Source organism: Globicephala melas, chromosome 8, assembly GCF_963455315.2.
Source record: "Globicephala melas chromosome 8, mGloMel1.2, whole genome shotgun sequence".
Taxonomy (NCBI): domain Eukaryota; kingdom Metazoa; phylum Chordata; class Mammalia; order Artiodactyla; family Delphinidae; genus Globicephala; species Globicephala melas.
Genome location: NC_083321.1, coordinates 94,394,248 through 94,454,591, shown reverse-complemented (window position 1 = coordinate 94,454,591; position 60,344 = coordinate 94,394,248). Strand labels below are relative to the sequence as shown.

The following is a 60,344-nucleotide window of genomic DNA, read 5'->3' as shown; positions in this document are numbered from 1 at the left end:
CCTGCTCCGGCGTCTCACCTTCCCTGTTTGGAAGGCCCTTCCACTCTTGCCACCTACTGAAATCCTTAGAGACACTACTCTTCCTCAAGGTCCTCTCACTTCCCCTGGTCACAACTAATTGCTCTCTCCATGTGCTCCTATTGCCCTCTGTACCTCTTTCAGATCCAGACTCATTATGTGTGATGATGCCTTGTATACAGATATCTGTGTGTCCTTAGCCCCATAGGAACACATTGTGGAACAGAAAACACTTTGCCTCTAGGGAATTTCCAGTCTAAGAGGCACAGATGCACACTCATGCACCCGTGTGCAGGTACACACACACACACACACACAGAAAAACAATACCAGTGGGATAATAAGTACTGAAAATTTGGAGGAATACTACTATCAAGTAATTACTGGGATTACTTTATATACATGGTTTGAGTTAATTAGAGCCACCTTCGAGTAGAAAGGACATTTCACTTCTGGTTTTGAGAGACAGGAGGGCCTATCTTTTGCCTAAAAGGAGTCAACCTGACCCTGACTCCTTATTCAAGAGTGAACAAAATGTCAGCATACTTCAGTCGTCTCCCGCACTTCCTGGTGATGAGTTCTTCTCTGAGGACTAGAAATCATTTGCCACCTTAGAGCCTGTGTGTCTGTGAAAGAGAATGAGATGCTGGTGAACTGTTATTTGTAAGGAAACAGATGCCAAGCAAAAGGCACCCAACCTGGAGAAGAACCTGCCTGGGAATTCCTCAGACTTACTGAAAGCCAGCCACTTGTGGGTCTGGTTCTCCTACTTAGCTCTTTCCAAAGCCTCAGCCTCACCTCCTCCGACTGGGAGCCTGGCACAGTGCAATGATCCAGGACCAAGGAAAGTCTAGAACGGGGTTAAATCCAAGACCTGAGAGCATGAGGGTACTCCCAGCCCCTACAGTGCTGAAGTATCCCTCAGTGTTGCCCGGCAACTAACTGCTACTGCGGGGGCAGAAGGCGGGTGGGATGATGAAGGAAAAGTACCTGGCTCAATGACACGGAAAAAAATGAAGTGGGAGGGGCTTTTCAAGTGTCCGCTCTTTACATTTTACATCATCTTCCAAATTGTAGCTGTGTTTCGGGGAACTGAGTTGTGTTTACCTTGGCTTCCTTCCCAACGCTGACTATGTTGGCGACAGGTTTTCTACACTGAGCAGGTGCTGCTCCACATCCTCATCCCGCCTGCCCTCCCCCTTGCTTCCAGTAGCCATCTTCCAGTCTCCAGAGGCGTCCCAGAGTAAACGCGGGGCACTGGCCCTTTAAACGCGACCCGCGAAGGCCGACGGAGCTAAACCTGACGTGGAACGAAGAGTAAGCGGCGTCAGACACGCGGTACAAGGAGGCGCTCATCTTGGAACCGGGCAAGGAGTTTTTCCGCTTTGGGCTGTACATCTTTAATGTGATGTTAGGAAAGTATCCGCCTTTGTTTGTCCTTCTTTAATTGCTTTTCCAATCCCCTCTTGATGATTCAACTCTCGAATAAAGGGTGTAGTTTAAAATCACACTTCTGTCCCTACTCTTATGCCCATATTAAAAATGGCCGCCGCCTTCCACAACGACAGTTGCTCTGCGAACTAGATCCGGGTGGAAACAGTGGGTAGGCAGATGCAGTGGGGCAGAGCCGAGGTTGCTTTATAGAGGCTCGCGGGAGTCCTGAGGGCGGCTCAGGTCAGAGTCGTTGGGTTTCGCTCAGGGTGGTGTGGGAAGATCCAGCCTGTGGGGAGCGGCCACTCCTTACTGCTGGGGCCAAGGGGCTTCTGCCCAGCTTGCCCGTTAGCTAAGGAGGGGGCCGACCAGGCCCCCTGGCCGGTCACCATGTGGGCCTTCCCGGAGTTGCCGATGCCGCTGTTGGTGAATTTGATCGGCTCGCTGCTGGGACTTGTAGCCACACTCACACTCATCCCTGCCTTCCGTGGCCACTTCATCGCCGCACGGCTCTGCGGCCAGGACCTCAACAAATCCAGCCGGCAGCAAATGTGAGGGGCCGCGCGCTGGTCCGGGGCAGTGGGGAAGGGGTGGGCAGGCAGGGGCGGGGACTGGAGTGGTGGACTGCGAGCGGAGACGTAGTGCTAACCCAACAGCCAGCCCGGGACTCTGGGAGGTGGAGGGCAGATCTGGTTAGCATTGGGGAAGGGGTGGAGGCGGGAAGATGGGACCCTTGGGTGTATCTGGGACTCCAGTAGTGGTGCCCTTCCCCGCCCCCAAGTCAGGTTATGGTGATGCTTGCACTAGTGAGTGACCACGCCCCCTTTCCTCTTCCCCCTCCCCCCGGCTTGCTGCTGGGCCACAGCCCAGAGTCCCAGGGAGTGATCAGCGGTGCTGTTTTCCTTATCATACTCTTCTGCTTCATCCCTTTCCCTTTCCTGAACTGCTTTGTGGAGGAGCAGTGTAAAGCCTTCCCCCACCATGAAGTAAGTGGGTTAGTGAGGGCTGCTGCCTGTGGCTGGGACTGGGAGCTACTGGAGAGAGTTGGGGTTATTTGGGTGTGGCGGGGAGGGGAGGGACTGAGAACGAAAGAAAAGATGGGAATTCTTGAAAGGAACTGTGAAGTGGGAGTAGGCTGGAGCCATGACCTGCCCGAGCCCTCCCCAGTTTGTGGCCCTGATAGGTGCACTCCTTGCCATCTGCTGCATGATTTTCCTGGGCTTCGCGGATGATGTACTGAACCTGCGCTGGCGCCATAAGCTCCTGCTGCCCACAGCTGCCTCACTACCTCTCCTCATGGTCTATTTCACCAACTTTGGCAACACGACCATTGTGGTACCCAAGCCCTTACGCCCACTTCTTGGCCTGCATCTGGACCTGGGTGAGTAGCACTGCCACTTCTGCCCCTATGGCCCCTACTTCAGGGCACCCTTACCCTGTGAGATATCCAGCAGAGCATCCTTCCTGGTGCTCCACATTCTCCTCCCTGTTTTGTCCCTGTGTTTTCTTAGATCCTTTTGTTGGCCTTTCATCCCATCCTCTATCCTCACCACTTTTCTCAGAAGAATATCCTTAAATTCTCATTCTACAGGTGGCGTTACTTCTCTTACTGTTTTCTCCCCCCAGGGATCCTGTACTATGTCTACATGGGGCTGCTGGCAGTGTTCTGTACTAATGCCATCAATATCCTAGCAGGAATTAATGGCCTAGAGGCTGGCCAATCGCTAGTCATTTCTGCTTCCATCATCGTCTTCAACCTGGTGGAGCTGGAAGGTAGGTGGAATTGGACTAGGGAGAGGAGAGAAGTCTGAGTGTTAAGGAAGTTGCCTGCTATCTGGCTTTGGGGAATTTGTTAAACGTGAGAAAGAAACTAAGATTTGTTAAATGTGAGAAAGGAAAATAGCAGCGCTGTCATTTCTAACGGCATTGGCACTAATAGGTAGGCCATGGTCTTCTCCTACTGAGCATAAACAACTTCACAAAACCTCAGAATCAGACAGGGTCACTCTGTGACCGTGATAGAGTAAGACCAAAACTAGATCCCTCTGTAACCATGTCTGAGCATAGACAAAACCACAGGAACGCGGTGCATCTCACAAAAATGACCAAGATCCCCTTCTGGCTAACATGAGTGGTTGCTGCTTCCTTCCGATAACAACTCAATTCCTCTCACTTCTTGGATAAAAATTATTAAGATACTCAATCATAGCATTATCTCTGCTGACAGCACCCAGTGCAGGGCAAAACTCTGCCTCCTTGCATCCTCCCCAGAATTATTTAAAACAAATTCTATAAAAAGTCCTCCTGGGCTTCCCTGGTGGCGCAGTGGTTGAGAGTCCGCCTGCCGATGCAGGGGACACGGGTTCGTGCCCCGGTCCGGGAAGATCCCACATGCCGCGGAGCGGCTGCGCCCGTGAGCCATGGCCGCTGAGCCTGCGCGTCCGGAGCCATTGCTCCACAATGGGAGAGGCCACAGCGGTGAGCAGCCCGCGTACCGCAGAAAAAAAAAAAGTCCTCCTAACACCTCCTTACTGAGGCATCCCATGGTTCCCCATGGTGTGTGGGTTCCAAAGTTTCTCTTGTTTCAAGTCAGTAAACCCAGCTTTGACTACAGGCGTGTTGCTGGTGGTTTTTGGCTGATGGACATCCATAAGTACTTACTAAAGCTAAGCACTTTTAAAATGTGATCTCACTTTAAACTCTGTAACAGCTCTATGTGGCAGGTGTTTTCATCAGCCTTTTTTCACAGATAGGAAACTGAGGCTCAGAGAAGTTAAATGTGTCATGATCAAGGTCACACAGTTAGGAAGTAAAGCTGGTATTCAGACCTAAGTCTGAATGGTCTAAACCAAATGTAAGACAGTAACTAGTTTAGGAAGGGTTCATGAAAGAGGTGAAATATTGGGAACTGCTTGGATGACATAAAAGGGGTAGTGAGTTCTTGGGACCTAGAGAGGTGGATGATACAGCTTGGGACAGAACTCAGGGACAGACAAACATAGGACCCAGGTGTGCAGGGGACGTGGCTGTCAACGTTTTCTTCTTTCTTTTTCCCCTGCTTCCAAAGGTGATTGTCGGGATGATCATGTCTTTTCCCTCTACTTCATGATACCCTTTTTTTTCACCACCTTGGGATTGCTCTACCATAACTGGTAAGTAGGCCTGTGGCTAGTGGGACAGCTATTTGAATTTGTGGCCAGTACAGTCCTCCTCACTGCGACCCATCTCCTGACGGAGAGGCTTAACCTGTGCATCTCTGTATTGAGTGTTTTCTGGGTCTTTTTGGTAATATTCTTAAATCTTAAATATTCTCTACCCAATTGTAGCTGGGGGCAGGTACTGTGGAGCCCCCAGGAATAGATGGATTCGGGACCTTGTTTCCTGGAGAGTTGCTGGGAGAGCTGGAATGTCCTCTGAGCCAGAATTAGGGTCAGGGCTAGCCCAGTGCGCAGGGTGTGTGATGTGAGAGAAAGGATTGCTAATGCCTCTTGCCACTGGCTCAGATCCTCTCCCCTACACAGGTACCCATCACGGGTGTTTGTGGGAGATACCTTCTGTTACTTTGCTGGCATGACCTTTGCCGTGGTGGGCATCTTGGGACACTTCAGCAAGACCATGCTACTCTTCTTCATGCCCCAGGTGTTCAACTTCGTCTACTCACTGCCTCAGCTCCTGCATATCATCCCCTGCCCTCGCCACCGTATACCCAGGTAGCCGCTTTGGGGCTTGAAGGGGACATCATAGCTTTTTCCCTTGGGATGCCTTAGACGTTTGCTGTGCAAAGGGAATGGGCCCAAAGAAGGGCTAACTCTTGCCGTGCAGTTAGCCCTTTATACATTACAGAGCACATTTAGTTCCATGATCTCATTTAATGTTCACAGCAGCTCTGATCACACAGAAGCAAGCAGCAGAGCCAGAAATAGATCTCAGGCTGTTTGACTCCACATTCAGTGCTCTTCCTATTAATTAAGCACAGGGAGGAGAGTTCTTTGAGTAGTGGCCCAGTCACATGAAGCTGTCTTCCCCTGCAGACTCAATACCAAGACAGGCAAACTGGAGATGAGCTATTCCAAGTTCAAGACCAAGAGCCTCTCTTTCTTGGGCACCTTTATTCTAAAGGTAACAGGGTAACAAGGAGGTAAGGCTCTAGGCTGCCATTCGGAATTCAGGGAATGGGGAACCTAGGCCTACATCACACCCAAGGGGAGTTTGGAAGCATTGAGCAGGTCCCCATTCCTGAAGCGTAGGTATTAGCTGAAGTTCTCTCCACTTTTGACCCCTCCAGGTAGCAGAAGGCCTCCGGCTAGTGACAGTGCGCCAGAGTGAGAATGAGGATGGTGCCTTCACGGAGTGTAACAACATGACCCTCATCAACTTGCTACTTAAAGTCTTTGGGCCCATGCATGAGAGAAACCTCACCCTGTTCCTGCTGCTGCTACAGGTGCAATGCTGTTGGTGATGTGACTTACATCTCCTTGTCTCCCTTTCTCTGTGGTTCTTACTGTAGTTCATTTCTTCTTACAGGTCGTGGGCAGTGCTGTCACCTTCTCCATTCGGTACCAGCTTGTCCGACTCTTCTACGATGTCTGAGTCCCCTGGTCCACTGTCCTTTGCTTCACAGCCTCCAGATTTCCTGACTCAGGCCGACCTCTTCCAGACCAAGATTGCCTCCTGGCCCAGGCCTCTCCCCACTTCATTCTCCTCCAGATTTTGTCCTCAGCATTCCCTTTCCCCTGTGATTATTGACATCCTGGGCCATTCTTGCCCTCTAATGACTATTGATTGGACTTCGCCTATGGCTTTCTTCTATTTGCCACTCCCCCTCTCCATCCCATCTTTGCAGCCTCCTAAGGTGGGATACTGTAGCTTTGATGCAATTATCCACAACTCTGACACTCAAGAAATATGTTGGGCCTGGGGATAGAACCCTGGCTGGGGATAGGGACACAGGCTCGAAGGTGACTTGACATATGACTATAAATTAAATATTCTGATGATTTAGCAGACTGGGGGGCCTGTGCTCCCAGTGGTGACAATAAACTGTCGTCTTTTTCTTGTTGTTCCTGTAGGTGTATCTCCTATATAGGGCATTTTAGGGTAGACTGGGAGGGTTGGTGGAGGCATTTCCTCGGAGAGGATGCCTATCTCTCTGCCCCATCCTTTTTCTTTCAGTACATCAGGCCCCTCCTAGCAAGAAGGGAACAGAAAGAACAGACCAGAAAGAACATGTTGAATAAATAGGAAATCCTGCTGCTCAGGTGGCATAAAGGGCCATAAGATCGGTGTTATCTGTTCTCTGGTATGGGGTTGGACTTTCAGGGGGTCTCATTCCTTCCCTTTTTCACTCTCCCTTTGCCAGGCAGGAGGAGGGAGTGACCAGACCTGGGACCGGAGGAAGAGGTAGCCGTAGTGTTGACCCCTTTCCTTTAAAAATCCTAGACCCGCACAGACTTCCCTGAGGCTCTTGAGGTGACTTCAGACTCCACCCTCTTTGTCTTCCGGCTCTGGTCTGGGCTGTAGGGTTTAAATCTGGCGCGCTTCACTTGGATTGGCTACACCCGGGAGTGGTTGGCTGACTGCTTGCTGCTGCTCCTCCTTGCCTTTTCCCCGGGCAAAAGGTTTTCAAATTCGGCCAATTGGCGGGCGCGTTCCCTCAGCTGAGGCGCGTCATCGAAGGGTTAACCGCAGCCAACCGGAGGCGGGTATTGGAGAAAAGAGCCAATCAGGAGGACGCGGGGGTGCGCCCTGGGGGCTTATAAGGGCGGCCCTTGGGCGCGCGCGGCAGCAGTTGGACTGCGGCGGACGGCTGTGCCTTAGTCTCGTGAGCAGCCCTCCTCTCCCTTCCTCTACCTCGCGCAGCATGTCGGGCCGCGGCAAGACAGGCGGTAAGGCCCGCGCCAAGGCCAAGTCGCGCTCGTCGCGAGCGGGCCTCCAGTTCCCCGTGGGCCGCGTGCACCGGCTGTTGCGGAAGGGACACTACGCCGAGCGGGTGGGCGCCGGCGCGCCGGTCTATCTGGCGGCGGTGCTCGAGTACCTCACAGCCGAGATCCTGGAGCTGGCGGGCAACGCGGCCCGCGACAACAAGAAGACGCGGATCATCCCCCGCCACCTGCAGCTGGCCATCCGCAACGACGAGGAGCTCAACAAGCTGCTGGGCGGCGTGACGATCGCCCAGGGAGGCGTCCTGCCCAACATCCAGGCCGTACTGCTGCCCAAGAAGACCAGCGCCGCCGTGGGGCCGAAGGCGCCCGCGGGCGGCAAGAAGGCCACCCAGGCCTCGCAAGAGTACTGAGGGCGCCCGCGCCGCCGCCACCACCGCCGCCGCCTGGCCCCTCCCCTCGCCACCACAAAGGCCCTTTTAAGGGCCACCACAACGCTCACGGAAAGAGCTGGGCCGCGTCGGGCTCCCGGCCGGGCGGCAGCTCACTCGCCCCCTCCGCGGCCCCGCCGCCGCCGCGCGGCCTGCCCCTCCCCCGCGCGGCTCGCTCCAGCCGTGGCTCGGCGGAGGGCGGCCGTTTGAACGCCGCTCGGTGCCAGGAGCGAGCTCGTGACTCGGCCGGCCTGGCCCCCGAATGCTGATGGGCTGCGGGGAGGCCGCGGCACCTTCTAGAAGGCTGGGCCGGCCGCGCTGACGCAGGGCCGGGGCGCGTGGTGGGGAAGGTGAGTCGGTGCGGGCGGCCGCGCGCGCGCGCGTTCCCCACCAGCCCGGTGCTCCGGACGGGACTCGGTTGACGGCGGAGTCAGTCGGTCACTTCATTTGTCCCGGGACGCCCTTTGCTGCCGGATCCCGAGCCTTGCACGTCCGCGCTCCCTCCATCTCCACTCGCAGGCCTGTGCGCGTCCCGGAAGACACACTTCGCGGCGTGAGCATCTCCCGCGGTGTCGGGGTCTGCGGGAGTCCTGCCCCTGGACCCGCGCCCCTCCCGGCGGGTCCGCTCCGCAAGCCAAGCACCTAGATACCAGCACTAGTCCGTTAATCCCCATCTGGACTGAGTCGCCGTTGGCCTCGGAACTGGAATTTTGCAGCTAACCCATCCAAGACAGTACTTTAGGTATTGGGGAGTTTCAGATGGACTAATTTTGTTTATTAAAGGATTTTCTTTTTTAAACAGTGAGGTGTCTCTTCATTTTGCAGACGGGTTGTAGGATCGATGACTGTAGATTCCTAAAGGTAGTGGGGGAGGGGAGCTATCTGATACAAAGGCTTTATCGTTAACTGGAGCGGCAAATCGTAGATTATAAGATTATGGTTCTTTCTTGGTGTTCCCTGGGAGACAATTTATTCTGTCAGAACTACTGAGACAGAAACAGAAGGCAATGTATTCCAGGAGAACTTTGGACAGGGGTCTTAGCCTCTGAGGTAAGGAGCAAAGGGTCTTGTGTTTGTCCTTATCTTTCTTTCCTGCAACCCCATCAAAAACAAAGCCACCTTCAAATCTAGTTTATTAGTTGAGTTGGTTACATTCAAAGGCTGTGGCTTGTTAGATGTTTTTTCTCTAGAGACTAAGCCTCCACCTACTGAGGAGAAAAGGCATCACCAAGGCCCCAAGTTGAGACAAGTCTCTAAGTCTCCGCCCCTGCAGTTCCATCCCCTGGGTAATCACCCCCCAGGTAACAGTGAGACTGGGGCACTGAGGGCTGGGATGTAGGCACGGGGCACCAGCAACCCAGGCACCTGTGCCCCACAGACCAGTTAGTGGGCATCATTGAGCTGCCGTGCAACATCCAAGATGTTCTTGGCTCCTTTGTTCAGCAACAAGGTGGCCAGGCTGATGCCCAGGCTCTCAGCAGCCAGCTGGGCTCGTCGTGGAATGTTCCGGGCAGTGATGCCCACCAGCTGTGGATCATCCTCAGGGCCATCTTCATGCTGGGTAAGGGAAGGAGGGTAGGATTTGGTGAGCACAAAAGGGGAAGTAACATACAGACGTGTTTTTTACCCTCTCCGTCACCCTCCAGCCTTGGCACCTGGGCAGGGACATGGATGGTGGCCTGCATCGTCTCTTGCATGCTATCTGCGCCATTCAGACTCCAGACTCCTCCAGTCAGGTATAGCTGGGAAAGAAACAGTTGCCTCAGCATATTGTGAGAGGGAACTGCTTAGAAACCTGGGCTTTTCTTGCTGGCAGCTCAGGATGCACAGGAGAAATGCCAGAGTCCCTTCCCTGCCCTCCCACCCATCTTCCCCTGCTTACTTGCCCATCCTTCATAGCTGTATGCACTGCCACTGGCACACTGCAGCCTCCTTCCTGCAACAAGTTCTCCCTGTGAGCTCCAAGGACCCTTACCAACACCCTGTAACCAGAGTCCTCAGAGATAACAGACTCCTCTAAGGACATAACTGAAAATGAGGTAGCAGCCCAGACCTGGGTCCTGTCCATACTTTGAAGGATGAGTTACCACTAAATACAGAGCAATAATTTGAGAAATCTCCCCACTACCCTTCCCAGCTCTCCAGGTACCCACCCCTCCACAAGAGCACAGGCCCTACCAGGTGCCTCAGGAAGGCCCGTTCAGCAATGCAGCGAAGCAAAGTCTCAGGATCATGCAACACACCCACCAGATCCAAGATGTCCTGGTCCTTGGCTCGAACTTCCACTCCCAGAGCCCCCTGATGGAAAAATAGCCTAAGATATCAGGGCCAATCTTTCCCCAACCAATGGAGCTAAGGATGGGAACCAGCCTACTTCCACCTGTTTGCCAGGTCCTTTTGGGCCAGTAGCCTCCCAAGGCTTGCCCCTCTCTGGGAGTGTTCTTGGTTGAAAACAAAAGAAAGGGACACATCAATACACGGCTTCCCTGGTCAAGCATACCTGACCCACAGCATACATGCACTCCTCAGGGTGCAGGATCTGTGGGGGCAGAAGAGGCAGTCAGAAGGGTGGAGGTGGGAGTGCCTAAAAGCACACAGCAGTGAGATGGGGCTTTTCTAGCATACAGAAGGGCTGGAGAGGCAAGAGTGGGAGTTTGGCCTCTGATCCCCAGTCTTCCCAACCTGGGACTCATTTCCAGCTTGCACTGTTAGAGGTGGGATTCAAAAAGAGAACACAAGCAGGAAGGAGATGAAGATCAACCGGGGCGTGAAGAGTGGCAGGCCCTACCTGCCCCACCCGGTTCTGCCAGCCCATGCGCTGCAGGCCAGCTGCGGCCAGGATGATGGCACTGAACTCCTGCAGCTCATCCAGCTTCCGAAGCCGTGTGTTGAGGTTTCCCCGCTGTGGAGAGGCGCTAAGGACCACAAGCTTTGGGCAGTCTGGAGCCTTATGCTGTTCCCTTTGCCTGAGTCTCTCAATCTGCTAACTTCTCACCTTTGAGTTCTCAGCCTAATGACAACAGCTAACACTTACCTCATACTTACTACATGCCAGACGCTTTAGATATGTCAATTAATTTAATTTTCACAACCCTATGACGTAGGTAGTATTATCATCTCCATTTTACAGATGAGAAAAATGATAGAGAGGTTTTAATTTATTTAATAACTTGCCCAAGGTTACAAGACTTCTGAGAAGCCTTCCTTGACTCTCAACTCTGTGTTTAGATGTTCCAGCTAGAAGCTTCCAGAGAATTCCCTACTTTGTGCACTGGAGCACTTAGCGAATACTATTTTGAAAATCAGTTTTACAAACATATAACATTGTAAAGATCAAAACGATATAGTGGAATATAAAATAAAAATGGAGTTATGGTTACCAAAGGGGAAAGGGGATGGGGGGAGATAAATTAGGAGTTTGGGATTAGCAGATGCAAACTACTATATATAAAATAAACAACAAGGTCCTATTATATAGCACAGGGAACTATATTCAATATCTTGCAATAAACTACAATGGAAAAGAATATGAAAAGGAATATGTATATATATGTACAACAATCACTTGCTATACACCAGAAACTAACACAACGCTGTAAATCAACTATAATAAAACCAATTTTTAATTATTTAAATTTAAATGGAAGCACCCCCCCCAACCCCCCTCCCTCGATGTAATCATTATTCAGTATCACTCTGTATTATCAATGCCTGGTTGTCTGTCTCCAGCACTAAAATGTAAACTCCGTGTAAGCAGGGACAATGTTGATCTTGCTCATCATATCCCCAGTGCCAGGCACTTGCCTGGGGCTAAGAAAACATGAAAGGATTATGAATGAATGGACGGATGGATGGATGGATGGGTGGATGAATGGGAGGGCAGGCAGTCCACTGCATCCATGGTCCACTTCCTCTGGAAGCCCCTTCCACTCTCACAACTCCCAGGGCCCTCTGGACCTGGTCTTCCTCCTTGGCTGCTGCCTCCTCCCTCCGTTATAAGGATACAATACTCTTGAACTCCAAATGTGGGAACTTTCTCTGCAGCTGGGCCGCTCTCCGCAGGGAGCTAGTTCCCACCACGCTGCTCAGAGAGATGGTTTAAAATGAGATTTAAGTCGCATGAGATTTAACTAGGCAGGCACTGTTCCTTTCCTCCTCCTCCCACCCCTCCATCTTCTGTGCACATCCCACCAAGATGCCTATCCAGGCCCCACTCACCTCTTCTCTGGCAAGGTTTCTAGGGTCTTCCCAACAAATTTTGGGTGAAAGACCACAGCATCATAGGGGCTCTCCCGCCTGGGGATGGAGGGAAAGTCATAGAATAAGGGAGAGATCTCGGTTCAGGTCACTTCCAGGCTCTCTCAATAGTCAACTAACTGGCATTTTCTGAGTTTTCTGCCATGCTTGACACTCCTCAGGGCAGGGGAGACAGCCTAGAGGCAGAGGCCAAGTCCCAAAGGGAAAAGTCAAGGTTAATATGATGTCTACCCCATGCCGAGGCCCCCTGACTGGCAGGACTCTTACTTGCAGATGGCTCCAATGGTGAAGCCAGGAGGAAGCACCGTGGGCAGGTCCTTCAAGGAGTGAACAACCAGGTCCACTCTAGAGAGATGGCAGAGAGAGAAGGAGAAGGGGTCTGAGCAGCACGTCCCCAGCCCTTCTCCACCCACTCCTGCCTGTACGTCACTGGCAGAGCCTAGAGCGGTTCAGGAAGCAGGCCTTTCTGAGACCTTGGGTCCCAGAGACCTGCTCCCCTCCTACACTCCCTTTCATCCCCCTCCCCCAGCCAGTCCTGCACCCCCAGGCAGCCAGATGGCTCAGAACCAGGACACTCTCCTTTTCTGAGGCCTGAAAAACTCACATATGAGCCCCCCTCTAGCCTATCCAAGCGTTTAAGCCCAACAGTCTAGCTGATACCCAGGTCTGATGTGCACTGGGGTCCTAGCGAGAACCTGGGAGGGCGCCATGCTCCCTGCTATCACTTACTCATTCCTCTCCAGCGCGTGTTCCAGCTCCTTGGTAAACAGGCTCTTCTCTCCAATCTGCCAGGCAAGAAAGAGCCTCAGGGTGAATCTTTTGGGGGAAGGAAAGAGGAGGGGGAAAAGCGTTGGATGGAAAATGTTACCTTAGAGAGAGCAGTATCAAGAATCTTGTCTCCTGTGGTGGACATAGCAACTGAGGAGAGAATCAACAAACCAGACGTTCAGTGATCAGCATTTATTGAGCCCCTACTGAGCTGAGCACTTGTGCTAAGATTGTTGGTGGATACAGAGGCACATAAGCCCCAGTCCCTACCCTCTGGGAATGTACAATCTAGGAGGAAGACCAGACGTAATCACAAAAAGACCCGAAGCAGATGATAAATGCCAGGCTAGCCCAGGTAGTCAGAGCTGGAGGTGTTCAGAGAAGGAAAGGGCCCTCCAAACCGGGGACAGCCAAGAAGAATTCTCAGAGGCAACAGAACCAAGCTTTGGTGCAAGACAAAGCCAGAAACACTGTGTTCTCCCCTCCAGGGGTTAAAGGCTTCCCATTAGCTTCCATTCCTTTCCAGAAAACTCACTGATTTCAAACTGCAGGCCTGGGTATAAGGCTTTCAGCGTTGCCACCACACTATCCGTCTGTATGCGGGCCAGCTGGGGGTAGAAATTCAGGTTAGTCCTGTCCTCTGGCCACCACCCTAAGGTCAGACCCTCACAGGGTCAGGGAGATCCTGAAAGGATTGGAATTCAGAGAGGGGATTGAATGCCCACCTAGGAAGGGGGGGGTCTGGCCTGGGAGTCCTTTGTACCCCAACTTCCCAGCCCAGGGACTATCTCTTTACAGAATGCAATCTGTCATCCTGCATGGGATTTGATACTCAGTCACCCCATTTCTTCCATCCCCGAGCTGCTGATAACGCTCTGGGCCCCCCAACTTATAATACTGTGAACACAGAAGTCTTCTGACAAACCTCCTCCACCCCGGTACTTACACTCACCTGGCTCTTGCGGGTACCCACGCGAATCACTCTCATCTTTGAGCTGTTTTCTTCCTGCAGAAAAAGTCCCCAGGTCACAGTCCCTGCTGCTCTTTGTGTTCCTCAACACCTTGTCCAAGAACCAGAATCACTGGCTTGGAAGAAAGGAACCTCAGCCCCTGGTCTGTGGCCAGCTGAGCCTTCGAGTGGGGAAACACTCCCCTCCCCAAGACTGGTCCCTTTACCTTCCCCAACAATACCTTCTGGCTCCTCAGGGATCCAGAGAAGCAGAGACCAGACAGAAGTGACAGTAGGACCTGCTGTTGCTGTAATGACCAGGACACTAAGCCCTGAAGCCCATCCAAGCTAAGGCAGTAGGAATGCTGCACTCAGCCAGGTGGGTAGAGAGATAAGGTCTATCAGTCTGGCCCCAGGGAGGGTGGGGCCTGCAGCAGGCAGGGGCAGGACAGCTGGGGCCACACAGGGGACCATGAGCTGAGTCACTGAGGACAAGTTCAGCATCCACAACGGAGCGGCACTTGAGAAAGCTTCAGTGCCACCTAGATGCCATAAGAGCTACCCCACAGCTGCTGCACTATGGATCCCGTAATCTGGACGGAATGCACGACTGGGATCGACAGATCTGACGTACAGTCCTGCTCAGCCTCTTGGCTGGGCGAACTTGAACACATCATCTTATTTGTTCATCTATAAACCTGTTTGTTCATCTATAAAATGAAGAAGTTTGCACTCAAGTATCTTCTGCTTTTGATATTCTGTAAGACTAAGAGGGTGAGCTGTCTAATGTCCATTCACCTAGAGTGCAGCCTCTGGTTTCACCACAAAGGAAATATTAGGATGTCAGAGACCAAGCCAAGAACTCAAAGGGCCATGCCTCTTCCTCTTGCCAGGGCACCTTGGACAAAGGTATTCAGTGCCAAGCAGGCAGAACTGGGTTCTCCAGTCTGAGGTCCTATTTATTCCCAGATCAGACAGTGATCACTATAGATACTATCAACTTCCCCTGCTCTGGGATCTTCATCCTACAGAGTTCTTCTGCAGTCAGGTATCTGGGGCCTCTGTTGCTGGAGGAGGTGACAGCTGGCGGCTCTTGGACTCTAGTCTACTCCACAGCTATCACTTCTCCAATAAATAAACCCTGGGGGACCCTAAGCAAATTAGGCTAGGTTGGAAATGCTAAACATGGCAACTAAAATTCTGGGCCACAGGCAGCCCACAGAAAGGAATCTAAGGTCCCAGAAACTGCTATGTTCAAACAATCCCTTAATTTCATTGATTCTGCACAGCATATTCAAGTCAAATTGTTCCAGTAAAAAATTCCTTATTGAGCATGTATATCCTAGAGCTATTGCTTTTAATCTTCATAACAACCTATCAGGTAGACAGGGCAGGCATCTCTGGAACTACGTTACAGAAGCAAAGTCTGGCTCTGAGGAGCAAAGTGACTTGCCCAGGGCCACAGGGTTAATCATGGGTAGAGAGCTGGAATCCAAATCTTCTTACTCCTAGTCCAGCACTCAGGAATGTCAGCAATGGCACAGAATCCCACTCCTTACCAGCACATAGGTCAGGGAGAGATAGGGCAGCTGCCCCACTCCTTTCTTATCTCAGGCTGACGTTGGCCTCATGGGCTCTGCAGTCTGCATCTGCACAAGCCCAGAACTGGGACCCCAGGCTAGGAATAGGAAGGCCCAAGGGCGTCCCCCGTCCATGGTAGTAACCCAATGATGTGTCTCAGTTGAGGAGTTTTGAGTGTAGGCTGGCGCAGTTTTGAGTGTAGGCTGGGGCTGGGTGTCCATTAAAAAGAAAAAAAGCAGAGAAGGTGCACTTCCAAGACGTTTGTGTGCAGTTCGGAGAATTCGAGGTACACTCTCCTCTCTGGATCCAAAATGGAACACTTCCCCAAAGTGGCTGAATCTCGAATAGGACCTGTCTCGTGTGAAGGGATCCCGGGGAATAGCACCCTGTCTCGTGCAGACGAATTTTCCTATGTTGGGTCACTATATCTAGAGCCGCGGAAGCCATGCCTCATGGAATCCCATCCAGATCCCCGCAGGAACGGGGTTCCGTTCGAGACAATCGATCTGCTCTTAAGTCCGCCCCCACCGCTCTCTGATTCCCCTAAGGGCAACCCAACTACTGGCCCTTTAAAAACTGTTAGAACCAAAAAAAAAAAAAAAAAAAAAACCAGACAGATAACCGTCCCGACCAATTGACGACGGAGAGTGGCAACTTGGGGCCAATCGTGGCACTGCTAGTGCAGAAGACCGAAGCTGCGAGGGTCACCGGCTCAGGACTCACCGCCGTTGCGGCCGCGTCGCCGTTACCAGACATGGCTGTGTGCGGGAAGTAGGCCGGAGGCTGCTGCCCGTGTCCTCCGGAGTCGGGCAAGCCGAAGGCTCCGGCCGGCCGGGCACTGGGCGCACGCGGAGCTCGCAATCCTCCGGCAGCCACACACTCCCGGCTCCGCTAAGGGCCTGCGTCACTTCCGGCCCCGCCCCAGAGGGGCTAGACCTCCCCTGGGCGGGAATTAGAACGATTGCAACAGAGAAGATCTTACCTTGCGTTACCGCCCCTACTCCCCCAGGCTGGCCCTGGTCTTCCCCGTTTGAGACCCAGGCCCAGCAACTGTTCATTTTTACTTTTACCTAGCCAGGAATACCGACGGTCAGTGGCCAAGATACGCTTCCCAGATTTATCCACAAAGTTCGTTCTTTTCAGTCCCTCCTACCGCCACCCAAGGGAACGTCAATAAACCAAAAGTAGGCGTGCCGAGAGGAAAAGGAGATTAACCCTACAATGTGGCGTCAAGTTAAAGGCTACTTGAGCAACTTACCATGCCCCCAGGCTGCATTCAACGTCTACAAATGAAAGAGGCCTGCTTCTGAAAGCTAGTCACCCAGAATTCCACAGCTTTATCTCCTTAGCTGTGGCACAAGCAATTAGTGCAGCTTATGTGGTGCTGCTTCTGCTACAACCGTGAAGTAGACAACTAAAGACAAGTAACTGAAATGGGAGTGACAACACATTATTAGTGTTAGTGGGAAAAGGGCTTGTGAGTACAAGTGCTTTATCCATTAACGGTACTAATAACCACGTATTAACCACTTTCAAATAACTGGACACCTGTCATCCATACCAGCCTGAGGGCTACAAGATTCCAGCCGTGACTTATCTCTGTGTTTCAAAAGCACCTGGTATTTGACAGAGATGTTTTGCAACTGAGCTTTAAGAGATACGCAGTGGTCAACAGCCCCGAACTAGCTCTGACTTGACCACAGGACCTGGTAGTGTCCTAAAGCTACCTTTGCTTCATTACCATGCCAAGATCCCCGCCCAAGGGGGATATTTGTACTCTGCTAGGCGCAAATCCCTGCCACGTGGAAGGCTGTGATGCCCCAGCTCCGCCCCCCACCCCAAAATCTCTGCCCCTTTCCTAGAGCCCTGATGACATGTCTGCCTCCTATCCCTTAAATTCTCTTACTGCCCTCCCTTGGGGGAGAAGGTGTCTTTAGAGCATGTGCTCTCCCTTCTCCATTCCTTGATCAATGAATAGTTTCTGCTCTGCTATACCGAACACGGTGTTGTTTGACCGGAATTTGCAACTCCAGGCAAAGGACCCACTGAGGGGTCACTGACCTCTTGGGGACCAGTAACACATCCATTGATTGGCTCCTTTGACCTTCATCATAACAGCCGTACTAGAAAGATGTTGTTAATTCCTCATGTTCAGACGAAGAAACTGAGGTTCAGAGAAGGTTCAGAGTTGCCCTAAGTGAAACTAAGAATCAAGCTCAGGGCAGCTGATCCAAAGTCTGTATTCTTAGCTGCTACCAATGTAATGTACTCTATCCGCCTCTTCTAAATACTACCTAAACCACAATGTCTTAAGTTACTTCTTTTAATTAAACAACCCCATAAGAGCAGTTTTCCAACGGGCAGTGTAACCCCAATTACACGCACTTAGCAACACAAACTTCAATTGACAACTTTGGAAGAGGGAACAAAATGTTTCAATAAAGGCCCTTTTATCCTGTTTATCATCTGGTACTGAATACAGAGAGACACCAACCCACCCATTATGATGGCAGGCTTTAAAGCCCAAGGCTCCCCACCATAATCTGCCTCCAGCTTGAATACTCTGTCCATACAAGAGCCACAGAGACCAGCCACACTATAGAGCAGAGTCCTCAGTCCGGGCTGCTCTTGGGGCTCAGGCCTCAGGCCTTTGCAGAGGTTCTTCAACTGAACTCTACTAGATGCCATAGGCCCCACTCATTACTGGAATGAAGTCTCGTCAACATCATCTTTAAGGAACTCTGTAGGAAGGGAAGGGGAGCTCTAGGAGAGCAGAGGGAAAGAAGTACATTTTGCACAGTTAAGAATCACCAGGAAGTCCCCAGAATAAATCCTTCAACCCCGAAATCATTATATGCTTTTATTTATAGACTCTGGGAGCCAGGACCCAAGCACAGCCTGGTGCTCTTGGATAGAGAATAAAGCCGCTATTGTCCAGACTCTGAGGTTGCTGAGGTGCCCTCCCCCTCTGGTCTGGAATGATCTACACTGCTCAAAAAGTCAACAGGACAAATGGCAGGTTGGCTGAAGAAGGAGGCAGGAAAAGAAAGTCCCCTTAAGTCCTGAGGGCTATGGCATCAGATGAGAGCAGAGTCCTGGGCATGTTTGCCTAACTCCTGTGCAACAGCCCTGTCTCTGTCCCCATGTCCCTGCTGCTGGGCCTCCACCATCACACCCCTCCCACTAGCCGCTTAAGTGCCCCTCCTGGCGTGTATGAGCAAGTCCCTCTGCAGCCCAGCCTCCAGGCTCGCAGTCAGTCGGGCTGTGGGCGGGTCGGTCAGCAGAGTCAATTTGTTGAAAACACCTCGGCCAAAGTAGTCAGCAATCACAGAGAAGCTGTCGTTGGAGCACTTGAGCTGCAGGGAAAGAGAAGAGTTGCGAGTCAAAAACCCACAGGACAGGGCTTCCCTGGTGGCGCAGTGGTTGAGAGTCTGCCTGCCGATGCAGGGTACATGGGTTCGTACCCCGGTCTGGGAAGATCCCACATGCCGCGGAGCGGCTAGGCCCGTGAGCCATGGCCGCTGAGCCTGCGCGTCCAGAGCCTGTGCTCCGCAACGGGAGAGGCCACAACAATGAGAGGCCCGCGTACCAGGAAAAAAAAAAAAAAAAACCCACAGGACAGGCTTCCCTGGTGGCACAGCAGTTAAGAATCCGCCTGCCAATGCAGGGGACACAGGTTCGAGCCCTGGTCTGGGAAGATCCCACATGCCTCAGAGCAACTAAGCCCATGGGCCACAACTACTGAGCCTGCGCTCTAGAGCCCGCGAGCCACAACTACTGAAGCCTGCGCGCCTAGAGCTCGTGCTCCACAACAAGAGAAGCCACGACAATGAGAAGCCCGCACACCTCAACGAAGAGTAGCCTCTGCTCAACGCAACTTAGATAAAAAGCCCGCGCACAGCAACGAAGACCTAACACAGCCAAAAATCAATCAATCAAAATAAAACAGAACACCTCATTCCATCTCTTTAAAAAAATAAGAGAAGCCACTGCAATGAGAAGCCTGCGCACCGCAACAGAGTAGCCCCCGCTCGCCGCAACTAGAGAAAGCCTGCGCACAGCAACGAAGACCCGATGCAGCCAAAAATAAATAAATAAAATAGATACATCAAAGAAATAAAAAATGTTTAAAAAAAAAAAAACCACAGGAGGAGAAGAAAAGAACACCAGTCCCCAGCGCTCACCACCTCCCTGTGGGCTGGGGAGTCACGTCATCCCCACCTGGTGCTGGAACTGATCATGGAGATCTCGCTTCTGTTCCTGGGCCCGAATCATATCCATGACCTTGCGGTTTTCAGGGAGGCAGGTGGGGCAGTCGGCATCACTTTCTGAGTAACTCTCAAAGCAGTGCTGGTGGAAGGAGTGGCCGCAGAGAAAGTGGACTGAGGGCAACTCCAAGGCACTGTTACAGATGCTGCACTTGGTCTTCTGGAAAATCTTCGGACTACAGGCAAGGGAGACCAGAAAAGAGTGGCAGAAAGTGAGGGCAGGGCCAGGAACCATGTGGAGAGAGAAGGCAGTTGGAGGCAATGAGGAGAGAGAGGTCCCCGTTAAGAACTACGAGGCCCTGCTCTTCTTACCACCTAAAGCGGGTCACAGGAGGACCCCACGCTGGGCCTGCAGGGAGTCTCAGCACCCTCCCAGCAGGTCCATCCAACCCAAGATAAGTACCTGCTACAAGACAATATCCTCCAAAGCCCAATAAATCACGTTCTACGTAGTAAATCATTCTTTGGAATTCCTCCATCAAAACAGATCTTCAAGAATGAAATGCTCAAACACACTCCATACAATCCTGTCTTTGAAAAATGACACCCTGTGAAGAACAGTGTTATCCCCGGACGCCTCCACAGTTCTGGATGCCAAGTACCTCGCCTTCAGCTCCTGGATCTCCTGGCGGATACGGGTGGTCTCCTCTCGGTAGCGCCGCACCCGGAGCTCATCCTGCGCGATCTGCTGGCTCTGCTTCTGCAGTTTTTGGACTAGGTAGTCCCGGATGACAGACAGGGTGGCCGTGGAGTTGTGGGCCAGGGTCTGCACCACTGAGATGGGGGTCCGGGAGGAAACAAGACCATGAACGAAGCAGCCCTCTGGATAGAACGGAAGGGCCCCTGCCCCAGAGCCCGACTGCTGGCAGCCTGCACCCAGCCGCCCGCCCTGTCCTCCGGAGTACCTAGGAGAGGCGGCATGAGGTTCTTGCCCTCGATGTGCTTAAGCACGGCCGCCACGTACTGCTTGCAGTCCTCCTCCTTGCGGGCGAAGTAGCTGAGCGCCTGTTCCCACAGGGAGGGCTCCTGCTCCCCGTGGCGCTCGCACACGGCGAGCACCTGCCGGTACTGCTCGTGCTGCATGTGATAGTGCATGATCTGCTGGAACCTGCGGCCGGGCAAGGCGCACATCAGCAGCTGTCCCCCACAAGTGGCTCGGCTGTGTTCCCCTTCCCTGAGATTCCCCAGACTCTTACAGTTTCCCCTGCTCATAGAGGTAAAGGACTCCATCCTGGAAGTCGTGCATCTGGCAGAGGACCAGGGCTTTGTCAAAGACGTCACAGAAGCGACCACTCTTCAGTAGGGAGATGGCCTCTGCGTGAAGCTTCTCTTTGACCTAAAAGAGGAGGGTAGAGCTGCTGGGCATCAGGGAAAAACGACAAGGCCTCTCAGGACCAGGCAAGTCAACTATCTCTTCCCCTCAGTCCCATCTCCTCTTCACGGGGGACCATTTAGCCCCCAAGGGTGAGGTGTTATTGGTCTAAAGAAAGCAGCAAGAGGCAACCAGGGAAGAAATAGAAGCAGTTTCTCTCCAGCGCCTCTGGCCACTTTGCCAGGTCTCACCTGCGGCTCCTCCTCGTGAGCCCAGTTCTGGAGTCGCAGCTCAAGGAGCGTGTCATAGATGCCCTGCGGGGAGTCAGGCTGCACCTCACTCATGTGCTCTAGGAAAGCTTTCAGCTCCCGCGGGTTGTTGGCAAAGATGGGGATGAACTCCTCTGAGTTGGCCTAGGACGGCAAGGGAGGAGAGGTGGCCGAGTGAGCGGGCTCGGTACTTGGGCTGCTAAGGGGATCCCTGCTGTCCAAAAGCCATTCTCTCTGAGGCCTCACCCTGCAGCCTGGAGCCTCCCTATCGCCTCGGCCTTCAAGGCTGGGCCGATAGTCGGTACAAAGTCCCTTTAGCAACTCGGTCGTCTGCTCTGGTATGTGGTGCATGAGGATCTTGCCGTAGCGTTTCATGTTGCTCTCTGCCTGCTCAAAAGGAAGCTTGCCGATGTATCGAAGGGCCTCCTGATAATTCTGTGGAGAGGGAAAGGGCAGAATAAGCACGTGCTCCTGCCTCACCCACCAGGAAGCACTTTCAGCATCCCAGGGATGTCCTAGAAAAAGAACAGGGTCCTGGCCGTGTCAAGAGGCTCACCTACCTTGATGTCCTCTAGCTGGATCTTCAAGTACCACTCGTGATGTGCGTGGTTCTCAGCCAAATAGAGGGCATGGGAGTAGTAGCCAGCCTGCCGGAGGACCTTGATGGCTGTCTCCACATCAAAGTGGACTTCACTCTCACTCTTTGTCTGCCGGGGAGACATTAGACAAAACCAGTCATAGAGAGGTTGTGGTTGGGGAACGGAAAGGAAATATGCATCTGATTCTAAGACCAGATTCTTAAGGCAATAAAAAAGTTGATGCTTTTTTTTTTTTTTTTTTTTTGGCAGCGCTGAGCGGCATGCAGAATCTTAGTTCCCCAACCAGGGATTGAACCTGTGCCCCCTGCAGTGGAAGCGTAGAGTCTTAACCACTGGACCACCAGAGAAGTCCTAAAGTTGATGCTTTTAAAGCACTGTTATCCTGCCTCTCCAAAAGTCTTCCTCTGCCTCTACTATTAGAGGGACTCGTCTGGGAACACAGGGCTTCCCTGGGCTTAGATACCATGAGAAGTTCTGGCAGCAAAAAACAAGAGGGGTGGGAATTCCCTGGCGGTCCAGTAGTTAGGACTCTGCGCTTCCACTGCTGAGGGTCCGGGTTTGATCCCTGGTGGGGGAACTGAGATCTGGCAAGCCACGCAGCGCAGCCAAAAAGAAAAAAAAAAAACCAAGAGAGAAAACAGGAGAAAACTCGCAAAAAAGGCTATTCCTCTTCCTAGTTTATAGACCAGAGGACTCTGGTCCCCAAATAAGGTCAGCTCTTCCCTGTCTCTGCAGCCCTGGTGGAGCCCCTCATGCTCAGTGGGGCCCTCACGGAATCCCCCGCCAACACCACCCTGCACCTTGATGAATTCCTCCAGCTTCGAGCTGTCCTTGAGCTTTGTGTAGCAGTTGAGCAGTAGGGTGGTGTGGTCGGCATTGGCCAGGGACTGCCGGTGCAGGGTCTGCAGGTAAGCCGTCAGGTTGTGGATGCGCTGGGCGTCCAGGAACTTGCGGATCACATACGATGGCTCCAACTTTCCAATGGTTCTAGGGAGACATATGCATCAAATAGCATTGGGGTCAGTGTACTTCTCAAACTTTCATGGGCATAGGAATCACTTGAAGATCTTCTTAAAATGCAAATTCTGTTTCAGCACGTCTGGAGTAAGGCCTGAGATTCTGCAATTCTAACAAAATCCCAGGCAATGTCGATTCTACTAGACCATGGACCACATGAGTAGCAAGGCTCCAGAGCACTGTTTCTTAAACTTGGGTGAAAACAGGAATTCGAGAGAGGTTGGGAAAGAGGCTAGACAGGTTCTTAAGACCCCTTATTAATTTAAGAATTAGTATTGAGGGAAGAAAGTGTGGAAGCAAGAGATGAATAGCCTTTTCCCTTTAAAGAATCTTATCAAAATGAGTATTAACGAAGGTCAAGTCAACATCTAAAATAACAGATACTCATTAGCTCAACTGCATGCTGGTCATGTAATATTTGACCCAAAACATTCCCTTTCCAATAAGGTATACTGTCTTCTCACTTGAGGCATCACAGTTTCTGGAGGAAAAAAAGACGGTTCACAGTGGAGTCCACCCTCCTTCCCCAAGTGCAGGTTTTAGCCTATCTGGCTGCCTGTCCCTGCATTCACAGCTATATCCTAAAGCGCCTCCAGACTGACCGGATATACTGCTGGACAGCCCCATCATGGTTGCCCTTGCTGTAGAGATGGTCCCCATACTGCATGAAGATCTGGGCCAACCCATCGCTGTCCAGATGCTGGCTCTTGGCCAGATTAATCGCCATCTCGAATAGGTTCTTCTTAAACAGCATCTGGAAGGGAAGAGAGATTAGAAAACTGGAAGAAGCAGTCCTGAGAAGACACCTTCCCAGAATGCACCCACAACACACAAGGCAGACAGTTGTGAAGCCCCGATCAGCCTAGGTCTTAGACAGGGTGAGACCTCTCAGATACCCCCAAGACCAACATCAGCTCGCCTCACAAGGTTCTCTACAGGCAGGAAGAGTGGACCCTGAGAGTGGGCTCAGGCTCCCAGCCACTACTTCCCTCTAAGGCCTCATCCCAGGCCACTGGCCTTGTAATCCTACCCTAAGGGAGCTGAGTAAGTGACCCAAAGGGAAGGAAACACCCTGGCCAAGGGACTTGGGGAGCCTGTTCCTAGAGCTGCATCTGGGTGCCCACGGCCTGCTCTGGGAATCTGGTGGCCTTGCCTCCAGTTTGGTCTGTGTGTCCTTCTCCTGCAGTGCGTGGACCCGCCCATCCCGTGTCAGCACGTACAGGGAGCCCCACTCAGCAAGCACATCTACTACATCCTCAAAGACGGTGCTATAGGCTATGAACTTGTTGCACAGGTCATAGATGTTGAGAATCTGCTTGTCGGAGCTCTGGGAGTCCCTGCTGGTAAACTCTGACCTGTGTGGGAAAGAAAAAGACCCAGATATTTGTACCACCTCTGTCTCAGCTCCCCTCGATTTCCTTTCCAATACAACTTTGGTGCTGCCCATTCCACCCAGAACAAGACACCGCTTTGGCCCCTCTAGCAGCTCATCCTGTAACATTTAGCATGGTGCTAGCAGTTGTAGGACGAGAACATATAGACCTGGTCTTACCCTTTAGGATCCTATAATTAATACAGGCAACAGATTGAAAAATTAACTACATCCAGTCCAACATCCATTATTTAACAAATAATTAGTGCCTGGTGTATGTAGGCCACTGAGCTTAGTACTGAATGAAAACTAACATCTGACAAGGATCACTTGCATCACGCTGAAGACCCCATCGCCCTTTCTGGTGGCTCAGAGAGAAAAACGCCCTGTCTTGCATCTGCCAGAACTTTCCAATTTCTCCACTACTCAGTCCCTTGTTCCTCTACCCAATTCATTTTGACCAAGGAGTAAAAATCCCAATACCAGGTCCCAAATTCCCTGGAGCATTCTAGCGCATCAGGGCTGCTCAGCAAATGTCTGCAGCAAAATCACACACTTTTCAGCAAAAAAAAAAAAAAAAAAAAAAACCATTATAACCGATCTAGGTGTAAGCACAATCTACCTAAAACCAAATAGGAGATTGATGGGATCCAGGCATTAGGAGTTTAAAATCAGGTTAATTCTGGGGAACAAGTTCAGCCCTCTCCCTTTCGCTTCTCCGTGGAGTCCTTACTTGGGAGAAACCTTCCGGTCACGGGAGACAATGACAAGGTAGCCTCTAAACCAGTGAGCAATGAGTTTATGGCCCTCAAAGGCGAAGCAGGGCCCCCGTTCATCAGGCTGGTATAAGTAGACACATTCATCCCCTGCCACTATGAACTGCAGGTCCTGAGAAGGGTCGCTTAGGGCTGAGCAGCGCAGGCCACAACCGTGGGTGTCCAACTCCACATGAGGGTAGTCCTTTCCAGAAACTATGTAGGACTGCAGGAAGTAAGAGAGGGGTTAACAGGCTCCCTTTGAGGAGGAGGCATCTAAGCCTTCCCAAAGGTATCTCCACCTCCACACTGGCTCTCTCTTCTTAATTCTTAGCACCCTAAGACTTTCCCTGGCTGCTTGCCATCTCCATTAACCACCACCCACCTATTAAATATATAAGCAGAGAGTACATTTCTTTCCTCTGTATTTACTATCACTACTTACTACAGGTATTTAGCAAGTAAGAGAATTTTACTGCTTTATGCAAAAACCATTGCTGAAACAAAACTATTGCTGAGACTAAGCTGTTATAAATTAGGAGCACAGGAACCAGAGAAGTAAAGCAACTTGTCCAGTGTCTCTTAAGTTAATTAGGAGAAAAACTTAGGTCTTTTACTACAAGATCAAGAGTTCCTAGCTCTAACTCTTCCCAGTCTCCTAAGGGAGGAAATAAAATATTAAGCTGGGCAAATGATTCAAGGTTGTATGATGAAAACTGCAGGAATTCTACCTCTTTTGTCAGTTCCCTACCTTAGCCCTCTGAGCAACGTTAAAGCCTTTCCTGCCTGCCCGTAACAGTGGAGGCCCTGGTCATACCTGAACATTCTCAGTTGTCACAACAAACAAGTGAGTGGTCTTTCCTGCTTGGCGAAAGGCCAGTCCGGTAACAGGATAGTTGCCCTTGTGCAAAATCTGGGTCTTGCTATGCCGGTCCCGAGTGATGTCCCCTTTGTTCAGTGTAACACTGCCATCTGTGAAACCTGCAAGAGAGCAAGAAATAGCATTTTATTGAGGCTGAATAGATCAGGAAGCACAGAAGGGGGAAAAGACCACTTGAGGCACTTGTCAGAAGTGACACTCTTTCTCCTGCTACCCAACTTCATGGTTACCATGAAGATCAGGACTCAGTGACTCATTTTCAAAGAACAAAACTAAATGCTTTCCCATCCAAAACTTTAAAATCTCAAGTGCATCAGTTCAGTACAAAATGGTCTCATGAAAACAGTGAAGATGAACTGCAGAAGCAACTCTGAAGAAAATCTATAAAGAATCATGGGGTGTTAGCTTTGCCTTCTTTCTGCTTACCGATGGCCATAAAGTTGAGATTTTCATGGACAGTCAAACAAGATACAACAGTCGGCTCTGCCCCTGGGATGGCAGGGAAGATTCGAGTGCAGAGTGGATTGCCACCATCTCTCTTCTCCAGGTTCCAGATCTTTACCTGTGGACAGACCTCAGATGTGTGAATGCTAGTCACGCGCCAACAAACAGCCATTCTCAGGCTACTGGGTCTTTCCCATTTCCTTTATAGGACTCACCAGGGGGTTGATCCCCTCTTCATCCTCACCAACAGATGCCAGAATGTTGTGCTGCTTCAACTGGTACAGGTGTGTCACCCGTAGTTTGTAAGCCTGGAACCCGGTAAGCTGTAGGGAGCGGGGCAAGAACCATATCTGGCCTTCCATGTGTGCAGAGTAGTCAAGGAGCCTCCTTTCCAAGGAGAGATACTTATATCTAGGGCAGAACCCAAATAACAACTAACATACATACAACTCTTTATATTTTTCAAGGGTTTTTCCACAGATTATCTTCTGGGAACTCCCCATCTTAAAAAGATTAGAAAAGAAAGGCCCGAGTTTAGTGGCAGCATTATGAAAAACAAAGCAGCAAACTCATGGTCTCATTTAACTCCTCCCCCACAATACTGGGCTGGGGAGATGACACCTCACATATTCATCTTTTAAAGCCAACTTGCATCCGTTCTTTTAATCGATCTTAAAAGTAAACAAAAACAATAAAAAAAAACCTTGCCGAATTGTTATTTTACGCCCCTTTTGCAGATAAGGAAATTGAAGCCCAGAGAGGTTAAATGACTCGCCCAGGATTGTTCGCTCAGTTGGCAACAAGTTAGAGAACGGACTTCCTCCTTTCTTCCCTCGGACCACAGAAGGAGCACTGGGCGCCCATCTAAAGGAAAGTGGCACGTAACACGAACCCCTCTGACGGACAGATTTCATCCCAGCTGTATCTCTTCAGGGATTCGGGGAGGGAAGAGGCAGCTCCACAGGAAGGATATCTCCAAAGACTAGGCTCCCTCGGCCTGAGTCGCAGACAGTGATGCCAGGAGGGAGGCAAAGGAACTTGGAAGCAGAGGGTCCAGAAGCAGGCGCAGCCCCGGGAGCAGCCCCATCATTGCCCAGTGGCTCCTTCACCAGCTCCTTGTCGAAGAAAACGAAGCGCCGCCACTGCAGGTAAGCCGCCATCTTGGCCGAAGGCCCCCGCCTCCGGTAGAGAGGTCACGTGAGAGGGGCCGGCGGATCACGTGACCCGGCCGCTTCCTGGAGCCTGGGTGCACAGGCGCTCTCCAGTCTCCTTGACAGCTTCCCCGTGCAGGGAGAGTGCGCGCCGCCGCTTGAGGCAGTGTCCGCAGCCCGCCGCTCGCTCCGCATTTTGCGGCTTTGCCGGCTCTGTAAGTGCACTGGCTGAAATGCTTGTTAAGAGCTAGACCTTCACCTCTTTGAGCATCAGTTTCCTCCTTTATTAAATTCGCAGGCAATGAGGGATCAAGATGAGGATCAAATGTCACGCGGTTTGTGAATTGTAACCCGCTGTGCCTAGGTGAATTACCTTCTGCCGTCATAGGATTGTTTTGAGGCCTAAATGAACCCGTGTATGTGAAACTGGTTTTTCGGCAATAGAAGAAGAGAATTAAAGTTAGAGGTTTGTGTCTGCCACCAGATACGGATTGTGAACTATAGTCAGTGTCTTATATTCGTTGTTGTGTCCCTCTGTCTGAGCGCATGGCATGTAATGGGCACCTAAAACATGTTTCTTAAGGAAGCTGGGAAATACTGATGGGGCAGGAATTCCAAGAACCTGGGTTTTCTCTCATTGCCATAGTGGCAGGGTATGGCACGTAAGCAGAGCACAGCAAAGAGCCTTGAAGCCGCAGCTCTGAGCACTGAGTGATTTAACAAGTGGTGTCTAAGACGCTTCATGGTACCCACCAGTCCCAACTCGGGCTAAACCAACTGTCCACGTGGAAAACTGCAGGTGTACTGTTTGTGTGCCACAGGAATCTACAAACAGGAGGGACACAGAGTCATTTGAGATAGTATGCATATGAAAAAGTGGCCATGTGGTTAGTATTTGTGAAGTTCATTTTTGCAGCCTTGCGCCCCACAGCTTTTTGTTTTCAGAACACTTTACTCTTTATTCCTTCCCCGGAGTTCCCAAAGAGTAGGGCCTGTATCTTGGTTATCAGGAACCACGTCTAACAGAGCCTGGTAGATACTCCATGTTCGGTTGAAGCAATGAATGTGGATGATTTTCCTCTTATCACCTCCTCTCCTTGGTCGTGTTGACGGGAAAGGTACTGTCCATTTGTCTAAAGAAATAAATGAGGGGAAGGCACACAGATTGCCTGATTTCCAGCCCAGATCTCTTTCTTCTTTGTCACACAGGTATTGGAACTAGTTCAGGATCTCAATCCGCGGGCAGAAGCACAAATGGGGAGTAGATGGGACCAGCTTTCACCTGCTGAGCGTATTCTGTACTATTCATTAGAATTTTTAGATCGTATGTTATGTCAGTTGTTAAGACTATGGATAACATGTTAAAGGAAGCAGAGATGTGAACAGCAGACTGGCATCTTTGTTGCTGATGTGCGTGCTCCCCCTACTGTCCAATGGTAGAGGCTCAGCATCTTCCTTTGATGTCTGAACCTGGTAAGGCCCATGCGCGCTGGATCTTCTTGTTGATGGGGGTACGCAGGCAGATAACTGGCCCCCCACAGGACCCATGGCACCTCTTCAGACTTGCTGCCTGCCTTCCTTTCCTCTTTTTGACCAACACGTGTTCACTACTAACTGTTCCTGGCATTGTACTAAATACCCAGAATATATACATGAAAAAGACATGGTTCTTGCTCTTCAGGGAGTTTGACCACCACCATAGGGGACAAACAGGACTGACAGTATCCAGCCCTTAATTTCTTTTTTATAATTGGAGTATAGTTGATTTACAGTGTTTCAGGTGTATGGCAAGGTGATTCAGCATATACATATATCTTTTTCAGATTCTTTTCCATTATAGTTATTGAATATCGTTCCCTGTGCTATACAGTAGGTCCTTGCTGTTTATCTATTTTATATATAGTAGTGTGTATCTATTAGCTCCAAATTCCCAATTTATCCCTCCCCCCTTTTCCCCTTTGGTAACCATGTTTTTTTTCTATGTCTGTGAGTCTATTTCTGTTTTGTAAATAAGTTCATTTGTATCTTTTTTTAGATTCCACATATAAATAATATCATATGATATTTATCTTTCTCTGATTTACTTCACTTAGTATGATAATCTAGGTCCATCCATGTTGCTGCAAATGGCATGATTTCATTCTTTTTTATGGCTGAGTAATATTCCATTGTGTGTGTGTGTGTGTGTGTGTGTGTGTATGCCAATGGACATTGTTTTTTAATATTTATTTATTTGGCTGTGTCAGGTCTTAGTTGTGGCAGGTGCGGTCTTGCGTTGCAGCGCACAGGCTTCTCTCTAGTTGTGGCTTGCAGGCTCTAGAGTGCGTGGGCTCAGTAGTTGCGGCGCTTGGGCTTAGTTGCCCCGCAGCATGTGGGATCTTAGTTTCCCGACCAGGGATCGAACCCAGGTCCCCTGCATTGGAAGGCGATTCTTAACCACTGGGCCACCAGGGAAGTCCCTGACGATGGACATTTAGTTTGCTTCCGTGTCTTGGCTATTGTAAATAGTGCTGCTACAAACATTGGGGTGCACGTATCTTTTTGAATTAGAGTTTTCATATTTTCTGGATACCAGTCCTTAATTTCATGTAGTGAATGATACATAACAAAGTGCTTTCACTTTTCATGGATTCTTCATAGCAACCATCTGCAGAAGTATCATTATCTCTGATGAGAAACAGAGTCTCAAAGAGGTTCAGGTGATTCTCTCCGGGCAAAAAACATCAAAGTCCTTTGGAAATAAAACAAGAGTTCTTCAGTTCCCTAACCTTTAATTAAATGGTTTGCTGGGGTGTAAAGCTAGGCCACACTTGTCAGAACACACACCGGGGTTTAACTTTTAGTTATGCTTATCTGAATCCAGGAACTTCAGTATAGTGAGGAAGATAAGAAGGCTGACTACACAGAAAATGATCGAGTGTACAAATTCACTTACAGTTCTGCATACTGAGAACTGGAGTTCTGAGGAGACTAAACATGAAGAAGCAACTCAAGTCTTTAGCTTGAAATTAAAGAGATCACAACTCAGAATCAAGAATTGCCTAGCAATGCCCTTTCTTTTGCCCTTCAGCCAACTGCAGCCCATGCAGTCATTTCCACTAGAGCAAAACAGGAACACTACTTGTTCTAGCTGCAAGCTTTTATTTTCTATTATTTCCCCCCTCATCTAGCTCTCTGGGAAGAAACCATTTTTTAGACTACTGGAAAGTCTGGTTTTTTTCTCTTAGCCCCTAAAAAGGCCAGCAGCAGTTTCCACTTTAGGAACAAGAAGGTCAACCTAAAATAAACTCAGAGGTCTTACAGTGTAAGAGAGTCCAGGGCTCCAAGGCTACCATGAAACAGGAGAAAGAAGCAATTAACTGATTATTGATTGTGAAAATCTAGCCTACAAAAAGAGAAATTCCCCATGAACTTGGCAAAGCACTTAACCTAGCTTTTAACACTGCAATAGTGCACATCTTTTAGTTTTATTTCTCTAGACAAAAAACAAAAACAATAAAAAAGTTAACTAATGTATATTTGGTGCTTAAGATGTCCCAAGCCCTGTGTAAAGCACTTTACTACCTTCTTTTTTTTTTAAAGTTAGAGGAACCACTAAACAGGCTCTTATTTATTTATTTATTTATTTATTTATTTATTTGCACCGGGCCTTAGTTGCAGCGGGCAGGCTCCTTAGTTGCAGCTCCAGGGCTCCTTAGTTGCAACTCACCCGCTCTTAGTTGCGGCACACAGACTCCTTAGTTGTGGCACACGAACTCTTAGTTGCAGCATGCATGTGGGATCTAGTTCCCTGACCAGGGATTGAACCTGGGCCCCCTGCATTGGGAGCGTGGAGTCTTATCCACTGTGCCACCAGGGAAGTCCCTACCACCTTCTTTAATTTTGACACCAACCCTGTGAGGCACATACCAGCATGCCTCTTTAAATGATGTCGAAACTGAGGCTCAGGAGAGCTAAACAACTTGCCTAGAATCACACAGGTAGGAAGTAGTGGGGTTCACAGACAAATCCAGGTCTGCGGACTCCAAAGCCCTGTATTCTATGGGATCAGTTTTTTTGTTTGTTTGTTTTTTTTGCAGTACGCGGGCCTCTCACTGTTGTGGCCTCTCCCGTTGCGGAGCACAGGTTCTGGACGCACAGGCTCAGCGGCCATGGCTCACGGGCCCAGCCGCTCTGCTGCACGTGGGATCCTCCCGGACCGGGGCACGAACCCGTGTCCCCTGCATTGGCAGGTGGACTCCCAACCACTGCGCCACCAGGGAAGCCCTGATCAGTTATTTTTTAAAGAGCACTCAAGTCCATAAATTTGTTCATAAGTCTGAGTCATTTTTCTATGTGATCATGAAGTCATAGAATTCAAGAACCCCAAAAGTCTTGCTTTCTCTCCTTGACACATAATAATCCCCATCTCAGTGCAAGCTGAGAAATGTTCCTAAGCCTTTGTCTCCTCATCACCCCCGCCCCCTCATCTTATTAAAACTCATAATGCCGGGACTTCCCTGGTGATCCAGTGGTTAAGAATCTGCCTCCCAATGCAGAGGACACGGGTTCAATCCCTGGTTGGGGAACTAAGATCCCATGTGCCACAGAGCACCTAAGCCTGCACGCTGTAACTACTGAGCCCACGCACCACAACTACTGAGCCCGTGCGCTCTGGAGCCCACGCGCTGCAACTAGAGAGAAGCCCCATGCCACCGCAACTACTGAGCCCATGCGCCGCAACTACAGAGCCCGTGTGCCACAACTGCAGAGCCTGCATGCCATGGAGCCCGCACGCTGCAAAGAAGAGCCCGTGCACCACAACTAAGAACCAATGCAGCCAAAATAAATAAATTAATAAATGTTAAAAAAAACTCATTATGCCAAGACTTTATTTTTTTTTCCTTTTGACCATGCCACACAGCTTGTGGGATCTTAGTAAGCGCAGAGTCCTAACTGCTGGACCACCAGGGAATTCCCACCAAGACTTTAAAAATGAATTAATATTCTAATGTTAGTAAGGATACAGGGGCTGTCATCCACTGCTGTTGGGGAGTGCATGTTGGTAAACCTTTCTGGAGGGCAATTTGGCAATATGTATCAAATGCCTAAAAACCAGAATTTAAGGCCACATTTCCACTTTTATAAATTTATTTATTTATTTATTTTTGGCTGCGTTGGGTCTTTGTTGCTGTGTGTGGGCTTTCTCTAGTTGTGTTCTCTAGTTGCGGTGAGCAGGGGCTACTCTTCATTGCGCTGCGCGGGCTTCTCATTGCCATGGCTTCTCGTTGCGGAGCATGGTCTGTAGGCACGCGGGCTTCAGTAGTTGTGGCTTGCAGGCTCTAGAGCACAGTCTCAGTAGTTGTGGCTCACGGGCTTTCTTGCTCCGTGGCATGTGGGATCTTCCTGGGCCAGGGCTCGCACCCATGTCCCCTGCATTGGCAGGCGGATTCTCAACCACTGTGCCACCAGGAAGCCCTCCACTTTTAGAAATTTATCCTAGGTAGATTATAAGGCATAGAGTTACATAAAAATTTATCAATAAATGTGTCCATTGCAATTTCATAACAGCACAAAGAACATCTTAATTGTCAAATAGTAATTTTGGTAATTTTAAAATTTTATTTATTTATTTATTATTTTTGGCTGCGTTGGGTCTTCGTTGCTGCGCACAGGCTTTCTCTAGTTTTTGCGAGCAGGTGCTACTCTTCATTGTGGTGCACGGGCTTCTCATTGCAGTGGCTTCTCTTGTTGCAGAGCACGGGCTCCAGGTGCGTGGGCTTCAGTAGTTGTGGCATGCAGGCTCAGTAGTTGTGGCTCGTGGCCTCTAGAGCTCAGGCTCAGTAGTTGTGGCACACAGGCTTAGTTGCTCCGTGGCATGTGGGATCTTCCCGGACCAGGGATCGAACCCATGTACCCTGCATTGGCAGGCGGATTCTTGACCACTGTGCCACCAGGGAAGTCCTTGGTAATTAAATATTGTATTTCTCTATGCTATAATTCCATAAATATAGCTACTGAAAATTCTGGACAGAAAAAATATGACATAGGAACGTGGTAAAAGAGTGTGTATCGATTGATATACATTATAATTCTATAAGTGATTTAATCTAGAAAATGGAATTGTGAGTGGTTATTTATTTTTTTTGAATTTTATTTATTTTTTGTACAGCAGGTTCTTATTAGTTATCTATTTTATACATATCAGTGTATACATGTCATTCCCAATCTACCAGTTCATCCCACCACAACCCCCTCCCCCCACCACCACTTTCCCCCCCTTGGTGTCCATACGTTTGTTCTCTACATCTGTGTCTCTATTTCTGCCCTGCAAACCGGTTCATCTGTACCGTTTTTCTAGGTTCCACATATATGCGTTAATATACGATGTTTTTTTTTCTCTTTCTGACTTACTTCACTCTGTATGACAGTCTCTAGATCCATCCACGTCTCAACAAATGACCCAATTTCGTTCCTTTTTATGGCGGAGTAATATTCCATCGTATATATGTACCACATCTTTTTTATCCATTCGTCTGTCGATGGGCATTTACGTTGCTTCCATGACCTGGCTATTGTAAATAGTGCTGCAATGAACATTGGGGTGCATGTGTCTTTCTGAATTATGGTTTTCTCTGTGTATATGCCCAGTAGTGGGATTGCTGGGCCATATGGTAATTCTATTTTTAGTTTTTTAAGGAACCTCCATACTGTTCTCCATAGTGGCTGTATCAATTTACATTCCCACCAACAGTGCAAGAGGGTTCCCTTTTCTCCACACCCTCTCCAACACTTGTTGTTTGTAGATTTGTGTCTCCAGACAAATTTTAAGATTTTTTGTTCTAGTTCTGTAAAACATGCCACTGGTAATTTGATAGGGATTTCATTGAATCATAGATTGCTTTGGGTAGTTTAGTCATTTTCACGATATTGCTTCTTCCAATCCAAGAGCGTGATATATCTCTCCATCTGTTTGTGTCATCTTTGATTTCTTTCATCAGTGTCTTATTGTTTTCTGAGTACAGGTCTTTTACCTCCTTAGGTGGGTTTATTCCTAGGTATTTTATTTTGTTTGTTGAAATGGTGAATGGGATTGTTTCTTTAATTTCTCTTTCGGATCTTTTGTTGTTAGTGTATAAGAATGCAAGAGATTTCTGTGCATTAATTTTGTATCCTGCAACTTTACCAAATTCATTGATTAGCTCTAGTAGTTTTCTGGTGGCATTTTTAGGATTCTGTATGTATAGTATCATGTCATCTGCAAACAGTGACAGTTTTACTTCTTCTTTTCCAATTTGTGTTCCTTTTATTTCTTTTGCTTCTCTGATTGCCCTGGCTAGGACTTCCAAAACTGTGTTGAATAATGGTGGTGAGAGTGGACATCCTTGTCTTGTTCCTGATCTTAGAGGAAATGCTTTCAGTTTTTCACCATTAAGAATGATGTTTGCTGTGGGTTTGTCATATATGGCCTTTATTATACTGAGGTAGGTTCCCTCTATGCCCACTTTCTGGAGAGTTTTTATCATAAATGGGTGTTGAATTTTGTCAAAAGCTTTTTCTGCATCTGTTGAGATGATCATATGGTTTTTCTCCTTCACCTTGTTAATATGGTGTATCACATTGATTGATTTACGTATATTGAAGAATCCTTGCATCCCTGGGATAAATCCCATTTGATCATGGTGTATGATCCTTTTAATGTGTTGTTGGATTCTGTTTGCTAGTATTTTGTTGAGGATTTTTGCTTCTGTGTTCATCAGTGATATTGGCCTGTAGTTTTCTTTTTTTGTGACATCTTTGTCTGGTTTTGGTATCAGGGTGATGGTGGCCTCATAGAATGAGTTTGGGAGTGTTCCTTCCTCTGCCATTTTTTGGAAGAGTTTGAGAAGGATGGGTGTTAGCGCTTCTCTAAATGTTTGATAGAATTCACCTGTGAAGCCATCTGGTCCTGGACTTTTGTTTGTTGGAAGATTTTTTTTTTTTTTTTTTTTTGCGGTACGTGGGCCTCTCACTGTTGTGGTCTCTCCCGTTGCGGAGCACAGGCTCCAGACGCACAGGCTCAGCGGCCATGGCTCACGGGCACAGCCGCTCCACGGCATGTGGGATCTTCCCGGACCGGGGCGTGAAGCCGTGTCCTCTGCATCGGCAAGCGGACTCCCAACCACTGCGCCACCAGGGAAGCCCTGTTGGAAGATTTTTAATCACAGTTTCAATTTCATTCCTTGTGATTGGTCTGTTCATATTTTCTATTTCTTCCTGGTTCAGTCTTGGAAGGTTATACCTTCCTACGAATTTTTCCATTTCTTCCAGGTTGTCCATTTTATTGGCATAGAGGTGCCTGTAGTAGTCTCTTAGGATGCTTTGTATATCTGCGGTGTCTGTTGTAACTTCTCCTTTTTCATTTCTAATTTTATTGATTTGAGTCCTCTCCCTCTTTTTCTTGATGAGTCTGGCTAATGGTTTATCAATTTTGTTTATCTTCTCAAAGAAACAGCTTTTAGTTTTATTGATCTTTGCTATTGTTTTCTTCATTTCTATTTCATTTACTTCTGCTTTGATCTTTATGATTTCTTTCCTTCTACTAACTTTGGGTTTTGTTTGTTCTTTTTTCTCTTATTCCTTTAGGTGTAAGTTTAGATTGTTTATTTGAGATTTTTCTTGTTTCTTGAGGTAGGTTTGTATTGCTATGAACTACCCTCTTAGAACTGCTTTTGCTGCATCCCATAGGTTTTGGATTGTTGTGTTTTCATTGTCATTTGTCTCTAGGTAATTTTTTGATTTCCTCTTTGAATTCTTCAGTGATCTCTTGGTTATTTAGTAACGTATTGTTTGGCCTCCATGTGTTTGAGTTTTTTACGTTTTTTTCCCTGTAACTGATTTCTAATCTCATAGCATTGTGGTCAGAAAAGATGCTTGATACAATTTCAGTTTTCTTAAATTTACTGAGGCTTGATTTGTGACCCAAGATGTGATCAATCCTGGAGAATGTTCCATGTGCACTTGAGAAGAAAGTGTAATCTGCTGTTTTAGGATGGAATGTCCTATAAATATCAATTAAATCTGTCTGGTCTATTGTGTCATTTAAAGCTTGTGTTTCCTTATTAATTTTCTGCCTGGATGATCTGTCCATTGGTGTAAGTGAGCTGTTAAAGTCCCCCACTATTATTGTGTTACTGTCGATTTCCTCTTTTATAGCTGTTAGCAGTTGCCTTATGTATTGAGGTGCTCCTGTGTTGGGTGCATATATAATTGTTATATCTTCTTCTTGGATTGATCCCTTGATCATTATGTAGTGTCCTTCCTTATCTCTTGTAACATTCTTTATTTTAAAGTCTATTTTATTTGTTATGAGTATTGCTACTCCAGCTTTCTTTCGATTTCCATTTGCATGGAGTATCTTTTTCCATCCCCTCACTTTCAGTCTGTAGTGTCCCTAGGTCTGAAGTGTGTCTCTTGTAGACAGCTTATATATGCTGTTTTGTTTTTGTATCCATTCAGTGAGCCTGGGTCTTTTGGTTGGAGCATTTAATCCGTTCACGTTTAAGGTAATTATTGATATGTGTGTTCCTATTACCATTTTCTTAATTGTTATGGGTTTGTTTTTGTAGGTCCTTTTCTTCTCTTGTGTTTCCCACTTAAAGAAGTTCCTTCAGTGTTTGTTGTACAGCTGGTTTGGTGATGCTGAATTCTCTTAGCTTTTGCTTATCTGTAAAGCTTTTGCTTTCTCTGTTGAATCTGAATGAGATCCTCGATGGGTAGAGTAACCTTGGTTGTAGATTCTTCCCTTTCATCACTTTAAATATATCGTGCTAGTCCCTTGTAGGCAACAGCTACATGATTCATTTAAGTTGTTGAATGTAATTGTGGCTTGTAGAGTTTCTGCTGAAGAAATCAGCTGTTAACCTTATGGGAGTTCCCTTGTATGTTGTCATTTTTCCCTTGTTGCTTTCAATAATTTTTCTTTGTCTTTAATTTTTGTCAACTTGATTACTATGTGTCTCAGCATGTTTCTCCTTGGGTTTATCCTGCCTGGGACTCTCTGCACTTCCTGGACTTGGGTGGCTATTTTCTTTCCCATGTTAGGAAAGTTTTCGACTATAATCTCTTCAAATATTTTCTCGGGTTCTTTCTCTCTCTCTTCTCCTTCTGGGACCCCTATAATGTGAATGTTGTTGAGTTTAATGTTGTCCCAGAGGTCTTTTAGGCTGTCTTCATTTCTTTTCCATCTTATTTCTTTCCATTCTTTTTTCTTTATTCTGTTCCATGGCAGTGAATTCCACCATTCTGTCTTCCAGGTCACTTATCCATTCTTCTGCCTCAGTTTTCCTGCTATTGATTCCTTCTAGTGTATTTTTCATTTCAGTTATTGTATTGTTCATCTCTGTTTGTTTGTTCTTTAATTCTTCTGGGTGTTTGTTCTTTAATTCTTCTAGGTCTTTGTTAAACATTTCTTGCATCTTCTCAGTCTTTGCCTCCATTCTTTTTCCAAGGTCCTGGATCACCTTCACCATCATTATTCTAAATTCTTTTTATGGAAGGTTGTCTATCTCCACTTCATTTAGTTGTTTTTCTGGGGTTTTATCCTGTTCCTTCATCTGGTACAAAGTCCTCTGCATTTTCATTTTGTCTGTCTTTTTGTCTGTCTGTCTTTGTGAATGTGGTTTTCCTTCCACAGGCTGCAGAATTGTAGTTCTTGCTTCTGCTGTCTGCCCTCTGGTGAATGAGGCTATCTCGAGTGGTTTTTATTCTTTGTTTTTCCTGTGTTCCTCCAGTTTTCTTCAATAACCAGACATTTCTTTTGTAATTCTAAAAACATTTTTATAAAAATAGAAAAAAAAAAACTTATCCTGGTGCTTCTCCTGCCTAAGGTTACAGTAAAATCAAGCCCTCTAGTCCTTTGTGTGACACATACAAAATAATTTTTAAATTTTTTATTGAAGTATAACATGTAAACAGAAAAATGCACATACTACAATCCATTGAATTTTCCCAAAGCCACTGCAACCAGCATCCCCCAAAGCCTGCCCTACGCCCTCTTCCTACCCTGAAAGGGTAAGCACCATCCCAACTTTATCACTGTAACTTAATTTTGCCTGATTTTAAACTTTATACAAGTGAAGTCATCAACTGTGTGCTCTTTGGCTTCTGGCTTCTTTCACTCAATATTGTTTGTGGGATTCATTTAAGTTGTTGAATGTAATAGTAGACCATTTGTTTTCATTGCTGTACAGAATTCCATGGTGTGAATCTACCACTATTTATTTATCTATCCAACTATTGATGGGCATTCGGGCAGTATTCAATTTTGGGCCCTTATGAATTAAGCTATTATAAACAGTCTCTACATTTGTTAGATATACACCTAAGAATGGGGTTACTGGGTGACAACAAATTTTTTAAATTCTCCTGGATTATGTTCGCCATAATCAACATTGCCCTCAGCCCATAACATAACGTGCATGGTTTATAATGTATGAATGTGCTCTGGCTGATGTGTTCATTTTAGTCTTCTGTCAGTTTGGCACATGTTCTGCAAGACGGCAACTTTCTTCCCTTGGGTTTCTACACAGTGTGGGGGAAGGGGTGTAGTCCTCAAATGTTATTACAGGTTATTCTGGAGAACTAGTGGATTCAGCTGTCTTAGTTCATCTAAATCAGGTGTTTTACATTAAAAATTTCCCATTGTTTTACACCTTGCCCTTGTGAAATGCTATTCTCCTCTTTGGTCAGAGAACAAAACAGGTGACTTCCCAGAGCACTTGCACCTGCTGCACATCCCAGGGGGACAGACACCCAAGTCGAGAAGCGTAGCTGCAGCAAACTGTGCTCTCACCAAGGGTATTCTGGGAGTGGGAGCTCACTTAGGAGTAGGGGAGACTGACTTTCTTACTCTTCCAATTAAGTCATTCAACAGGTTTTTACCAAGGGCATGAAACCATGAACATACTTGTTTCCCAACAGACTGACTTCTCTGAAGGAAAGGACAAGGTCGTCCCCATCTCTGGACCCCCAGCACCTAGCACAATGCTTTCAGACGACAGAGGGCCAATAAATGTTAAAATGCATACTCTGAAAGGGATGGAAAGAATCTACCCTACTGGATAGCTGGTGAAAAGTAGAGTCAGTTATTGAGAAACAAAATCTTTCTCTGTGGAACTGAAATGACAACTTCTATGTTCATCAGTATGGCTAAACAACCCCCATGCTATGGAATGTTCTATAGCAGTAAACAAGGTGAATCTTTATGTACTGGTATGGAAAATGCTCCATGATTTATTGTTAGTTACCAAAAAGAAAAACAAGAGAGCAAGTTGCAAACAATCTAATTGTGTAACATTTTATCATTTAGAAAAAGACAACAGCTACATGTTTCAAAACACATATATGTAAATACAGAGGAAAAGGCCTGGAATATTACACATCTGATAACAGCAGATACCTCAGACAGAGTAAGGTTGTGGATATTATCAAAGGGATTTAGCTTTATCTAGAATATTGGAACTTTTTTCAAGATTACATTTGTGTATGGTGCTCCAGTGGTTAAGACTTTGTGCTCCCAATACAGGGGGCGCGGGTTCTGTCCCTGGTTGGGGAACTAAAATCCTGCATGCTACACAGCGTTGCCTTAAAAAAAAAAAATTACATTTGTGTATTATTTGTGTAATTAAACCGTTTTAAGCAAATTTCTATTTCTACCAATTTCTCTGCTACCTGAACACTGAACTGTTAAAGGGAAGGAAAATAGACCTTTCCCTGGTACTGTCAGTAGGTTTATCTTCTAAGCATAGACACCAGACTCTCCCTAAGCCTCATAAAAAATGTAGGGAGGGCTTCCCTGGTGGTGCAGTGGTTGAGAGTCCGCCTGCCGATGCAGGGGACACGGGTTCGTGCCCCGTCCGGGAAGATCCCACATGCCGCGGAGCGGCTGGGCCCGTGAGCCATGGCCGCTGAGCCTGCGCATCCGGAGCCTGTGCTCCGCAACGGGAGAGGCCACAGCAGTGAGAGGCCCACGTACCGAAAAAAAAAAAAAAATGTAGGTAAAGGAACAGATAAGAGTTCCTTAACCAAGCCCTGGCTGTCATAGCCAAGGCCTTCAGGAGAACCTTCTGTGAAGCAAGGCCAGGCGTCGATTTCGTGAGAAAGGCGACTGATACCACGTTTAAGAAAAGTGCGCTCATCTCAGTAAAACTGGGAAAAGAAAGTGCTTTAAGGACCGTGCATATTTCTATGGGACTGCTAAGTACAGAGAGGAAAGTGAGGAGCGCCAATACCTGCCCGAGGTTCTTTAATTCAGAAAAAAAGTAAAGTGCACAAGCTTTAATGGAGGACAAACAGAAGGTGGTGCATCTGTGCTTAACCAATTACAGCTTCACAAATATTAAAAGCGTCTCTTGTGTGTAGCGATTTGCAGTTTGGAATATTCCTTCTCATACAAATTAAAGAGTCCAGGCCAACTTCTGCCACGAACACAAGCGTTATCTCCGACCCATCAGCGAATATCTCTCCTTTAGTGGCTTTAGTTTCCGCAAAGAAACAAAGGGGGGTTGAGATGGACTGAGCCAGAAGCGCATTCTCTGATTTCCAGCCAAAGCGAATACCGACCAACAAGCGAGCGCCTCTTCCGCGTGGCTGCGGAGGGGATGCCGATCTTTCCTGCTTCTCGGCCGGAGCTCCCAGATGACCAGAAGAATAGGGCCGAGCGCGAGACCGCCCGAGCGCGAGACCGCCCGTGCGCCGACTCGCTCTAGGGACCGGTCACTCCCGACCCGGGGAGTCAAACATCCAGCGCCGCGGCCGGAAAAGTCCCGCGAGCGCACCGGGACTGACGCTGGGCCGCGTGACGTGGTCCAATCCACGGCCAGCATCGGCGGTTTTCCTCCAACTGGTTGACTGGCCCCTCCGCTGCCTCCCCGGGAGCGGCTGGAGACAGAGGAGGGGGGCGGGCCTAGGACGTGGCCCAATGGGAACGCGCGCCGCGGCGGCTGGGGGCGGGGCCGGGCCCACGGCGCAGGGCCGGGCGCCGGAGGCTCCAATGAGCGCACGCCGCGTCCGGGGCCGGCTGGTTTGCTAGACGCCGCCGGGAGGTTGGTGGCTAATGTAACAGTTTGCAAACCGAGGGGAGTTGTGAAGGGCGCGGGCTTGAGGGGCGCGCTGCTGGCCTCGTGGGTCCATCGGCCGCCGCGTTTGTCCCAGAACTGGGACCACAGGAGCGGAGGCAAGAGGTAGCGAGGGTGGGGATGGCGATGGGGACCGGCCACCCCTCCTGGAGGAGGCAGCGTGCTAGCTCCGGGGGCGGGTCGGTAGTGGGAGTGAGGGCCGCAAGAACGCCGGTGCGCTTGGCCCTGCATCTCGGTCCCCGGGGCGCCCCCACGTCTTAGGGGTGGGCCGGAACCCATTTCCGGGAGTGAGAGCCGCCGTCTTCGGCTGGTGAGGCTTAGGTGAACTCGGGGTACTCTGTACCCAACGGTGCGGAACCTTACCGTTCCAGGCACAGCGTCTGAGTAGGCAGCGGGGCCTGGTATGGGATGGAGAAGGGGAGCGGGCGGGACAACCCGAAGGGATGCTGACGATGAGACAGGCCCTTCTTCCACCCCAGCCTCGCCCAACGTCACCATCTCTCAGTTCCCGTCCAGGTCCGGCCCGGCTTTCTCCGCCAGCAGGGGAGCTCCAGGTGTAGGAAGGTAGTTGAGTCCTGGGCGGGGATCCCTGGCCGCACCCCAGGTGTCTGACAGCAGGGGCAGTGCTGGGGTGCGCCAGTTGCTGCCTATGCTGTGGACGGAAGGCCCTGGTCTCCTTTCTCCTGTCCTGTTACGTTTATTTAGGGATGTGGTGGCTGGCGGCCAGGATCTCTGCTGTTTCACCTGGGCCTTTGTGTGGGCACTTCTGAGGATGCTGAGAGTGCTTGGTTCTCATTGGGAGGGAGGGGAGGGGATGTAGACTGCTCTGCCCTGGGTGAGGAGCGAGTAGGTATGAATCTTAAAGCTTCTCTGTTCTGGATGAGGTTCTGCCTCCTTCACTCAGGGCATCCAGTTACAAGTGTTGTTTTTCTCCTCCCCCAGAGACACAATGGCAGCCACCGTCAGGAGGCAGAGGCCGAGGAGGCTAGCCTGTTGGGCCTTGATGGCAGTGCTCTTGGCAGACCTGTTGGCACTGAGTGGTGTGTACCCCAAAAGAGGCATCGAAAGAAATATAAATGAGTGAATGTTGGATGATACGTGGTGGGAAGGCAGAAAGAAGCTGGTGGTGGGAAACTCTGGACTCTTAGGTTGCCAGACCCAGACCTTTTTCTTTGTGCATTGCTGTCTTTACTTTCTCCATGGAAAGCAGTGTGCTTTGATTAGCGGGGCCTCAGGAAGTGGGGGAAGAGGGGCTAATTGACGATCTGTTTCCCCTTCAGACACGCTGGCAGTGATGTCTGTGGACCTGGGCAGTGAGTCAATGAAGGTGGCCATTGTCAAGCCTGGAGTGCCCATGGAGATTGTCTTGAACAAGTGAGGGCGGCCGCAGGGTCGGGTGGGGAAAGGGAGTCTGCGCCCCAAGCCACAGTGTGTTCTTCGTAGTGCCCTCGGCAGACTTTGGTGTCTGCACGATTGATTGTATGTGCGGTGTTGAGGCTCCTGAGAACACACCCTGCCATAGACACCTGGTCCCATTGTCTCTTTTCCACAGGGAATCCCGGAGGAAAACCCCAGTGACTGTGACCCTGAAAGAAAATGAAAGATTCTTTGGAGACAGTGCAGCAAGCATGGTGAGCTAGTAGCCCGCCCCCTTCCCAGAAGCAGTGGGCAGAGGAGAGGAGGTAACAGACCCCAGAGTCTGTTCCCTGATCGATCTCTGAGGTAGGAGGTAGGTGATGGCCAGCTTGGGAGCCTAATACTCTGCTTCTCCTTTACCTCCTCTCAGGCCATCAAGAATCCAAAGGCTACGCTGCGATACTTCCAGAACCTCCTGGGGAAGCAGGAGAATAACCCCCACGTGGCCCTTTACAGAGCTCGTTTCCCCGAGCATGAGCTGGGCTTCGACCCACAGAGGCAGACTGTGTACTTCCAAATCAGCCCGTGAGTGCCCTGCTGGGCAGGGTGGGCTCAGCGGGCCTGATGGGGTCCCCATTGGCATGTGCTCACCATTGTCCTTGCCTCGATGCCTGGCTTTCCTTGCCTCTAACTGCTTCCTTCCCCCAGGCAGCTGCAGTTCTCACCTGAGGAGGTCCTCAGCATGCTTCTCAATTACTCCCGTTCTCTGGCTGAAGATTTTGCAGGTGAGCGGCCAAGATGGGGCCAGTGGTAGCCAGGTTCCCTAGGGACTCAAATAGAGGTAGTTTTGCCTCCCAGGGAATATTTGGCAACGTCTGATGACATTTTTGGTTGTCACAACTGGGGAGCTACTGCTACTGGCATCTACCAAGTAGAAGCCAGGGGTGCTGCCAGACATCCTAGACTGCACAGGCCCGCCCCCCAAACCAAAGAATTATCTGGCCCAGAGACTTCCCTGGCAGTCCAGTCGTTAAGACTCCATGCTTCTACTGCAGGGGGCACGGGTTTGATCCCCGGTGGGGGAACTAAGGTCCTGCATGCCGCACAGTGCCACCAAGAAAAAAAGAGAGAGAATTATCTGGCCCAAAACATCAATTGTGCTGAGACTGGGAAACCCTCCTCTAAGGTCTGAAGCTGGTGGGAACTCTGTTCTGTTGTCCCCTGTAGAGCAGCCCATCAAGGATGCAGTGATCACCGTGCCAGCCTTCTTCAATCAGGCTGAGCGCCGAGCTGTGCTGCAGGCTGCGCGCATGGCTGGCCTCAAAGTGCTGCAGCTCATCAACGACAACACTGCCACTGCCCTCAGCTATGGTGTCTTCCGCCGGAAAGATATCAACAGCACTGCCCAGGTGAGCCAGGGAGGAACTGCTGACCAGACTTGCAGGGTGGCCGAGTCTGATGATGGAGGCCATTTGGCTCATTTTGCATCTTGTTTCCGTGGCTGGCCCTTGACAAAATGAGGCAACAGCCCTCAGCCCCTTCTGGAGCTGTTTGGCTTTCACTTGAGAGTTGGTACAGCCCCTTGCAGGCAGGGAGGCAGGCACCCTGGAGTTAAATAAGGTTCCTGTGATAGTGGCCTTGATGTCTCTACAGAATATCATGTTCTATGACATGGGCGCAGGCAGCACTGTGTGCACCATCGTGACCTACCAGACGGTGAAGACTAAGGACGCAGGGATGCAGCCACAGCTGCAGATCCGGGGAGTGGGGTAAGTGGGTGCTGGGACGAGGGCTGCTTGCTGAGATACCCTCGGGTCAGGGGTTTCTTCTCAGAGGGGCAGCTGCCTCACTTTCCTGCTCCCTGCAGGAAAGCTCTCCTGGTTAAAGCATCAGTCATCGTAGGGTACCTCTCCCAAAGAGCAAGGGGTAGATGGAAATTGGGGGAGGACAGTTTGGAAAGATTGAAGGGCAGGGAACGTCCCAAGCTGCTTCTGAGGAAACCCACAAGGCCATAGGCCATATGTGGAGTGTCAGATTCAATTATTTTTTTGTTCTTGTTATTCCCAGTTTACTTATCACTGGCGTTATCTTATTTCACGAACCCATTCTTTCCTGTCCATCTTTACTGCTTCTATGCTAGTCCAAACCACCATCGCCTCTTACCTGCAGAATTGAAGATCTCCCCGCTGCCAGTGTGGCCTCCCTCCAGTTCTTTTCTCCGCATCTCAGCCAGAGGGTTCTTTTCAAAATGCCAACCTGACTGTATCTCGTTTCTTTAAAAACCCTACAGTGGCTTCAAACCTTTGCCTTGGCCTATGAGGCTGTGCCTGTGTGCTCCCGGGCTCCTCCTGCTTGGCTCTGACCCTGAACCTCTTGCTCTTTGAGCTCCAGCCATCCTTGCGCTCCATGGAACTTACACACCGCACTCTCTCTCACCTCACAGTTTTTATGCATGCTTTTCCCTCTGTCTAGAATGTTCTTTCCTCTTCACCTAGTTAATCTCAACTCATCCTTCAGGTTTCAGCTCAAGCATCACTTATTCACAGAACTTTTCCTGACTTCCCTAAATAGCTGAAATTTTCCATATATGTGTTTAGTGGTGTTGTTTGTCTCTCTGTTATAACACATAGGTTGGTTAAAATTTCACATTTATATGATTATCTGGTTGCTGGATTATAAACTCTTTGACAACAGGGGGCTTGTCTTGTCTTTTTCTTCTCACAGTTGCATCTCCAGAGACAAATACATAGTTTGATGCCCAGTAGGTACAGTTGAATGAATGGGCAGATGCCTGTCGCTGTGAGGTGTCAGCCATGTGGGTGAAGGCCAGTTTCTGTGCAGATGAAGGAGCCCTGTGTGTTCCTCATGCTTTTCCCTGTTCCCTTTCCTGCACAGGTTTGACCGCACCCTGGGGGGCCTGGAGATGGAGCTCCGGCTGCGTGAGCACCTGGCCGGGATTTTCAACGAGCAGCGCAAGGGCCAGAGAGCGAAGGACGTGCGGGAGAACCCCCGCGCTATGGCCAAGCTCCTGCGTGAGGCCAATCGACTCAAGACCATCCTGAGCGCCAATGCCGATCACATGGCCCAGGTGGTCACATGTGCTGCTTGAGGGCAAATACTCCCCACCCAGAGGGTGGAGGACCGCGCCACCCCAAGCTAGACTCCTTGTGCCTGGTGTGGCCCATCCCTTCTTCCTGTGCTTCCTTCCATCCTCCCAAAGTCCTGTTCCCTTGGTGTCTGACCTGCTCACTCAGAGAGCAGGACCTGGGTGAGAACTCTGACCCTCCTCATCCTCCCGCAGATCGAGGGCCTGATGGATGACGTGGATTTCAAGGCGAAGGTGACTCGGGCAGAGTTTGAAGAGCTGTGTGCAGACCTGTTTGAGCGGGTGCCTGGGCCCGTGCAGCAGGCCCTGCAGAGTGCCGAGATGAAGCTGGTGAGGGGGTCGTCGAGGAGGGCATGGCGGGGAGGCAGGTGGGATAGAAAGTGATGAGGTGGCAAGAAGGAGGGAGCGGGAACATCAGGGAGGAGTCGGTGCTGAGGAGGAGGGTTAACTCGGGCTGACCCATCCATCTCCCGTTCTCTCTCCCCCTGCAGGATGAGATTGAGCAGGTCATCCTAGTGGGGGGGGCCACTCGGGTGCCCAAAGTTCAGGAGGTGCTGCTGAAGGCTGTGGGCAAGTGAGTGTGGGGGCTGGGGGGCTGGGGGGGGGCTGGAGGGCTGGGGGGGCGGGCCAGGCTGGGAGCTGCAGGTGGGTGGTGCTGAGGCTTGGGATGCTCACAGGGAGGAGCTGGGCAAGAACATCAACGCCGATGAAGCCGCCGCCATGGGCGCTGTGTACCAGGCAGCGGCGCTCAGCAAAGCCTTCAAGGTGAAGCCGTTTGTTGTCCGAGACGCGGCCATCTACCCCATCCTGGTGAGTAAGCCTGTCTGATGGGGTGACAGGCTCCCTTTACCTCTCCCAGGGCCGTCTCCCCTGCCTCCTCTAGACTGTCCGTCTGTCTTCCTGCCATTGGTGTTCCCCGCCCTTCTTCCCCGAGACCCTCCTCTGCTCCTCCAGCGTACCTCCCCTCTGCCTGCCGCGTAGGTAGAGTTCACGAGGGAAGTGGAGGAGGAGCCTGGAGTTCGCAGCCTGAAGCACAATAAGCGCGTCCTCTTCTGCCGGATGGGGCCCTACCCTCAACGCAAAGTCATCACCTTCAACCGCTACAACCATGACTTCAGCTTCCACATCAACTATGGTGACCTGGGCTTCCTGGGGCCTGAGGATCTTCGGTGAGGGGGTGGGGCAGGGGGAGGGCTCCAGGGAGGGAGGGCTTGGGGTCTGAGGGGGACACAGGGGAAGCAGGCTGTGGGCTTGGGGTTGGGCTGAGCTTCTCCTCCGGGAGGAGCTTCCATCCTGAGGGTGTCCTCAGGGAGGGCCCCGCATCTCGTGCTGGGAGGCTGTGTAGGCTAGAGCTGGGGGGGGGGGCTCCCCTAACGGCTCTCTCCTCCCCACCCAGGGTATTTGGCTCCCAGAATCTGACCACGGTGAAGCTAAAAGGTGTGGGTGAGAGCTTCAAGAAGTATCCCGACTATGAGTCGAAGGGTATCAAGGCTCATTTCAACCTGGATGAGAGTGGCGTGCTCAGCCTCGACAGGGTGAGAGCAGGGGACCCCGTGTGCAGGGCGGGGGCCCAGGCCCCAGCAGCCTTTTCCAGAGCAGTTGCTCATGGTATTAGAACGTGATAAACGGGTTCTGGAGTTGGGTAAACCTTAGGTTAAACAAAGCTAACCAGGGACCTGGTATGGGCCGTCTCAGAGCCTGTAAATGCTCGTGGATGTTATAAGTTTCAGGATCTGTAGCATGGTTGAGAAACCTGTCTTTAAAGGACGGTTCTGGGGGTTAATATCTTTTAGAACATACTGGGGCAGTAACGGCCCATTTGGTTGAGTGGAGAAGTGTGAGGGTGGGCGGAGGAGGAGCTACGGTCCCCTCCTGAAAGGGCTCATAATCAACAGGGCTGGTGGTGACTCCATCCAAGAGCCCGTAGAAGGAGGCAGGTGAGAGAACAGGCTGGCACACCTGGAAGTCACTTGGCTGTGCCTAGCAGTCACCCGCCAGGCAGGGTGTTTGTGGGGAAAAGGTGGCTTAGCGTGTGCATTTCTTCACCTCGGATCCCTGTCTTCAGGTGGAGTCTGTGTTTGAGACGCTGGTGGAGGACAGCCCAGAAGAGGAATCTACTCTGACCAGTAAGATGAGTGTGCGCACACGTGTATGTGTGTGTGTCTGTGAGAGGGTGTACTTGTGTGCACTTCGGGGAGGTGGGCGGGCCATGCCCTGGGGTTGGGGGTGGAGTCAATGCTGTGGTCCCCTTTAAGTCTTTGGCTTTTCTTCTTTCTAGAACTTGGCAACACCATCTCCAGCCTGTTTGGAGGTGGCGCCACACAAGATACTAAAGAGAATGGTACTGACACTGTCCAGGTAAGGCCAGGATGGAGCCAAGGGAGCATGGAGGATGGTGCGTGGGACCAGGCAGAGGCAGCAGGGACAGGGGGTTGGAGTGGGCATCTCAGCTGCCTAGGATGTGATAGACCTACCCCTCCTCTCAGCCCAGGCCGAGTTCACCACACCCTCCTCTGGACTCTGAGCCATCCCTGTGCTTGAGCTCCAAGGCCCACCTTCATCTCCAAACGCTTTTCCTTTGTCCAGCTAGACTGCTGCAGTCCAGATGCCTGCTGCCAATTTCCATACAGTCGTCCTCTGTCTCCCCCAAGCTGTGTCATGGGCGGTGAGCCCCTCAAAGCAGAGCCAGTCCTGATCCCTAGGCTCTGCTAGTGACTATTGTGGGTGGGCGTGTCTGTGATTGTTTCCCAGGAGGAGGAGGAGGGGCCTGCTGAGGGGAGCAAGGCTGAGCCTGGAGAGCAAGCAGAGCCCAGGGAGGAAGCTGAGGCCCCAACAGAAGACACCTCTCCACCCCCACCCCCTGAGCCTAAGGGGGATGCAGCCCCTGAGGGAGAAAAGGCTGCAGAGAAAGACAACGGGGAAAAGCCCGAGGCCCAGGTGAGCTCTAGGCAGAGTGAGGCCAGCCTGGACCCAGTGGTTAATGGGACAGGTGCCTGCTTTGCTTCTTGGCCCCCAGAGCCCTGCCTGTGGAGGGTAGAAGGGCCAACACTTGCCCTGACATCTTGGTCTCTTCACCCCAGAAGCCAAGTGAGAAGGGTGAGGCAGGGGCTGAGGGTGTCCCTCCAGCCCCGGAGGAAGAAAAGAAGCAGAAGCCGGCCCGGAAGCAGAGAATGGTGGAGGAGATCGGGGTGGAGCTGGTAGTCCTGGACCTGCCTGACTTGCGCCAGGATGAGCTGGCCCGCTCGGCCCAGAAGTGAGTAAAGGTTGCGAGTGTGCAGAGGGTGCCCAGGGTGTGGAATGGAGCCCCTCATGCCTGCCGCCCCTGTCCACAGACTCCAGGACCTGACGCTCCGGGACTTAGAGAAGCAGGAACGGGAAAAAGCAGCCAACAGCTTGGAAGCATTCATCTTTGAGACACAGGTTGGTCGGGTGGGAAGCACACCTGCCCCAGGCCCTGTGTGTGGGGCTGGGGAGCAGGGAGGGGGTCCTGCTCCATGAGCCTTGCCCCCAGGGCCTGCTGCATGCTTGTGCTCTTGTGCACCTCCCCAGGACAAGCTGTACCAGCCTGAGTATCAGGAAGTGTCTACCGAGGAGCAGCGTGAGGACATCTCTGGGAGACTCCATGCCGCGTCCACCTGGCTGGAGGATGAGGGCTTTGGGGCCACCACAGTGGTGAGGGACCTCCCAGGACATGGCGGGCCGGATGGGAAAGGGAGGAGAGCTGGGGTGCGAGGCTATAACGGAGGATGCAGGGCTGGCTCCAGGGCTGACATGTCATCCCCTCAACCCTCTGCCCTCTCCCTTCCCCACATCCATCAGATGTTGAAGGAGAAGCTGGCCGAGCTGAGGAAGCTGTGTCAAGGCTTGTTTTTCCGGGTGGAAGAGCGCAAGAAGTGGCCCGAGCGGCTGTCTGCCCTCGATAACCTCCTCAACCATTCCAGCATGTTCCTCACGTGAGCGGCCCCTTCGCTTTTCTTCCTCATTCAGTCCCGCCCTGTCCCTCCTGGACTGATGGTCTCCTCTCTGGCTGCAGGGGAGCCCGGCTCATCCCAGAGATGGACCAGATCTTCACGGAGGTGGAGATGACAACGTTAGAGAAAGTCATCAACGAGACCTGGGTAATCCCCGTGTAAATACTTAACTGGAGACTTACCTGGTGAGGTGGGCTGTCCTAGGCAGCGTGGGAGATACGGAGAAACGGAGAGCTGGCAGCCTCTGCGTCCGGGCTTGACAGCTAATCCGCAAGGCAGAAGATGGTTGCGTTTGAGGCCGTGTCGGATTAGTCCCAGACTAGAGTCATAGCCATGAGTCGTCAACCAGACGAGCGACAGAGCCCATCCCCGTGAGGTTAGAGAAAGCTGCTTTGAGGAGCTGGGACTTGAGCTGGATGCAGAAGGTGGGCCAGGGTTTGGGGAGGGGAGAATGACTTGTCATGAGAAGCAGAAACTGTTTTGAATGTGGGGACGTTTTTTTTTTTTTGAGCCAGAGCTCAGAAGTGGAGAGAGAAGGAGAAAATAATTAAGAGGTTCAGCTGTAGTTAGTCCATAGTAATAGGATGTAAGCCAGAAACGTGTAGTTTGGGACTCCCATGTGGACAGTCTCGAATGCCATTCTGAGGGGTCTGCTTACTTCTGGGGCTGACGGCCACGGGCAGCAGTGATTTGGGGTCTGGGGGAAGAGCCTGTGGTTTGTTGGGGGGTGTATTTCACCTGGGACAGAGGCGTCTGCCATGTCCGTGGCTGGCTCTGAGCCTGTCCTCGCCCACAGGCCTGGAAGAATGCAACCGTGGCCGAGCAGGCCAAGCTTCCTGCCACAGAGAAGCCCGTGTTGCTCTCAAAAGACATCGAGGCCAAGATGATGGCCCTGGACCGAGAGGTGCAGTATCTGCTCAATAAGGCCAAGTTTGCCAAGCCCCGGCCCCGGCCCAAGGACAAGAATGGGACCCGGGCAGAGCCTCCCCTCAATGCCAGTGCCAGTGACCAGGGGGACAAGGTCATCCCTCCAGCAGGTGAGGGCAGGGTGCCTGGTTCCAGGTGCTACTGGGCGGCAAGAAGCTTTCCTTTCCCCCCCGGGACTACATTTTCCTCCTGGTTTCCCTCCAGGCCAGACTGAAGATGCAAAGCCCATCTCAGAGCCTGAGCAAGAGACTCGTGAGTTGGGGGAAACTGATTGGGAATACGGGCATCACTTAGCCGAGGGGTCGGCAAACTTGCAGGTACAGCCTCTTTGCAGACGGCCTGTGAGCAGTGAACGGCCTTAGAAGGTTATTTCCAAAAACGAAATATGGAAAGAGACCTAGTGTGGCTCACAAATCCTAAAATATTTGCTATCTGGCTCTTTGCAGGAAAAGTTTGCCATCCCCTCCGTTAGCCCCTTCCTTCCTTTGCAGACACTAACCCATTCCTTCCCGAAAGCAGGATCTGAACCTGCAGACTCTGAACCTCTGGAGTTAGGGGGTCCCGCAGCAGGTGAGGGCAGAGTGGGAGATGGGGGGTACCGGGAAGCCTAGCAGTGTCTGGGGGGAGATGCCTGCCCAGAACTGGGCCCGTTCCCTCCGTCTCACTTGCTTTTGTTCCTTTGCTCTCCCCCAACTCCCACCAGAATCTGAACAGAAGGAGCAGCCTACAGGACAGAAGCCAACTTTGAAGAATGATGAACTATAACCCCCGCCTCCCAGTTCCCCACTCGTCCCCGCCCCCTTCTCTTACCACCTCTATTTATTAAACACCAAGGGCTGGGGGAGGGGTTGGCCCCGCCCTCAGAGGCTTAAGTTCCTCTTCTCTCACCTGTGATTGGAGGTGTGGAGAAGGGGGAGGAAGGGACAGCTCACCAGTTCTTCTGGAGTAGTTCTGTGGTTAAAACTGAAATTGTTCCATTCCCCAATCCCACCTTCTGGTTCCCTACCCATCCAGGCCCTAGTTTGGGAAAAATCACTATTAGGTCTTAATTCTTCGCCTGTGGGTAGGTGAGAGGATGGCCATCGGTAGTTGGTTGACAGACCTGGTAGTGGGAAGGGTGTCCTGGCTTATTAGAGGGTCTCCAGTCTTTTCTGGTCATCCTTCCCTCCCTCCCTCCCTCCTCCACCACGAGATCAATGCCACACAGGCCAGTGTCTGCAGAGCCTTGGTTACCAGGTTTGATTTCTGAGCGCCTGTCTGTGCTCTTGCCTCCTCCAGGGTTTTTTCTCTAAAAACCCCCGCCCCCATGCCTCCTTCCCTGGGTCTCCTTGGCTTCCTCTTGCAAGTTGGGCAGTCCTCTGCCTCTAGGCCAGAGCCCTTCCATCTGGACTGCCTAAGTCAATCTAGGTCGACTCCCACCCACACGTACAAACCCCCGGTGGCCAGAGTAGGCAGGGAGAAGGTGAAGAAGGGAATCCAGCTGCCTCTGCAGGGAGTGAGATGTGTGAAAACCCTGTAGCTCCCCTGCCTGTGGACTCGGGCCTAGGAAAGCTGTGTGCAGTGGCTGGCACAGGATGCCAGCGTCCTGCAAGCACTGCTGAAAACTGCATCTTCCTAGTAGCCTGGTACTCATTGGCCCTTTGACTTCCTGCCCCCATTCTCTCCGCTTCTGTTCTGCCCTCTCAGACAGAGCCTTTCCCTCACTTCCTGGCCCCCTGGGCTGACCAAAATGTGCTTTCTACTGTGAGCCCCTGTCCTAAGACCCTGGGGGCAGGAGAGACCATGGCGTGAATGTAAAAATGCCACCTCACTCTGTTGGAGGCAGGCCTTGTGGGGGGAAGGAAGAGGGTACAGGTTGGCCTTTCTTATTAATGTGTTGCTCTGCTGGGATGGGGGCCCTTTTACCCACCACACTGGTGTTGGGCAGCCTGCCCTTCAGGATCCCATCTGTAGCAGGGGCCAGGGCTGCCACCCCAACTCCCAGGACAAGGGGGAGCCTGCTTGTGTCTGTCTCTTGTGTTGTTTTCCTCTTTTTTTTCTTTTTTTTGCCACATTGGCAGAAATGTGACCCAAGTGTCCTACCCTGTCCTGTATGTTTGAGTTGTTTCACTAGCAGTTGAGGCTGGTTGGACAGCTTTGAGTCAAGTTGTACTTTGCTCCATTGTTAATTGAAAAGCTGTTTCAATAAAATATTTTCTACAGTTTTTTGTGCTGTGAATTTTTTAAAATATGTTTACTTCTTGAATATAAATAATGCATGTTTATAATGGAAAATTTGGAAGGTAGAAGTTTGAATAACAAAATTGCCTATAATACTACCACCAAAACATCATTAACATTTTAGACTTAGATTTTTAGACTTTTTAGACATTTTAGACATTTTAGACTTACACTTAGATTCATGTATGTAATTTTTCTTCATGAGAACAAAACTAGTTTTATTTTTCCCCTGACATCATTTGGATCCCTATATTCCAGCTATTTTTAGGTAATAATCCATTTTTAAGGTAACAACCTCATTTTACAAATAAGAAATCAGCAGTTCATAGAGGTTCAGAGGTCCAAGGAATCAGAGGTATCAGGTGACTCAGCTAGGTTTGAACTTAATTCTGACCCAATGACCCTTGCGTTATTACCCTGATACATGAATGTGTTGCTAGAGCTTCATTACTCGTAGCACAGTTAATTTGGGTTGTTCATCAGTTATAATGGAGCCGTGTTTTACCAAAGGAAAATCACTGTAATCATTAATTATTATCAACAACGGCCTCAGTCTTTTTTTTTTTTTTTTTTTTGGTTGCACCAGGTCTTAGTTGAGGCAGGTGGGCTACTTAGTTGTGCAAACTCTTAGTTGTGGCATGCACGTGGGATCTAGTTCCCTGACCAGGGATTGAACCTGAGTCCCCTATATTGGGAGCGTGGAGTCTTATCCAGTGTGCCACCAGGGAAGTCCCTAGTCATTAATCAGTCACGTGTCTAAGCAGTTGAATAAAAAAATGACCATGAAGTTTATGTTTTTCTCTAAAGGTTGAACAATTCAGACAAGTTTGGAACCTGCAAGTCTCTTTTTGTTTCCCAATAGACTTTTTTTAAGGGCAGTTTTAGTTTCACAGCAAAATTGAGCAGAAAGTACACAGTTCCTGTATACCCTCCGGCTCCATACATACTCAGCCAACCCCAGTATCAACATCCCACACCAGAGGGACGTTTGTTATGATCTGTGAACCTACACATCATTATCACCCAAAGTTTACATTGGGGTTTACCCTTGGCATTGTGCATTCTTTGGGTTCCGACACATGGATAATGAAACGTATCTGTTAACATGTCATACAGAGTACTTTCACTGCTCTAAAAATCCTCTGTGGCCTGCAAATCCATCCCTCCCTCCCCGTTAACTCCTGGCAACCACAGATCTTTTTACTGTCTCCATAGTTGTGCCCTTTCCAGAATGTCATGTAGTTGGAGTCATACAGTATGTAGTCTTTCCAGGTTGGTTTCTTTCGCTTAGTAACATGCATTTAAGGTTCCTCAATGTCTTTTCATGGCTTGATAGCGCATTTATTTTTATTTATCTTTATTTTTGGCTGCGTTGGGTCTTCGTTGCTGCCCACAGGCTTTCTCTAGTTGCGGCGAGCGGGGTCTACTCTTCGTTGCAGTGCGCAGGCTTCTCATTGCGGTGGCTTCCTTTGTTGCAGAGCACGGGCTCTAGGTGCGTGGGTTTCAGTAGTTGTGGCACGCGGGCTCAGTAGTTGTGGCTCACGGTCTCTAGAGCACAGTCCCAGTAGTTGTGGTGCATGGGCTTAGTTGCTCCACGGCATGTGGGATCCTCCCGGACCAGGGCTCGAACCCGTGTCCCCTGCATCGGCAGGCGGATTCTTAACCATTGCGCCACCAGGGAAGTCCCATGGGAGGAGGGAGGGGTTTTGATGCCGAAAGCTCAGCTTCTCTGTACACTGGTGCCAAATCAAATCTTGGAGACAAGACTTTTGGGTGAAGTAGAAAAGGATAGCTTTATTACTTTGCCAGGCAAAGGGGGATACGGCGGGCTCCTGCCTCGAAAAACTATGTGTCCCAACCCAGGAGGATATGATGAGGAGTTTTACGACAATAGTTCCCAAGAGTGGGGTTGCTGACAAGATTAGGGTGCAGGGTCTCAGAGTCTCAGGTGCTTGGTCTCCTAGTCTTGATGAGCTTCTCTGGTCCCTTTAATCTTGTCTCAGGTGGTTTCTTGGCTGCTCCTCTCTTGATTAGTAACTGTTTGAAGCTGCCCTTTGGAACTCAGGGAAGGTCATGGAGGCTGGAGTCTTGCCTACAAGAAACGGGGGACAAAAAGGCCTCCGTGCCCGGGAGCCCCACAAGGCCCCGCTTGGTTTCAGTTTCTAGTATCTAATGGACAGGTGTCAAGGATGCTGCTAAACATCCTACAATGGACAGGACAACCCCCACTACGAAGAATTCCCAGCCCCAAATGTCAATAGTGCTGATGTTGAGAAGCCCTGATTTAAATTCCCCGATATTATCTTCCTTCAATTCTTTGCTAATGTGTGTGGGAAGCAGCATCGTTCATTGATTAAGAATATGGGTTTTAGGGCTTCCCTGGTGGCGCAGTGGTTGAGAGTCCGCCTGCCGATGCAGGCGACACGGGTTCGTGCCCCGGTCCGGGAAGATCCCACATGCCGCGGAGCGGCTGGGCCCGTGAGCCATGGCCGCTGAGCCTGCGCATCCGGAGCCTGTGCTCCGCAACGGGAGAGGCCACAACAGGGAGAGGCCCGCGTACCACAAAAAAAAAAAAAGAATATGGGTTTTAGGAACTGGGCTGCTGGCTGCTCCTGAAACAAATCTTTTGGCTTTGATCTTTCTTACCTTTTTAAAGGAAGATGAGGGACTTCTCTGCTGGTTCAGTGGGTAAGACGCTGCGCTTCCAGTGCTTCCACTGCAGCGGGCGCGGGTTCGATCCCTGGTCAGGGAAACTAAGATCCCACATGCCCCATGGCCAAAACTAAAAAAAAATTAAAGGAATATAAGACCCAAGCTTGGATGATTTCTCAAACCAACACAGTATTAGTACTTCAATTTTGCCAACCTGATAGATAAAAAGTGGCATCAGGGTTTCCCTGGTGGCACAGTCATTACGACGAATCCGCTGCCAATGCAGGCGACACAGGTTTGCGCCCTGGTCCGGGAAGACCCCACATAACGCGGAGGAACTAAGCCTGTGCGCCACAACTACTGAGCCTGTGCTCTAGAGCCCACGAGCCACAATTACTGAAGCCCGCGCGCCTAGACCCTGTGCTCCACAACAAGAGAAGCCACTGCAATGAGAAGCCTGCGCACCGTAACCAAGAGTAGCCCCTGCTCGTCACAACTAGAGAAAGCCCGCGCACAGCAACAAAGATCCAACACAGCCAAAAAAAAAAAAAAGAAAGAAAAGAAAAGTGGCATCAATTTATTTCATGATTGAGGTTGAGCATCTTATTTAAGAGCTCTTTATAGAAAGGGTAGACAGCAGAAGCAAGAACTACAATCCTGCATCCTGTGGAACAAAAACCACATTCACAGAAAGATAGACAAGATAAAAAGGCAGAGGGCTATGTACCAGATGAAGGAACAAGATAAAACCCAAGAAAACAACTAAATGAAGTGGAGATAGGCAACGTTCCAGAAAAAGAATTCAAAATAATGATAGTGGGGCTTCCCTGGTGGCACAGTGGTTGAGAGTCCGCCTGCCGATGCAGGGGACATGGGTTCGTGCCCCGGTCCGGGAAGATCCCACATGCCGCGAAGCGGCTGGGCCCGTGAGCCACGGCCGCTGAGCCTGCGCGTCCGGAGCCTGTGCTCTGCAACGGGAGAGGCCACAACAGTGAGAGGCCCGCGTAACGCAAAAAAAAAAAAAAAAATGACACTAGTAAACCTACTACTACGTGTCAATGTAAATAATATATTCTTATGAAAAATAATTATATTTTAAGAATTGTGAGAACAGTAGGATTGTTTTACATTTTTGTGACTCTCTTTGGTGTCTGACTTAAAAGAAGATCACTGTATCCTCATAACTGCTTCTGCATTCAAGCTGCTGCCTATGTTGTTTTGGTTGAAGTATATGAAGAACCTCCAGCTTCACACGGATATGAGGTTGGCAAGGGAGAAATAGTTTAATAATAGCCTTTTCAGATATTTGTGAATATTCTTTTTTGGTACTACACAAAATTAGCAGGTGGTAGTTTCTTAAAGATTAGTTGCAATGTGGAATCCGAAACCAAGTCAATGAACTTTTCATATCCTGTCAAGTTAAAACCTACTGGTCTATCTTGCACTTTGAATGGATCTTTTAACCATGCGTGGTTTTTTTTTAACATCATGCATTAGTAATTTGGAAAATGTTGGTTCACTGAATTACACAGATCTTCCAAATGTTAATGCATTTCATTACACTATACCAAAAAATATTTGGTAATAACACCACTGATCTCATTAGAAACATGTTAAGATAGTGGGAAGCTGTCAAGTTTAAACTTTGTTATTGTCAGCAAACACTATCAGTTGTTTTCCTTGAAGTGATAGGGTGACTTTGGTCATTTTGGAGACAATGTCTGACAAATACCCAAGTCTGGATAACCATAGCTCATCTCTCTCTGGGTTGTTCTTTCAAGTAAAAAATGTGTTCCATGAAAGAAGAGGCTAGTTCTGCTCACAATTCAGACTGCAAAGATGCATTTCCTTGGACAACCATGGTACTCGCATAAGCAGCAGGAGTGCTTTAGGCATACTTCACATTTCATCACACCAAATATTAAAAAGATGTGGGGCTTCCCTGGTGGTGCAGTGGTTGAGAGTCCGCCTGCCGATGCAGGGGACACGGCTTCGTGCCCCGGTCCGGGAAGATCCCACATGCCATGGAGCGGCTGGGCCCGTGAGCCATGGCCGCTGAGCCTGCGCGTCCGGAGCCTGTGCTCCGCAACAGGAGAGGCCACAACAGTAAGAGGCCCGGGTACCGAAAAAAAAAAAAGAAACAAAAATGTGTACTCAAGAGTTCAAAGTTAATAAAATTAATGAGTTTTCCTGCTTCATCAAGGATAGTCTTAAGTGAAAGTGGCTTTTTCTCTCTTTTCTTTTTTTTTAACTTTGTGTGGTGGTGAAGAAAACAATGATTACTAATATGGTCTGATGTCACTGCCTGACTCATGCCAAGGGGCCAGCAGCTTAATTTTCCATTATTTTTACACCATCAGTGCAGATATTAATATGCTTTAAAAAAAGGCAGATTACATCTCAGTATTATTATGAAGATAGTTTTGACCTCCCTGTCCCTCCCAAAAGATCTTGCAGGGTCCAAAGATTACACTTTGAGAACCACTGCCTTAAGTCTACCCAGAGTTTGAGCTGATTTGATTGGACTGTCGTGTTTTTTGTTTTTGGCTGGGTCGGGTGGCTTGCAGGATCTCAGTTCCCCCAACCAGGGACTGAACCCGGGCCATGGCAGTGAAAGCCAGGAATCCTAACCACTACGCCACCAGTGCCCAGTTGGACTGTCGTCTTTGTGAAGGTTGTGGTATTTCATGTTGACCCTTATTCCCGGAGTGCAATCCATCAGGTGCCCTAAATTAATGCCTGGGCTGGTTTTCATGCTGCCTTCTCCTTGATGGCCTTGAACTTCATATTTTGTCCCCCAAATCCTAGACTTCTGAAAGCAGTGCTGAGCTTCCCTTCTTTCTTTTGGATTGCAAATGCCTTCGTGATGCAAACAGCACCAAATGTTGTGTTCACTTCTTTGGGCTTCTCTTCACTATGGGATCTTGACCTCTGTGGCAGATTGATTGCAAGAAATGACTGTAGTTCTTCATCTACAACTTTTGCAATGGATTTTGCAACTCCTTTTGTGAAGAGGTAGAGTCTATTTCTCCATCCCTTGAATTTTGGGTGGTCTTAAGCCTGCTTTGGCCAATAGAAGATGACAGAAACAATATTGTGCCATTTCTGGAACTAGGCCTCAAGAGGCTGGCATGCTTCGGTTCTGCCTCAGACCCCTGCTATGAGAATTGCCATGCTACTCTGCTGGAATATGCAAGACCACACGGAGTAGAGAGAGACTGTCTCACCTAAATCCATCCTAGATCAACCAGACACCAGCCATGCTACCTCCTGACTGCAGACACGTCAGCAGCCTGGCTTGGATCAGCAGAACTGTCCAGCTGACCCATGGACTTGTGAGCCACAATAAAATGCTTGTTATGGTTTTAGGCAACTAAGTTTTGGGGTGATTTTAGATATTTTAGATAATTTTAGATAATAGCTAACTGCAAAAGCTAATTGATAACTTGCTGCTTCGGTAGCTCTTGGACACCTTCAAACACCAATTTTATATTCTGACCAGCTTTTCTATTTGTTATTGGTGGGAGGGTTGGTCTGCAACAAGCTAGTCTGATGTTAGTCAAAGCAAAACATCCTTGATGACTTATTGCTTTTCCTCATATTTTCATGAGTCTCCTTTATATTTTTGAGAATATTTAATATGTTGATTTTAGCTTCTTGGCCCACAAATCTGCCTTGTCTGTTATAGGCTGTTCAATTTGTTTTATTTATTTATTTTTAAATTAATTTATTTATTTTTGGCTGCGTTGGGTCTTCATTGCTGTGCGTGGGCTTTCTCTAGTTGTGTTCTCTAGTTGTGGCCAGTGGGAGCTACTCTTTGTTGCGGTGCGTGGGCTTCTCGTTGCAGTGGCTTTTCTTGTTATGGAGCACGGGCTCTAGGTGTGCAGGTTTCAGTAGCTGTGGCACACGGGCTCAGTAGTTGCGGCTCATGGTCTCTAGAGCGCAGGCTCAGTGCACGGGCTTAGTTGCTCTGCAGCATGTGGGATCTTCCTGGACCAGGGCTCGAACCTGTGTCCCCTGCATTGGCAGGCGGATTCTTAAACACTGCACCACCAGGGAAGCCCTGTTTTATTTATTCTTACAATGATTTCTTTCCTAGACTTTTCCCCCTGGGGCACATATTCCCCTACATATTCTCTTAGGGATATTTGCCACTTTGGTGGATGGAGTTATAAACAGGGGCAAACATTCAGAGCATGAGCCCCTCCAGGTGAAGCAGACTTGCATTTGGAGGAGATGGAGGAGGGTATGAGATGTACAGCAGAGATGTTGAAATCATCCAGGGTAGTACAACTGCCTTTTGGGGAGCTCCCTTCCTCACTTAGAACCATTTTGCTGTTCAGGTTTTGAGGTAGGTAGTGGAGTAAATGCTAGGATGCAGCTAGTCTGCCTGTACCTGTGTTGAAAGCTGACACCCCAACCTATTGATATCCAGTTGACTGTTGTTTTCTGCCCTTAAGTAGTAGCAGAGGCACACAATGGACTGGCCCAGGTAATGTTGGGAGAGTGAGTAGCAGATCTAAAATCTCTGCCCTACTTTATCTCCTATCCACAGTTCATGGGCCCTGTAGCTCTGGGCTGCCTTCTACCACCCTCCACCCCTACTCCAAACACACACAGGACCTTATCATCCAT

The 60,344-nt window shown here is 49.7% G+C and overlaps 5 protein-coding genes across 17 annotated transcripts; 3 read left to right on the top strand and 2 right to left on the bottom strand.

The window, feature by feature from the left end:
• Positions 1-1,630: 1,630 nt before the first annotated feature.
• On the top strand, positions 1,631-6,508 carry DPAGT1 (dolichyl-phosphate N-acetylglucosaminephosphotransferase 1). The gene is made up of 9 exons (XM_030839001.2): positions 1,631-2,000; positions 2,315-2,435; positions 2,617-2,830; positions 3,076-3,222; positions 4,517-4,601; positions 4,971-5,159; positions 5,481-5,568; positions 5,735-5,890; positions 5,974-6,508. The coding sequence occupies exons 1-9, from the start codon at positions 1,840-1,842 to the stop codon at positions 6,037-6,039; spliced, it is 1,227 nt and encodes a 408-aa protein (XP_030694861.1). The 5' UTR covers positions 1,631-1,839; the 3' UTR covers positions 6,040-6,508.
• A 713-nt stretch (positions 6,509-7,221) lies between these two features.
• H2AX (H2A.X variant histone) lies at positions 7,222-8,572 on the top strand. The gene has a single exon (XM_030839053.2). The coding sequence runs from the start codon at positions 7,310-7,312 to the stop codon at positions 7,739-7,741; it is 432 nt and encodes a 143-aa protein (XP_030694913.1). The 5' UTR covers positions 7,222-7,309; the 3' UTR covers positions 7,742-8,572.
• HMBS (hydroxymethylbilane synthase) lies at positions 8,502-16,221 on the bottom strand. 4 transcript variants are annotated; one of them, XM_030839016.3, is made up of 14 exons: positions 16,038-16,198; positions 13,731-13,790; positions 13,320-13,392; positions 12,885-12,934; positions 12,746-12,801; positions 12,284-12,361; positions 11,978-12,055; positions 11,765-11,840; positions 10,548-10,661; positions 10,260-10,298; positions 9,938-10,057; positions 9,642-9,695; positions 9,415-9,501; positions 8,502-9,316 (listed from the first exon to the last, which is right to left on the bottom strand). In XM_030839016.3, exons 1-14 carry the CDS (start codon positions 16,068-16,070, stop codon positions 9,143-9,145), a joined length of 1,092 nt encoding a protein of 363 aa, XP_030694876.1. In that variant the 5' UTR covers positions 16,071-16,198; the 3' UTR covers positions 8,502-9,142. The 4 variants fall into 4 exon arrangements, with proteins under 4 accessions (XP_030694876.1, XP_060160162.1, XP_060160163.1 ...); XM_060304179.2 differs by lacking the exon at positions 16,038-16,198 and adding an exon at positions 15,293-15,933; XM_060304180.2 differs by lacking the exon at positions 16,038-16,198 and adding an exon at positions 15,293-15,931 and having other exon boundaries at positions 8,503-9,316; positions 13,737-13,790.
• Positions 16,222-17,704: 1,483 nt separating this feature from the next.
• On the bottom strand, positions 17,705-27,403 carry VPS11 (VPS11 core subunit of CORVET and HOPS complexes). The gene is made up of 16 exons (XM_030838915.3): positions 27,204-27,403; positions 26,446-26,594; positions 26,213-26,348; positions 25,724-25,887; positions 24,885-25,132; positions 23,933-24,134; positions 23,382-23,533; positions 22,563-22,749; positions 21,724-21,870; positions 21,410-21,598; positions 21,146-21,307; positions 20,779-20,918; positions 20,488-20,690; positions 20,185-20,356; positions 19,536-19,758; positions 17,705-18,670 (listed from the first exon to the last, which is right to left on the bottom strand). Exons 1-16 carry the CDS (start codon positions 27,388-27,390, stop codon positions 18,506-18,508), a joined length of 2,826 nt encoding a protein of 941 aa, XP_030694775.1. The 5' UTR covers positions 27,391-27,403; the 3' UTR covers positions 17,705-18,505.
• Positions 27,404-27,457: 54 nt separating this feature from the next.
• HYOU1 (hypoxia up-regulated 1) lies at positions 27,458-53,038 on the top strand. Of its 10 annotated transcripts, none has more exons than XM_060304174.1 (27): positions 41,455-41,591; positions 41,957-42,041; positions 42,420-42,517; positions 42,758-42,851; positions 43,030-43,108; positions 43,264-43,418; positions 43,542-43,618; positions 44,061-44,242; positions 44,487-44,602; positions 45,729-45,921; positions 46,135-46,269; positions 46,431-46,513; positions 46,617-46,749; positions 46,921-47,108; positions 47,336-47,474; positions 48,005-48,065; positions 48,218-48,297; positions 48,691-48,876; positions 49,020-49,192; positions 49,272-49,359; positions 49,489-49,611; positions 49,759-49,892; positions 49,973-50,057; positions 50,707-50,947; positions 51,042-51,089; positions 51,357-51,407; positions 51,541-53,038. In XM_060304174.1, exons 3-27 carry the CDS (start codon positions 42,427-42,429, stop codon positions 51,600-51,602), a joined length of 2,997 nt encoding a protein of 998 aa, XP_060160157.1. In that variant the 5' UTR covers positions 41,455-41,591; positions 41,957-42,041; positions 42,420-42,426; the 3' UTR covers positions 51,603-53,038. The 10 variants fall into 10 exon arrangements, with proteins under 10 accessions (XP_060160158.1, XP_030694755.1, XP_069902303.1 ...); XM_030838890.2 differs by having other exon boundaries at positions 41,456-41,582; XM_060304175.1 differs by lacking the exons at positions 41,455-41,591; positions 41,957-42,041 and adding an exon at positions 27,458-27,596.
• The last annotated feature ends 7,306 nt before the right edge of the window (positions 53,039-60,344 follow it).

Bases quoted from the DNA above. Each gene is read 5' to 3' on its own strand.
- DPAGT1 (XM_030839001.2), top strand. From the start codon at position 1,840: ATGTGGGCCTTCCCGGAGTTGCCGATGCCGCTGTTGGTGAATTTGATC. The intron at 2,436-2,616 runs GTAAGTGGGTTA...AGCCCTCCCCAG, and splicing joins AAGCCTTCCCCCACCATGAA to TTTGTGGCCCTGATAGGTGC. The intron at 2,831-3,075 runs GTGAGTAGCACT...TTCTCCCCCCAG, and splicing joins TGGCCTGCATCTGGACCTGG to GGATCCTGTACTATGTCTAC.
- H2AX (XM_030839053.2), top strand. From the start codon at position 7,310: ATGTCGGGCCGCGGCAAGACAGGCGGTAAGGCCCGCGCCAAGGCCAAG.
- HMBS (XM_030839016.3), bottom strand. From the start codon at position 16,070: ATGTCTGGTAACGGCGACGCGGCCGCAACGGCG. The intron at 10,299-10,547 runs GTAGGGCCTGCC...CTGCCCCCACAG, and splicing joins GGCAGAACCGGGTGGGGCAG to ATCCTGCACCCTGAGGAGTG. The intron at 9,696-9,937 runs GTAGGGCCTGTG...AACTTGTTGCAG, and splicing joins GGGCCTTCCTGAGGCACCTG to GAAGGAGGCTGCAGTGTGCC.
- VPS11 (XM_030838915.3), bottom strand. From the start codon at position 27,390: ATGGCGGCTTACCTGCAGTGGCGGCGCTTCGTTTTCTTCGACAAGGAG. The intron at 24,135-24,884 runs GTAAGGACTCCA...TTTCCCACACAG, and splicing joins GACCGGAAGGTTTCTCCCAA to GTCAGAGTTTACCAGCAGGG. The intron at 19,759-20,184 runs GTACTTGGCATC...CCTTGCCTGTAG, and splicing joins ATCCAGGAGCTGAAGGCGAG to TCCGAAGATTTTCCAGAAGA.
- HYOU1 (XM_060304175.1), top strand. From the start codon at position 42,427: ATGGCAGCCACCGTCAGGAGGCAGAGGCCGAGGAGGCTAGCCTGTTGG. The intron at 47,109-47,335 runs GTGAGGGGGTGG...CTCCCCACCCAG, and splicing joins CTGGGGCCTGAGGATCTTCG to GGTATTTGGCTCCCAGAATC. The intron at 50,948-51,041 runs GTGAGGGCAGGG...GTTTCCCTCCAG, and splicing joins CAAGGTCATCCCTCCAGCAG to GCCAGACTGAAGATGCAAAG.